This window comes from Lissotriton helveticus, chromosome 7 (assembly GCF_964261635.1).
Source record: "Lissotriton helveticus chromosome 7, aLisHel1.1, whole genome shotgun sequence".
Taxonomy (NCBI): Eukaryota; Metazoa; Chordata; class Amphibia; order Caudata; family Salamandridae; genus Lissotriton; species Lissotriton helveticus.
Window position 1 is genome coordinate 1848471276 of NC_136068.1, and position 72089 is coordinate 1848543364.

General features: G+C 43.1%; 1 protein-coding gene and 1 long non-coding RNA gene across 2 annotated transcripts; one reads left to right on the forward strand and one right to left on the reverse strand.

Moving 5' to 3' along the window:
• Nucleotides 1-876: 876 nt before the first annotated feature.
• Nucleotides 877-33239, reverse strand: LOC144769741 (killer cell lectin-like receptor subfamily B member 1B allele B). The gene is made up of 6 exons (XM_078653921.1): nt 33185-33239; nt 32896-33018; nt 25990-26219; nt 14564-14667; nt 1248-1542; nt 877-885 (listed from the first exon to the last, which is right to left on the reverse strand). Exons 1-6 carry the CDS (start codon nt 33237-33239, stop codon nt 877-879), a joined length of 816 nt encoding a protein of 271 aa, XP_078510047.1.
• Nucleotides 33240-63108: 29869 nt separating this feature from the next.
• On the forward strand, nt 63109-69850 carry LOC144767766 (uncharacterized). The gene is made up of 3 exons (XR_013598340.1): nt 63109-63354; nt 63453-63545; nt 69167-69850. It is a non-coding gene; the product is annotated as an uncharacterized LOC144767766 (long non-coding RNA).
• Nucleotides 69851-72089: the final 2239 nt, after the last annotated feature.

Genomic DNA, 72089 nt, shown 5'->3' on the forward strand with positions numbered 1-72089 from the left:
TGGGTGTTGGGAGTTGTTTTTCTCTTCCCCTGGCAAGAAGACCAGTGGGGGTGGGCTCAGGATCATAATTTACTTTAAAAGGGTGTCCCCTGTAACCTGCAAATGTTTGCTGACTCCTGGAAAGGCCCATCCTTTGACCCTCTAATCAGACCGGCATAAAATGCAGTGGCAGGAAATCTGCCTCCAGAACTAGTTTATGATGACCTCAAAGAAGGGGAGTGTTTATTACCTGGTCACACCTCTGGGTGAGTGCATGCTCTCGGCAAAAACAGAAAAGGATTTCCCCCATTTTGAATTTTGAGAGCAAAGGGGCACTGTGGGATGGTTTACAGAAGTGCAAACAAGAATAGTTTAGCTGGTTGGATGAGAGGCGATATATATGCACAAACAATTAGTACAGAAATGCACGTCAATAAAAGGCGTCAGCAGATAGTCGTTTCAGGTCTTTTATTCTCAGATGTGCTTGATGTGTGATTGATAGAACCAGCCAACGCGTTTTACCCAAACATGGGCTTCTTCAGGGCAATAGGTTAAGGATTGAGCGATATCCTCAGTGGCTGGGTAAAGAATGATTTAGATACAGTCCTAGGGCGTAATAGTGAAACTTGTAGTAGAGAAATATCCTATATGTATAGGCAATGCTATGTACTTCAAAACAGTATTAGCCGTATCCTAAAGTGGAGCCTTGTCCGGGAACGCGTCCTGTAGTCAGCACATCACATTCCAGGTGATTTATTGGCAGAGCTGGGTTTGGCACCCAGTTGAATTGGGCATCCCCTAAGTCAGCCGAGGACAGCTTTGTTTCAAAGAAGTGCCAAAAAGCAGGGGAAACACAATCAGATGGGATGCCAGATATCATACAACACGTTTGCTTGATTAGGCAATCTGAGGAAAACATAGATTTCTTTTTTTTAAGTTATCTGCAACTTTTGTTAGGGCTACTTTGTTAACATACAGACAATTTCAAAATGTCACGGTACATCCTGTTATTGTTTACAAAACGTGCGTTGACAAATGTTTTAGGGTATAAACCGTGAAGAATAATTAAAAACAGAAAGGTAATTCAGGGTAAAAAGACATTTTTATTATGGACTTAAATAGGTAAGAAACTCCACCCGCTAAAATCCACCTCACCCACCTCCTACGATTTTCAGTGAATCGATGGAATACGCATGTAACAGTTTTGATACGTTGACTGAGTCTATAAAGCGAAAATATAAAATTAATGTACACATGAAAAGCAGTACACCTATTTCGACTTCCTTGAGTCTCATCAGCACAGTGCAACTTGTGAGAGATTCAGCTGCTCTCTGAAGGCAGCTTTTGGGAAGGGAAGAGTCACAAATAACTGCGTATAAGTGTTCGTTTAAACAGTCTGTCAATGGTTTTGTGTCATCCTTTAAAGTTAATGATCTTTTTACGCGCTTTTCTTCATATGCGGACTCTTTGGTGCAGATCCACTTCCAGTTCCCATAACATTCTGCACTCTTAACTTTCTGATAACTCAGATAAGCACATTCAGAGTGATCTTCAACCACAAACCTGCAAAACAAAGAGAACAATTTAGAACTAAATTTTCTGCAAGTTTCCGCTTGGTGCGGATCCAATGCTGCTAAAGGGCTTAAACACTAATACATATTTGAAATACAACAGAATTTGGAAAATATAGTATGCAAGTGCACCAGCCTGAATGGCATCCTGGCTGGACACACTCTGGACAGAAATTTGATGGCGATGACTGGATGTATTGCAAATTAATACAAGTGACAAGTGGGCTTCCAGGGAACCAGTCTCAGTCTAGGGATCCTCTGGATTCATATGTAACATTGTGCAGCAGTGGCCAAGAACTGCACAGCTACTTTATGGAGCAAGGATCCGCAATGCCAACAATTCTCTCCTACACAAGCTATTGATTTTGGCCATGGTTCTTAGACAGGCTGTAGGGCAGATGACTGCTGTGCAGCATGGCTAAAATAATTTTTAAGAGTGCCATGACATGGCCAGCAAAGCTGGGGAAGCAAGCTGACAACATAGCTGGAAGAGGCTGTGGCCACAAGGCGACAATGGAGGAGGGACAGAAGGGAAAGGAGCGGCAAGCTGACAACAGCGGGTGAGCAGATGGGTGGGGCTGGGGAAGAAAATGGACAAGGGCCTCTTGAGGAACACAAGACTAGCAACTGAGAGAGGGTGAGAAAGAGGAACTTGGGTGAGATTAAAAAAAAAGCATACGATTTTAACCATGGCAATTCGTGAACCAGCAAAGCGACAACTAAATAAAACAAGCATTGACAAAATGAATAGGTCATACCTATGCAAGAGCTATTGGCTTTGGCAATGTGTTTTAGCCATCATGTACACCATTGTGGCCAACGTTCAGCAAGGCTAAAAGTTACTGGCGTGGAGTGGGGGGCGAGTATAATGGAGAGGGGTAGACTGGGGTAGAGTGGAATGGGGTAGATTGGGGTAAAGTGGAATGGGGTAGTTTGGCATAGAGTGGAACGAACGAAGAGTGGGTTAGATTTGGATTGGGGATAATTGGATTGGAGTGTATTTGAGTAAATTGGAGTGGGGGAGTTGGGTAGATTAGCATGGTAGATTGGAGTGGGGTAGATTGCATTGATGTTGATTGGGATGGATTGGGGTAGACTGAAGTGAAGTAGATTTGGGTATATAGCAGTGAGGTAGATTGGAGTGGGGTACATTGGAATGGCGTAGATTGGGGTAGTGAGGAATGGGATAAATTGGGGTATATTGGAGTGGAGTATATTGGGGGTTTGGAGTAGATTGGAGTGGAGTGAGGTAGACGGGAGAGGAGTTGATTGGGTGGCTTAGTAAGGTAGAATAGAATTTGGGCGGACTAGATTGGGGTAGCATGGAATGGGGTAGAATGTTATAGAGTGATGTGGGGTGGATTGGGGTGGGGTGGAGTAGACTGGAGTGGGGTGGAGTAGAATGGGGCATACTGGAGTAGAGTGTTGTACAGTGGGGTAGAATGGATATATCACAGGCACAAATGTGGTGACAATCACATAGAGATGCTGCAACATGCACCTCCAGATAACAAATGGCATCTGATTTCACGCAAAACACATCTGGAGCAGACTGAGGTAGATTGGAGTGAGGGAGATTGAATTGGGGTAGATTGGGATGAAGTGGGGCAGATTGGAGTGGAGTTGGATAGAGTGGTGTGGGGTAGATTGGGATGAGGTGGGGTAAATTGAAGTGGGGTAGATTGGGTTAAGGTGAGGTAGATTGGAGTGGAGTAGACTGGGGTAGATGGGAGTGGTATAGATTTAAGTAGGGCAGACTGAATGGGGTATACTAGAGTAGGGTAGTTTGGGATCAAGTGGGGTAGGGTAGATTCTAGCGACATGGAATGGGGGTGGAATGGGTAAGATTGTATTGCAATGGGGTAGATGTGAGTGTCATGTGGTAGACTGGAGTGAAGTGGCTTAGGGTAGGGTAGAGAAGAATGAATTGTGATAGCTTGGGGTTGAGTGGAATGGGGTAGATTGGGGTTGAGTATAGTAGGGTAGATTGGGGTCGGGTGGAGTGGGGTAGATTGGGGTGGAGTTGGATAGATTGTAGTGGAGTTGAGACCAGAGTGAAATGAAGTGAAGTGAGATAGTCTGGCAAAGATTGGAGAAGAGTGGGTATAGATTGGCGTGGAGGGTAGTGGGGTAGTTTAGGGTGGAATGTCGTAGGTTGGGTGAATTAAAGCACTGTAGATTAGAGAGGGGTAGAGGTTGCACTCGGGTGGAGTGGACTGGATTGGGGTAGATTAGAGTGAAGTGGAATATATTGGGGTCAAGTGGAGTTGTTGAGGTAGAATGGAGTGGGATAGATTGTGATGAGGTAGATTGGAGTAAGGTAGATTGGGGTGGGGTAGACTGGAGAAGGGTGGGGTGGGCTGGATTTGGTGGGTTAGACTAGAGTATAGTGGAATGGAGTAGATTTGAGTGGAGTAAGTAGATTGGAGTGAAGTAAATCTGGGTAGATTTAGGTAGAGTGATGTATGGTAGACTGGAGTGGAGTGGGTTAGATTAGAGTAGAGCAGAGTTGTATAGATTGTATTGGAGTTAAGAGTGCAGTGGGGTAAATTAGAATGGAGTTAATTGGACTGGGTTATATTGAAGTGGAGTGCAGTATACTAGAGTGAAGTCAGATAGATTTGAGTGGAGAGGAATGGGTTAGATTGAAGTGATTTGGGATGGATTGGGGTATATCGGAGCAGAGTTGGATAGATTTGACTGACGAGTACTAGATTGGGTTGGAATGGGGCAGATTGGAGTGAAGTGAAGTTGATTGGGGTAGTGTGGGTAGAGTGAGGTAGATTGTAGTGGGGTAGATTGTAGTGGAGTGGGGTAGATTGGACCATAGTGGGGTAGACTGGATTGAAGTGGGGTAGACTGGGTTTGAGTGGGATAGATTGAAGTGTGGTAGATTGAGGTAGGATAGATTGGAGTGGGGTAGATTGGAGCGGGGTGGGTAAATTGGGGTGGGATAGATTGGAGTAGAGTAATGTAGATTAGAGTTAAGTGGGGCATAGTGGGTCAATGGAGTTACTTAGATTGGTATGAGGTAGAGGGGAGTGGGGTAAGTGGTGTGGAGTGGCGTAGGTTGGAATGGCATGGAGTTGAGGTGCATGGTGTGTTGTAGGGTGTCTCTGAGGGGAGGGGTGCATGGTGGAGTGGCAAGTTGTAGATTGGAGTGGTGTCGGAGAATGGAGTGGAGGGTCATAGAGTGGAGTCAGATAGATTAGAGTGGAGAGGAATGGGGTAGATTGAAGTGGTTTAGAATAGACTGGGGTATATCGGAGCAGAGTTGGATAGATTTGACTGACGAGTACTAGATTGGGTTGGAATGGGGCATATTGGAGTGAAGTGAAGTCGATTGGGGTAGTGTGGGTAGAGTGAAGTAGATTGGAGTGGTGTAGATTGTAGTGGAGTGGGGTAGATTGGACCGTAGTGGGGTAGACTGGATTGAAGTGGGTTAGACTTGGGTAGACTGGGTTTGAGTGGGATAGATTGAAGTGTGGTAGATTGAGGTAGGATTGGTTGGAGTGTGGTAGATTGCAGTGGGGTAGATTACAGTGGGGTGGGTAAATTGGGGTGGGATAGATTGGAGTAGAGTAAGGTAGATTAGTGTGAAGTGGGTCATAGTGGGTCAGTGGAGTTAGTTAGATTGGAACGGGGTAGAGGGGAGTGGGGTAAGTGGTGTGGAGTGGCGTAGGTTGGAATGGCATGGAGTTGAGGTGCATGGTGTGTTGTAGGGTGTCTCTGAGGGGAGGGGTGCATGGTGGAGTGGCAAGTTGTAGATTGGAGTGGAGTGTCGGAGAATGGAGTGGAGGGGCATAGAGTGGAGTAGAGTGAGGTAGTGTGGAGTATGCATTGTGTGGTCCTACACTATCATCACAGACAACACATTTTCAATTGAAATGACCATTACAGTAGCACAGAAATATGGTTTTATACAAACAATAATGTGTGCAGGTCAACTTCCAGTTTGTCGAGTTTTGATGATATTTAAATGTTTGTTTCAGTCACACTTCAGCTTAACAAAAAGAATATGCTTAATTTGAGATCATTCTAATATATTCTGAAACATCAACACCGTTTTAATGTTTTTCATGTGCAAGAACAATAAAAACATCCCACAGCCTCTCCTCTTACATGGATAATCTGCAGGATTGTCACATAAATGCTCTCACTTTGAAGTTACAGAAAGAAAAGTAAACACCACATCTGTATTTGAATGCATAGCAAACATGCAAAGATAAGAAGAACATTTAAAAGTCTGTTTACAGAAAGCTCATTTGTGGAAGAGTACAGTAAACAAGGTTTTTGCAGCAGGAGGGATTAACTGAAGCTCGACAGCTAAAAGCACATAAAGCCAGCAAATAGCAAATAAATGTGTTATAAACAACAAAGCCAATGGTAAACAATGGGCGGAATGGAATCACAGTACAGATTTCTGAATGTGGACACTGGACACCACTTCCTGCTCCCAGTGAAAGGGGGGACAGGAACAGGGACGAATGAGGAAGAGCAGAGACAAGTTCTGGTCATGACTAGTATAGTATTAGTTAGGGGAATTAAGTATATTTAGAAGTAACACATAGTGTGGCATCTGGTATATACTATATGAATTGACTTCTGAAAATGAATGGGATTTAAAACTCTGTGCTGCAGTCCCAAAGTCCCAATATGGAGAAGCCTTGCAAGATGTGGGAGCCATCTTGGAGTCAAGACCAAACAAAAGGCTAAAGAAAGCGCCACAAGAAAGCCACTGTAAGATCTGGGACATATACCAGTGCTCATTTTAACAGCCTAAAATAAAGGAAACACTAGTACACTAGTGATCAAAAAATGCTGCACATTAATAAGTGAGCAAAGCATAAAAAGGGGCCAGAATCAATGTAGTAGTATAGACTGCATCACACAAAGGCAGAATGTGCACAAACTCAAACACACAATAGTTATAAAACACAAAGACTGTTAATATATAGTTGAGCACTTGAAAGTGTAGGAACACATGAAAAGACAGGGGAAGAAGAGGCTCAACAAGGCCGTGGGGCAAATCAGGCTATTCCAAAAACCTTCTCTCAAGAATCTTCATAACGTTCAAAGCCTGGCAAAGGAGAAGTCAAAGGAATCATTCTTATCAAAACTCTCCAAAGAATTGGCTAGAAGACTTAAGACAAAAGTCCCAATATAAAACCATCACCTAAAGTGAACTAAGGGCAAAAATGAGAAATCATTTGGACACATGGTGAGTCCCAAGCGGGAATTTGAACTAACAAAATGCAACAAACAAAATGAACTGAGCATCAATCTCTTTTGAAGCCCAGTGAATTCAGAAGCGCTGTTTCAGATGGAAGAACTCGAGGAGAGTTGAACTGCACTGGCACCGGGCAAATGCTTGAGTGTCATCAGAGCCCCAGGCACAAATACTCGAGGCAGTGATTGGGAAAAATGTAACTCTTACGTCCATCCCATCATAATATGAGTGGTAATTGGGGGGGGCATTAGGGAAAACGCAGCTCTGATGTACATTTATCTCATCCTATTGGAAATCAACAGAGTGGGATGGAAAGGATGTTCGAAAAGACTATTGAAGCGGGAGGAGTTTAAAAAAAGTGTGGGAGGGGGTAGGGGAGAGTACTTGAAAACACTACAGAGAGGGAGAAAGTAGGTGCTTGAAAACACTACAGAGAGCGAGTGGGGGGCTTAGGAGTTTGAAAGCACTACAGAAAGCGGGAGCCGGTAGGGACTTGATACCACTACAGAAAGTGGGAGAGGGTAATGTAGTGTCTAGCAGGACACGTTCTAGTGTTCAGCTGGCAGCTGTCTTCCCAGCCACTCCCTTCAGGGCTGGACACACTCGCTCCCTCAGCCATCCACCAAGGTGTCACGAGTGACGTGGCCCCGCCAATAAAAGTGCCCGAGTGCACATGCTCGAGGCCATTTACTGTACCATACCACCTGGTGTCCGTGTCAGTCATTGCCATCATGTGGGCCTAAGAAGGCCCAACACCACATTGGCGACCAGGTGGGCAGCCAACCTCGCATGCCTACTGCTCTGTGCTTTCTCCTTCGTGGGGGAGGAAATGTGCCCAGCAGGCGGTACCTCCCACCGAGCTGCCTACAGCCACCTGTGACGGCAGTGATGCTCGAACGTGACACCGATCTCCTCATCCAAGGGGCAATTACCGGAGACCAGCCGTGCCTCATCCCCGCTGGCATCTGAGGTGGAGGAGAGGATATGCAACCCTGGTGAGGACTAGTGCCCCGCGATGCCAGCAATGCATCCCCAGAGGCACAAGGAATCAATGTCGTGGGAGGCCCCGCGCCGGCTGCTCGAGCGCACCTCATAGGCCGCGAGTGCAAGGGAGGCCGCCGCAGCCGCTGAGGATGAGATCGCCTTTCAGCAGCCCACCATGTGGTTAGCCAGAGTACTGTGGACAAGGATGGGAGAGGCCACCCCACCAAGAATGTGTGCCTCTGCTGCCACCCCAAGCCTTCATGATACTCACACTGTGTCGGGCTGTGAGCGAGAATCTGTGCCTGCTGAGCCTTTGGTTCCTCTCTGCATCTGCTTTTGTGTGGCTCACGGGGGACGTACAACCTGCGACATCTGAGCAGCCATCGGAATGCTGGAGGAGAGGGCCCAGCAAATTCAGTACCCACAGCGTGGCCTCAGGAAAGCTTTGGAGGCCTCCGTTCAACAAGACAGTGCCACCTAGCGGTCAACTGTGGATCCTCCGCCTCCACGGTCGCATCAAGTCAAGCTGCCCAGCCAGCCTGCCTGCAGAAACGCAGAGGCTGTCCTGAACCTGCATGGATGGTGCTCAGGAGGAGAAGCGTTGCCGAAGCCTGAGTGGAACGCCCCTAGTGGCCGTATGCCTGCACTGCCGTTTGTGAACAGAGCACCTGCATTAGAGTCCCCAACAATTGCCAGCATCCTCAGCACACTGTGAGGCCAGAAGCACAACCTCTGTAGTGTCAAAGGCAAATGCCCACACCTTACCCCCAGCCCAGAGTTCAGCTCGACTGGAGGACCCCTGAGAGGGGATGTCAACACAATTTATCAGGAGCACAGGAAATCACAAAACAGAAAAGCCAGCAGTGCCCCTGCTTACCTCGAAATGCCTGCGGCAGCCAGAGAAGCCTTCTCTCTCTTCAAAGGAGAGCCTCCCGGCCGGAGTCTCAGGTATCAGCTGGGACCAGTGAAAAGGAACTGTGACAGTGCCACTTGGTGGCTAGTAGTTGCATCGCATGCTGCCCAGGAAGGAGCACAACACGGGAATTCCTGCAACAGAAAGCAGTAACCACACTCCCAGCACAGACTCGCCAACAGGAGAGTGGTGTTTTCGAAATTTCTTCCAGCCCCCATGCTGCTGTCATGGTGGGAACTACCCAATTGAAAACAATTACAGTCGAGCTGTAAGAGGGGAACAGTAGCACCACTGCCAACAGGGTCGGATTGGGATCACAATTCGGCCCGGGCACTGACGAAAAAAGTGGCCCACATTCAAGAGGCGTGGCCCATATTTAAGGGGCGTGGCCCACATTCAAGGGGCGTGCCCTTTCATGAAACACCATTTGCACAGACAAGGAATGAAAGTGGGAGGATACTGTTCTTGCACAGGACACAGGGCCAAGGTGACAATGGCCTACATGCTGAGCAACTAAAAAAAATAGCAAGGCCCCTTTCTGTCACAAAATTATTCCAGCCCTCCAGCACAGGAGCACCTGAAAAGCAGCAAAGCCCCTGCTATTACTAACCTACTTAGCCCTCCCCAGACCTTCATCTCAGGGGCACATGAACAGAGGTAAGGCCCCTGCAATTAGTAAATTAATCAGCCCTCTAGGCCTCGGGAAAGTGTCCTGGCAGGGGAGCACAAAACACAGCTTTCTGGGTCATCCAAGGTATCCGGGTAGCCAGGGTGGAGGCTGAGGTGAAGCTGGTGCATGGGAAGTGCCTTCCCAGTGTGTTCTGGCAGTTTGAGTGTTTACCATTTACTGTAGTATTACCCTTGTACCTGTGTATGGTACCCTTTTGTAACTTCCACACGTCACTTTTCTCTGGTATCACACTGTATGCTACCTCTCACTTTTGTTTGCTTTAGATACTTGCACAAGTGCCACCATTGCCTACGTAACATTTGTTCTTGTGCTGGAGTGTCTGCCATTTATTGCAGTATTATACCTCTACTTGTACTTTGTACGCTTTTGTAACCTGCACACATATCACTTTTTCCCCCTGTAATGTACCGATTGCTACCTCATGTATTTTGGTTGCTCACTATTGTTACTTTTGATTCATGTAACTTAACGTTTGCTTTTGTAATTTGTCCACTTGTAATTTTTCTCCTCATGTATTATTGCTGTTCCTAGTGTGAAGTGCTCTGACACCTTCGGGTAAAGTCCGCGCTATATAAAATCGCATAAATAAAATAAAACAAAATTCCAAACATCACCTGACCCCACAGCAAGACCCATTCTTCCTCGCCCACTATGCCCTGAATGTGAAGGGCTGTGGGCGAGATGTTTAGACTAACACCGTTTCTGGGCTGCATGGGCCCCAGGGGGGCCGAGGTGAAAATGGCTCAAAGGCCTGAGAAACACCTGGCCCCCAGGGAGGCCGATTCTTGCAAACAATAACCCCTCCCCAGCCCAGCCTCAGCTTGATTGCTTGGCAGGGCAGGGGTGAAGGAGAGGCCACAGCTGACAATCGCTGTCCGGCCGCACAGCGAGGCTGCTTTCATTTTCTCTGTCTGTCTCCGTGCACTCTGTGGGACGGTTTTTTCTCCCCTTTCCTAGTCCACTCTCTGTGGACTGGGACAGGGGAGAAAAAAACAGGCCACAGAGGGCACTGAGGCACCGGCCCTTCGGCCCATGCCCGAATGCCCGCCTTGCCAATCCGCCCCTGACTGCCAACCCAGCACTGCTGCTACACGCACTGGTAGCAGGACGGACAGAGCAGCCAGGTCAGAGAGTAGAAAAACTGTACATCCCAGCAGGGCAAAGTTTGATTTCACCACCAGTGGAACTCGGCAGCCCCATAACACTGACAAGATGCGTCAGTCAGTCTGCAAGGCCCCAAAGCAGGAAGCCCAGGAAAGGGAGAAAAAGGCTGTGAACAACACGGACGGATGATAAGTGCACCACACGCCCTTCTGGGCTGCCTAGATTTTCAAAGGATGAAGACTGTTGCACTTCACCAAGGGCCACCAAGAAGCCCAAAGCCCCTCCAGGCCAGCGCTGATCAAACACAGGCAGCAACACCAAAGACAGCCGCCACCAGTAAGGGTGGAAGATCAGCCAAACTTAACATCTAATGGTAGCTGTCCCCACCATCAGCACAAGAAAGACTGGTGCAGAGAGCACACCGCAAGTGGCTGCCCAACAACACCGCCAGAAGAGAGTGCCCAAGAAGAGGACAGAGCGCACAAAATTTGAGATGCACAGAGGACAGCACCAGTAAATCTAACAGCATGGGCAGGCACCCAGGAGATAGGGACATCTCCATACAGAAGCACTGCTGAACACAGCTCAGAGAGCAACTACATCTCTACTGCACCAGCGTAGCCCGGCAGTGGGCCGAAGACAATGCAGATTGTCCTCCCTCACAGTGCCTCAAGACGGAGTCATCGGTGACCGAAAGACAGGCAAGAGAGGAGTCGCGCACTCCATGTGGCAGGCCGCCACAGCAGCATATGCTCCAACAACAGGTGACACGTGACCAGACTTGGTTGCCGGTTGAATCCGCCCGTCACCCTGTGGTGTCCCTGATACAGCAAGCCACTACTGGCCCTGCCTTTAACATAGAACCCGATCTGGCCCAGTTGGAAGTATCACCGGCCTCACAGTGAGTCATTTCCCTTTCTCTGCCCGCTAACCATCTGTTTTTTACTGCTAGTATGGTAGGCCCCATGCCCTCCTCGATTTTGACCACCATTCCTCATTATTTTCTCCTTCCAGAACATTATACTCATGATTCAAATTCAGGTATTTATTGCACCGTCAGCCTCGTTCTTCCCACTGCGCCACTTTTACCAATAGCCGAGTGTTCGCTCACATGAGTTCTCTCTTTCTCTCTATAACCTATTCGATGCTGATGACGGCTCCCGGCCGTCATGAGTCACGGTTGGCTTGTGCTGATGACGGCCGGGAGCCGTCATGACCACGCCCGCGATAGGAATGTTCAGCACTGCGGCGGAATTCGCGCCGCAGTGATAAGGATAATTTTCAAAATGTTCTTCAAGTTTGATGTACAAACTTGTGGATATGGATGCAGCCTCTAAATATTAACGATTGTTTAACATCTATTAGTACTGCCTTTGCACGATTTGTTTGATAATTGTTGATTAATGAGTGATGACAGGCTGCAAACTCCAATTTGTTGGGCCCTGAACTGAATGTTCCATCTGTAACATTGCACAGTCAGTGCGGTTCTTTGAACATATCAAGCTTGTTTGTTCTATTTTTTGTTAGTGTATTGTTTTGACCTTTTTATCTTGAATGTGCTAGGCTCCTCTGGGGGCTATCAACCTTGAATTTTGACATTTGGAACTGGTTATAAATTGTTAATTGATTTACTTATTCATCTAATTTTGTCTAATATGCTTCACACACTCACACGCCACCCCACCACTTGTCCTCCCTCTGAATTTTGTAAAATGTTTACAACATACGAGATAATATTATAACTTGATCGGAAGTTTGTACGCCTTTTAGTCTATCGCAGCAATATGTTTTGAGTTTTCTAGTCCAATACACACACCTTTTTGTTTTTTGATCTTTTAACTGCGTGAAGTAACTTGTGCTATTGTTCGTATGCTCTTTCCACTTCTCCATAGGGTTTCCACACACATGAGGTGTTTTCTGCGCTGATTCAGCTCCTTGTGTTTAAATTTATTTTGGATTGTTGAACCTGTACAGTACTATGGTATTTGTTTATCCCCAGCCCTGAAGAGTCACGGGTACATTGCCCGCTTGATGAAACACGTGTCGGCTGTTTTTTTTCTTTGATGTCATCCTTCTGAAGAAGAAGGTTAAAAAATATTTCACCTTAACCCCTTGCATGCTGATGACGGCCCCCGTCCGTCATGCACTGCAGTGCTCGTGTGCTGATGGCGGCTGGGGGCCATCATAAACCCGCCCACTTGCGATTTTGCCGCACAGGAGCAGAATCGCGGCCACATGGAAGGGGTTAAAAGAAACCGTCTACTTGTGTCTATCTTGTCTCCATTCTTGCTGTTACATTGTGTTTCTTGAAACAGCCGCTCACTTATATCTACCTTAACGTGTGCACAGGACTTTTGTTACATGATAATACTTGAATGCCATAGTACACCAACAAAAGTAGTTGCACCTTTTTCCTCTTTGGATTGTCACGATGAGTACATTGGATATCATCCGAACGTGAAGACACCGGTCCGGAACACAGCAGGGTGAAAATTAGGCATGTTTAGAACTATACATCAGCATCAAGAAGCTCAGTACAAGTTCTGCTGGTTGTGACCATGACTGGGGACGAGGGGTCTGCCAGTCTCCTAAGCTGGATAAAGTGATGTTACCCAGGATAATCAAGAACACCTGCCTGGAGTAGAAGCTAAAGCCTGACCTGATACTAGAGAACCCTGCAAGATGAAAATTGCCTGAAAGGATGGGGAACCAGTGGGGATCATGCTGAGTGAGATTTTGAGCAGAGTATGTGATTCTGCTCCATCAGGACTGCCACACTGATTGTGTGATCCAACCGTGTGTGTTGTTCATGATCGCCATATGCCAGGTGGGGGCCACAGTAAATCTTAAGGGCTGTCACCTAGGTACAGCACTGTAGTGAAGACAGGAGAAACCCCCTGTGCAGTCCTGTGACCTGAAAAGGGATGCCACCTTGAGTGAAGGGACATGACCCCTGTATGCCAGGTGGGGGGACATGGAGAAAGCGGAGGGCAGTTGCCAGTGAACAATGTGCAACAATGAACTCAGAGCTTTGAAACTTGAGTTGTACCCTGGGTCTGCCATTGGAGACAGATAGTACTTACTGCGACAAAGGAAGAGCACCGTGGAGGTCCAGACCCTGTGCTGCATGCAACGAGTCGACTGCTCATCGCTAGCACCCACCAAAGTGAACCAAGACAAAGGACAGCTGAATGTTCCCCGGTCTACTATCTCATCTCCAGCAGAAGTGGGTAAGACTGCACCTCGAATCAAAAAAACTTTGTGAGGGGAATCTGCTCTGACTAGAGCTCCAAACGCACAGCAACACTTGACTTTGAAAAGTCACAGTGGGACTTTTACAACTCGTATGCTCCAGCTGGGCCTAACCTGGTTGTTGCCGCAAGAAAACGCAGAAAAACCCTAGTCCGCAGTTAAAAAAGCGAGGCACTGATGTCTGCACAGACATTGTTAGACTATAGCTCTTATGAAGAGTATGTTATTATTTAGTGTGTAGTGTCACTTTTTGGACATAGAGTTATTGAGGTTGCTGAACGTACGTTTCGTTGTGAGCCTGTGTTCATGTTTCACTTACGTTATCCTGAAGAAGCCTTGAACTGCTCAGGTTGTGGTACTAGAGAGAGGGAAGGGCTGAAGGGGCACTTGGCCCAGTTGCTCAGGATCCATAGTAGGTCGAGCTCTGGGAAATCAGGAGTAAAGGGCCTCAATCACCATCGAGGGCCCAGTAGCTCCTGCTTGTCCCATGAACCTTCGAAAAGGGTTCTAGCAATGACACGCCATTTACTTGGTTTTGCCATACCGTCATTGGGCCTGGGCATTAGATGAGATAGATGGGTGCTTTGGGGCGGAATGGTCACTAATGACCTCTGCCTTCTCCAGACTTTATTAAGCCATTTTGAATAAAAATGCAGCCCTAATCTCCTAATTCAAGACAGATACTGGTCTCTTACATGCAGTCAGTCCACCTGTAACTGGTGACTCAGCCTTCAGAAAGTATGTAATTTGAGTAAGTTTTTTCTGTGAACAGTTCATCATATGGCTTTAGAAACTTAAACATGTCAGGCACTGAGTTAAAGAAAAGACTGAGGACTTGCCAGTTGCTGAATTCGGTGTCATCGACCCATCTCCATTGTTGATCAGTTTCCCTCTGCAGACCAATCCAGTGATCACGCTTCCCTTTGTAACGGAGCATGAAATCCTGTAAACACAACAAAATAACGGAACATTCTGAAATACCCAGATTAAAGTTCAACACAGTAGTTCGTGGTGTTGCAGACTGACAGATTTCCAGAATGAATTAAGAATACATCTAGGAGACATTTGTGACTTATGAAGAGAAAAACAAAACAGCAACCTGAATTTGAACATTTAAAGTTTGATGTACTCATTTGGCCAACTTGATTCATACTAAATGTTAGTTGGTCACTGGAAAACAAGCTAATTTGATGCACATAACTGCCCTATAGTGTTTATATTGCTCTGCAACAGACTGATCAACTAATTTGATATGGATCTGCATAGGATAACTGTAGAGAGGTAGCGGTAAAATTCAACGTTTATCTCTACACACATGTAGGACAGCCACTTTGCCATCTATCTGTAACAACCTATTACCACAAAAAAGATGTTGTGAATGAAATCGTAGAAAGGAACCACCACAGGCTGGCGTCACAAATAGATTTCAATGGCTGTCCATGGATGCCCACCTTCCAGGAACCACTACTTCTCTAGGCAAGCAGCCGTAGAATTTGTTTTCCTCTACTTGAGGAAATCATGGACTTGCTTATGGCCTTGCTCAACACCTTTACCTGCTGTCAGAACATTGTAGGTGTTCTGTTCGCTGAATGACAAGTGAATTATAGTCACCACACTGCACATAATGGTGGATGGAACATAAGCCACCTTGTCAAGGAGTACACAGTGAGGCAAAAACATAAAATCTTAACTATTTATTGTATTTATTTATTTAAAAGGTTTTATATAGCACTGGCTAGACCCAGGGGTATCAGAGTGTTTTACAGGAGGTACAATAATCAATACATTGCAATAAGAGCCAATATAAGGAAAGCAGATAAATATGAATGTTATTTACAAAAGTCAAATAATAAGCTCACGTGGGTAGAGAGTAATTAAATTAGGGTGGGTGTATAGAGGTGAACAAGATGAGATAAAATAGGGGGATAAGGAGAGTTGGAGTTAGGGGAGTGGGGGAATGGGAGATCAGTGAGAGGCCATGCAGTAGGCTAGATGTCATACTTAAAGGTAGAGGCAGGGAGGCTAGGGGGGGATCACTGACATAATATCGATGTCATAAATATCGATGTAGCAAAATATTGATTAAAAATATATAATACCAAAATATCGACTTCCTATCTCCAAACCGGTAAGTACAAAAAGATCGAATCAAAAATATCGATGTAAAAAATATAGTTAGTCAAAATATCGAATTTTTAAAATATTTTACAAATAATGTAAAAGTAATTAAATAATAAATATAATTAACTTAAACATACTTAAAAAACTTAAATAACCTTAAAATTAATAAATAATTAATTTAAGTTAAAAATAAATAAACATACAATTAAATGTGTTAAAACATATATATATATATATATATATATAAACATAATATTAATAAAAAAATATACTATATTTTTACCATAGGATAGCAGGAGGGTAACATTTACTATTACCACTCCAGTAAATGCAACAGTAGAGAAAGCGTTGGATAGCGTAGGGGTAAAAATTACTATTCCCACTCCAGAGAGTGCAACAGTAGGGAAAGCGTTGGATAGCGTAGGGGTAAATATTACTATTCCCACTCCAGAGAGTGCAACAGTAGGGAAAGTGTTGGATAGCGTAGGGGTAAAAAATACTATTCCCAGTCCAGTGAGTGCAACAGTAGGGAAAGCGTTGGATAGCGTAGGGGTAAAAATTACTATTCCCACTCCAAAGAGTGCAACACTAGGGAAATTGTTGGATAGCGTAGGGCTAAAAAATACTATTTCCACTCCAAAGAGTGCAACAGTAGAGAAAGCATTGGATAGCGTAGGGGTAAAAATAACTATTCCCACTCCAGAAAGTACAACAGTAGGGAAAGCGTTGGATAGCGGGAGGGTTAAAATTACTATTTCCACTCCAGAGAGTGCAACAGTAGGGAAAGTGTTTGATAGCGTAGGAGTAAAAATTACTATTCCCAATTCAGTGAGTGCAACAGAAGGGAAAGCGTTGGATAGCGTAGGGGTAAAAATTACTATTTCCACTCCAGTGAGTGCAACAGTAGGGAAAGCGTTGGATAGCGTAGGGGTAAGAATTACTATTCCCACTCCAGAGAGAGCAACAGTAGGGAAAGCATTGGATAGCGTTGGCATAAAATTTACTATTCCCACTCCAGTGAGTGCAACAGTAGGCAAAGCATTGGATAGTGGGAGGGTAAAAATTACTATTCCCACTCCAGGGAGTGCAACAGTAGGGAAAGCGTTGGATAGCGGAGGGTTAAAATTACTATTCCCACTCCAGTGAGTGCAACAGTAGGGAAAGTGTTAGATAGCGTAGGGGTAAAAATTACTATTCCCACTCCAAAGAGTGCAACAGTAGGGAAAGTGTTGGATAACGTAGGAGTAAAAATTACTATTCCCACTCCAGTGAGTGCAACGCTTCGTGCCAGGAGCTGCGGGGCGCTGAGGATTGCAAGCGCTAAAGAGGACTCGGTGTACCAGGAGTCCCTGGGGCCATCAGCTGCTGACTGTTACCTGCCCCTCCCACCGGCTACTTAACAACTCGCGTCACCCGCTATGCGGAACGCGAGCAGACGCGCGCCGGACGAAGCCCGGACAAAGGGCGGGCCGTCTGTGGCCGTCCATGGCAGGACGAGGCAGGGCTGGGCCACGGACTTTGGTTCTGGGACTGGTTCTGGGTCCCTGAGGTAGCCCGTATCGGTCTTGGTAATTGAGCCCACAACCTATTCATTTTTATATTGGGACTGTATTTGTTTTTTCAGTTGCATTCCTGTTTGTCTGTTCCCAGGACTGCGTTTCTTTAACAGTATTTTAACACCTTCAATGCTGCAGTGATTCATCTTGGATGCTGCAGATCCCTATTTCCCATTGTTCATGACGAGCACAGCTCGTCATGAGCACACGAGCAGTGTACTGCATGACGAGCTGAGCTCGTCAAGAGCATGGAAGGCGTTAACAGGATAAGGGAATATTATTTTGTTCCTTATTAAGGCTTTTCGGATTTTTATAATTTGTTGTAAGCATTTTGAGAGAGTCAATTATGTCTAAAGGTAATAATGTCAACACCCGTCCTGCTTTAGCTACTCTTGACAATTACCTTGTAAAAGTGGTAGACAAAATTAACAAAGAACGCCGTCTATCATTGGGCCGGGGGAGTCCCTCTGTTCCATTACCCAGTCCACCCAAGTCACCCACATCCTTGTCGACCTCTCTAGTAGATGTTAGTAGCAACTCGGAGTTTCCTGTACTTCCAACCACGACTACTCCTATAGAATAAGAGCCTAACTTGGCCACACCCGAGGCTCCTCATGATACATTATTATCAGGCTCACCGGAACCAAGAGCCCAGAGGGTATTAAGATCTGGGAAGAGTTTTAGTAGGATAACCCAAACCAAAACGGGGGGGCAAACATAACAAAAAAAGACCTGAGCCAATATCCAACAGTGCTGTTAGTGACCCAGCAGCAGTTAATAATAATCCTCAGGTCAAACTAGTTCCCGAACAGTTAGAGCTCTTGATTAGCATTATTGATGCCAAGTTTGATAATATTATTAAACCTTTAATGGACAAACTTGACACTATTTCAGGGGAGGTAAAGAGGTTGGGAGGCCTTCTGAGTTCACATACAGGGTCAAATGTTAGCCTAGAAGCAGGTACAAGGGTTAACGGTTCTATAACGGAGACACCAAAAATATCCAAAGAGGGATCATGCCCAGTTACTGTAGCTGTATCCTACCCTGTGCCTACGGTGTGTTTAAATACCCGTATTACTATAGTCCCAGTGGATACGCCAGGGCTAATTAAAGAGAAGACTAAGCGATATGTTTACTCGCAGCCCGACTTACCCCCAGACTGTGCTCCATATGGGGCAGTTTTAACCAATGTCCCACCAGTTAGGGAGACGGGGCTTCATAGCAATTTGGAAACACATGAATCCTTGAAGAATAAAAACGTGGGTTGGCTTAACCGAGAGTGTGGTTTCCCAGTAGCTCTGTCTGATCAGATTCTAACCACCACAAGAACTAATTGGATAGGAAAATCACATAAAAATATTAGTGGTGACTGTGTAATAGTTAATTTTAAAAATCCACATCTTTCCACCACCTCTTTGATCAGAGCTACCTCTCGCCCACCGAATGCCCAGGGAATTTCACTCAGACCCTTGGGGTTTATCTATAGACATTTATTTGCCCAGCCTACCAACAATTCTGTGGGGAGTAGAGGTAGTGCCTCTAGTGTGTCCAGAGGTTTTGAGGTAGTAACATCCAATCGTTACCAATCTCTGAGCGGTTTAGACTCCAACGATTGACTGGACTCTGACCAGGCCCTCTCCCTGCCTGAAGTAGAAACTGTACTTTGTGGAGAAGAGTCAGAAGGAAATAATACAGGGCTCCCTGTCAACGTAAGTGAGCACTATGATTGCCGCATGATATACAGCTCTGTGGGTGAATCTGATGGGTGTACTGAGGGTCTGTCCGTGGTAGATAGGCTAAGTGTACCCCCCTAATTTTAATGATACACTGGACAATCATTGCATCAGCCCAACCATTATTACCCCCGTTGAAAGTATGCAAATACCCACTAGGCCCCCAAGCTGTTTTATTGCCAGTTGGAATGTTGCGGGTTTAACGTCCAAAGTCGATTGCCTGGGGTGGTCAGAATTTGTTGATCTTTTTGATATCATCTGCTTCCAGGAAACTTGGTGTAAACATGTTACCGGTTATAACTGTTTTGTTTCTTACCAATTACCCGCTACGGCATCAACATCCGGCAGAGCTAAGGGAGGGCTTTTGGTTTTGATTTATGTTAAAATTCCCATAATTGTTAAAAAACATGTATTAGTGGGGACCCATTCTCAGATTTTATGGTTGTCGCGAGAAGAAGGAAGAAACATCCTTTCTAATAAATTTTTATAATAACATTTTCGACAGCACCAGGCATCTGGTGATTAATGCTTTAGAGAGTGCCCTGGTTGACATCATAGCGGGTTCGAATGTTATTTTTGAATTTATTTTGGCGTGGGATTTTAACATTGCAGTTTGTCCCCTCTCCCACCAAAGTACGTGTGGGGTCACCAATCGTTTTGGGGATGCCGATCTCCATTTCCCTCACAACAAGTACGGGGAATCCTTGAATAACTTCCTAGCGGCTCATGATATGGAAATATTGGCGTATGAGAAGAACGATTTAGGTGAGAGTATCCCCACTTTTTCAGGTAGGGGGGCAAATACTGTTATTGATTTTATATGTATGTCATCTAATCTTATCCCCTGGAGTTTGGCCCCTAGGGTCGTGGATATCATGCTTAGCGACCATAACTGTGTTAATATTGAGGCCACTCTCTGGAAAGAAAAACCTGTACCTGATTCGGGTGTTATTGTTAACATTGAACCCCATAGACCTAACGGTACTAGGCTAAGATGGAAAGGGGATAAAGCTGAAATGACGTCTGATTCAATTATAAATAGCTGCTTATCAGAAATCACTGCGATCCTTGAGCACGCTAACGTCACTGTCGATCCTATTGGATATTTTACCAGAATTAATTCCATTATTGACAAAAAGTTTACTAAAACAGCTGGGCGTAAGTCCGACCAACGATGGGGATGGTTCGACCACGCATGTACTATTGCGCTAAAAGAGCTTAAAGAGGCACTGGCAGCCAAACCTAGAGTTAGGAGCCAGGTGTCCCAGCTTAGAATAAACTATAAGACAATAGTAAAGCGAAGGAAGACGGAGTTACAGCATGAGGCCTGGGACAAATTGACACAGGCTGCAGAGTCGAAAAACTGTACATTATTTTGGGCTACCATAAATTGCCCGTTTCTTAAAGATGAGAAAGTACCTGAACTAGCATCTAAGGTCAATATGAGAACATGGATTTCTCACTTTTCTAATATTTTTGACTCAGACAAAGCCTTGGGTAACCGTAAGGACTGTTGGCCCATTGTCCCTTTGGATATTACCATTACCGAGGTTTTAGACAGCATTAGCGCTAGTAAAGGGAGAAAGGCTCAGGGTCCTGATGGGGTGCCCATCGACATTTATAAGATAGTCCCCGAGGTATGGGGACCAATGTTGGCAAAAGTCTTTAATGCAGCTGTCTGTCATGGGATACCCCCAACCTGGGAGGAATCAATTATTATACCCATATTCAAGAAAGGCGATCGGGGGGATGTGAAAAACTACCATCCCATTTCCTTGTTGGATTCCTCAGTGAAAATTATGAACCGTGTACTTTTGGTTAGATTGGAAGAATGGGTACGTACCAGCATTCGATATGATTCTAATGGGGAGTGTACCACCAAATTTAAGATCGGGAGGGGTGTAAGGCAGGGGTGTGTTCTCGCTCCCTTGCTTTTTACACTTATCATTAATGAAGTGGACACCGTTCTACAGACAGTAGTGGCATACGCTCCTAGAGTTAATGATTTCAACGTCCCGGTAGTACTCTACGCGGACGATGCCGTGCTACTGTCCAGGACCCCGATAGGCCTTCAACGCTTGATGGATGGGTTTTCACAGTTTATCAAGAGTAGAAAACTTGTGATTAACAAAACTAAAACCTATATTATGGAGTGTGGGCCGGGGCTGAGCAAGCCCCACTCTTATCAAATAGAAGGACAAAGGGTCCAAAAAGTTGACAATTTTTGCTATCTTGGCATAACATTTTCTAAGAATTGCAGCTGGGTTAGTGAGCATAAGAATGTTAGGGCTAGGATGATGAGGAGTGCCAACGGGGTGTTTATTTTTGCCACCAAACTAGGGGACAAACGGATAAGAGACATGCTTAAGATCTTTCAGTCTAGATGTCTCTCCGTTGCCCTCTATGGGGCAGGGGTTTGGGGTTTGGCCCCGGCTGCGAGCCTTCAGGTGGAGGAGAATGTCTTTTTAAAAAGACTTTTGTGTCTGCCAAAATCTGCCTCTAACGATTTAGTCCACAGAGAACTCGGAATCCAATATTTAAATGATTTGATTCTCCTGAGACCACTACTGTTGTGGCGTTCCATCTGGATGAAAGAAGAGACATCCCTAAACAGAGCTATCATTAAGGATTGTCTCACTGTTGATAACCATTTAAAGATTCCATGGATTAAATATATCATCAACAGATTTCAGGAGTTCTATGGCCTTAATATAAATACCGATAGATATGGGGCCTCAGACTTATCAAAGTCTGTAATGAAGAACATCTTTTCGAATCGTAAATCAGAGAGGCGGACCTGTAACGAAGGCAATTTATCCACCTGTGTGTTTTACAGTAGTATGAACGAAATAGCGGGCTATCAACCATATTTGACCCAAGTGACCAGAGTTTCTCATCAGTTTGTTTTAACAAGATTAAGGATGGGGATTGTGCATAACCTGGTTGCTTTCCCTTCCCTGAACAAGCACCCTGCTGGCCCTTGTCCGTGTGACAATATCTCTGTACAAAGCACTATGCACTTTCTTTTGTTGTGTCAATTGTATGGGAATTTTCGTAAAGCTTTTTAAAACCTATTTTTGTCAAGTTTGGTGTCAGGACAGTACATGATTCTATGAAATTGCTTTTTAACTTGCACCATCCTGATGTTTGTTTTTTTACTGCTACTTTCCTGCTTTAAGCGATTAACGTCAGGAAAAGTATGAGTTTTTAAATATTTATTCTGTCCTCGCCTGTATATTATGTTTCTTTTTAAACAGTGGCTGTCTAATTGTAAACGTAATTGTATTGTAATTGTAATTGGAATTTTATTTATTATATGTGTGCTTTTATGGACATGTTTTTGCTCCGAATAAAGCCTTATGAAATGAAATGAGTGCAACAGTAGAGAAAGCGTTGGATAGCGAAGGGGTAAAAATTACTATTCCCTCTCCAGAGAGTGCAACAGTAGAGAAAGTGTTGGATAGCGGGAGGGTAAAAATTACTATTCCCACTCCAGAGTGTGCAACAGTAGGGAAAGCGTTGGATAGAGTAGGGGTAAAAATTACTATTCCCACTCCAAAGAGTGCAACAGTAGGGGAAGTGTTGGATAGCGTAGGGGTAAAAATTACTATTCCCACTCCAAAGAGTGCAACAGTAGGGCAAGCATTGGATAGTGTAGGGGTAAAAATTACTATTCCCACTGCAATGAGTGCAACAGTAGGCAAAGCATTGGATAGCGTAGGGGTAAAAATTGTTATTTACACTCCAGAGAGTGCAACAGTAGGGAAAGTAAATACTTCATATATGAATAAAAATAAATTAAATATTAATACCAAATACAAATTAATTAATAGTAATTAACAATTTTATATAATATAATAATTAATCAATTAAAAATTAAAAATAAAAATAATTATTACAAATAATTACTTATTAATTCAAATTATTTACCAATTAACAATTAACTAATTAACAATTAAAAATTATTAAAAATTACAACAAAAAACCAATAAATAAATTCAAATATTGAATTAATTACTATTAAATTACTTCCCACCCTATTCCCCTATAAACCCACAACCCGCTACAGAAAATAAATTAATTAAATGAACATAATTATCAATTAACCTATTAAATCAAAATGAATTACCAATTATATTTTAAATAATTACCAATTAAAAATTTAAATATCAATTAATTCAAAATAAATACCAATAAATAAATTTAAAAATGTAATTAATTATAATTAAATTACTTCCCACCCTATTCCCCTATAAACCCACAAACCACCACAGAAAATACATGAATAAAATTATCATAATTATCAATTAATCCATTAATTTACATAATTACCAATTATATTTTAATTAATTATGAATTATTAATTAATTAACAATTAATTCAAAATAAATACCAATAAATAAATTAACATATTTAATTAATTATAATTAAATTACTTCCCACCCTATTCCCCTATAAACCCACAACCCGCTACACACACAGGTGGAAATTAAATACCATAAAATTAATTAATTAAAATAAATTATAAAATAAATATACACTTTTCACACATATACTAACATAAAAATTACTTGAGGTATTTTTTGAAGTTGATTAAGGAAGGGTTGCAACATAGGTCTTTAGGCAGAAAGTTCCAGATGGGCGGAGCGTTTCCAGATAAGGAGCGAGCTTGTGTGCATTTCTTTTTTAGCAGATGGGGGAAAAGAATGAGGGCGTTGGTGCTCCTCGTTGGTCGAGTGCAGCCCGCTTTGTGGAGTTTGTCTGAGAGGTAACGTGGGGTTTTTTGGTGAAGGGCGTTGTGTGTGGTACATGCATTCTTATAGGTGGATCTGCCTTTGATGGAAAGCTATTTGAGGGTTTTAAGTGCAGGGGAGATATGGTCGAAATGTTTATAGTCAGAGATAAGTCTTGCAGCTAAGTTGTTTTTGAAGGGCTATTTAGGCAACTTATGTAAAAAATACGAGGACCACCCTGATTGCCCACTAACACCAGTGTAAGTGTAATAAGCCAAACAAATGTCCCATGGGACTCATTCACCAACACTTCTACTATTGCTTTAGAAGGGTGAAAATGCAATTATTAGCGTGTATCATAATCAATGTTATTGAAAAAGTGTACAGGACACAATATATTGTATGATGATGATTTTCAGATTTTTAGTATAAGGACAATATACATTTCATTATGTAACAATGTGTTTACCATATCAGAATTGTCAGAGTAGCTGAGCAGCCTGCTATACATCGACATCCTCTCCCTATGCGAATTTTAAAACATGTTATGGTTCACCAGGAGGCATCATAAATGAACAGACAGGATCTCCACTTATGTTGGACATAACATCATAAGCCACCTTGGAATCTGTTCAGTGTCTTGTTCTATGTTGTTGTATATATATTTGTTCAATGCCTGAGCACTGTGTTGTCAGCAATAATGTTGATACACAATTAAATGTATATTATCCTCATACTAAAAATGTGAAAATCATAAACGTACAAGATATTGTGTCCTGTTCCTTTTATTACTTTAGGGAACTTAGACAATATTCCCCTGCTGTTTTCCTTAGTTTCAAAGATAGATATGCTCACTCAGTTCGAGGACTGTGTGCCTTGCAAATCAGCCTTGGATACCATGAACTTGCATCCACAAACTGTAAGGAGTTGCATTTAGCACAGTGAGTGCACTGAAGGCGCAAGAGAGGCACATTTTCTTGAGCTTCAAATAGCTAGGAAAGGAAGAGGATAGTAAATTCTCACTTAGCAAGTATACATGATCAGTCAGGACTTTGAAAGGGACAGAGACATGAACTGGTAGGAAAAGCTTAGGCTTGGTGTCATTTTACAGGTTTATCATATAAGTAGAAGGTGGTTAGTCAAGGTAGTACAGATACATGTCATCACTTCATCTCCACCAATGTGCATAACCTTATTGGCACCGCACTCGCCCCGATATTGAAGTACAACTGCAGCAATGCATGACTTTAGCACTGACAGATACGTCAGGACTCCAGACGTATCTGCCATTAATTGTGACATGGAGCGCTGTACACTGAATAGAGCGCATCCATGGTGTTGCAAGAAGGGCTTAGTAAAAAGTGGTGCAACTCTGTTTTTTGACGCATCCATGCAACACTTTTCATGAATGAGGCCCAGGAATGAGCCCTATCTTATTGATGGTGCACATTCCTGCCCTGTAGTTTTGTCGCGGGGCAACGCATCAACATTCCTTGCAGCGCTGTCCAGCACCAAAACCTTCAGAAATGAGGCCCTAAGTGTTTGCACCATTTGTAAGACCAGCTACTTTTTAGTTTTAGAAACTGCCTCTAACTGCCTCTAACTGCAGTTAGAGGCAGTTTTTTGGTTTTTGCAACATACAACGAATTCCTTGTAAATATCACGAAGTGGGATTAGCAGCAGTTTTTGCATGGAAACGCCTACCTTGCATCTCATTTTCGTTAACTCCAGCTAACAGAAGTGGCAATGTGAAAAATTCACGTTTTCGCCAGAAAACTGCCGCTAATTGAGGTTACCGGCAACTTGTAAATAAGGTGATAAAAAAAGCTGCTTTAACGTCAAAAACGTGATGCTACAGTGGCGCTAACTCCTTGTACATATGCACCATAGTTAGTTTATACACTTTTTAACATGATTATCAGATAAAAGGTGACGTTTAATGACAGCACATTTGAGCACATTTCACTGAAATAAAATTCAGACACAACTGATGTGACAGGACAAAGTGGGTGGTGAGAGACAAGGTGTGATCAGTGAGGGATATCAACAAAGGGAGGGAATACAGCTCATGGTTTCTTGGATAAAAGAAAATAGAAGACAGTGAGAGTTTCACAGCTCTTACCAGCTCCTGCTGGGTGTCAATCATTGCCAGGGTGGAGTTCAGGGCAGCGCACGCGTCTTCCGCCTCCATCCAGGTTCCTTCAGCTTCAGAGAAATAGAAACACTTGTTCCGGTACCAGATCCAGTCATCGCTGCAAGGGGGCAGCACTTCGCCGTCCTTTCCATCAGCAGCAGCATTGCTTTGTGCGTCTTTTGTCTGGGGCTGTTCAGAGGACTGTCTTCCCTTTAGAACTGACAAAAACAGAAATTGAAGTAATAAAACATGTTCTTAAGACTATCTGTGGTAAGATACAGTGAGGCCGGCTATAAAACCAATGGCGTAGCTAGGAGGGGGCGAGGGGGGTGGTCCGCCCCAGGCGGCACTATTTTTGGGGCGGCAGCTGCGTTATACTAGTGGCCAGCCCAGGATTCACTTAGGCACATTGTCGAGCAGCACAGTGCACTGCACACCTCACGTGTATCTAAGTGCACGCACACCTGCTCCCAGGGGCCAGGCCATCAATATTGTAGCACGCAAAAGTGCTACCATTTTGGGCCAGCCCCCGCACTGTGCTTTTAAAATGCAGAAGTGATGCGCAGGCGCACGCTCGCGCGCCACCACTACGCACTCTTGGAGTGCCGGGTATTTTCTGCAGACAGTCCAGCTACATTAAGAACACCAGTCTCACTTAGTTTGAGACCGACCACCACTGCTCCAAGCCGCCTACATAAGGAGGTCCTCTTAGGTAAGCTTTAGTTAGGATAGGACTGCACTTGTTCATTCGGTTTCTCTTAAGCGTTCCGATGCCCGACATTGAATGCAGTGCTCATAAAAAGTCAAATATCCTCCTATGTTCGCCGCCCCGCCCGTCTCTCTGCTCTCGTCTCCGTCCTTGTGTGCTCTGTTATGCGAGGCTCACTCCCAGCGCCGCAATAGGCAAAAATTCAGTTTGTTACATTTTGTGGACCAGCAAGAAGGACACCAAACGTGTCTCAGTGAAATGAAATGAAAAATTGCACTTATATAGCGCGTAACTACCCGGAGGCCTCGCAGCGCTTTAGATTGATTATTTTACAGCGAGCACCGGGTAGGTCAGCACGTTTGAGCATACAAGTGCGTTTTTAGGGCCTTTCTAAAGGACATGAGATTTTTGTTTTCTCGAAGGGGGAGGGGCAAGGAGTTCCAAAGTTTGGCCGCAGAGTGGGAAAAAGAGCGACTACCCCAGCGAGCCCTATTGATTTTTGTTGTGGTTACAAGCTGAAGGGAGCCAGAGCGTAAAGCTCTAGGCGGTGCATAGGGCGTAACCACAGGATACAGAATTGCCGGGCCAGTGCGATGAAATGATTTGTGGACTATGCACATGGCCTTAAACTGTACTCTAGCCGCTACCGGGAGCCAGTGAAGCTCTTTAAGAGCTTTCCTCGCTGACTGCCGGCGGGGGATGTTATATAGGAGCCGTGCGGCACAGTTTTGAATGACCTGAAGCCTACGGGTGACTGCTACCGGGGCTCCTAAATAAAGTGCGTTCCCATAGTCCAGGCGAGAGAGAATCGGGGCCTGGACCATGACTCTCCTGGCCTGGAATGGGAGTAAAGGAAGCACTTTACGGAGCATTTTCAACAGTCCGATGCAAATAGAAGCAGTTTTTGTAGCTTGGGCTGAGAAATCCAGCGCCTTATCTAGCCAAATCCCCAGGCTCTTAATCTGGGATTTGGGAGGGGGGGGCAGGCCTAGATATGGCGGCCAGGTGGATGCAAGGGCAGATGGAGAGGAATTGCCCAGCAGCATGATGTCTGTTTTCTCCCCGTTTAATTTGAGACAGGAAGATTGCATCCACCTGGCAATAGCCTCTAGGCAGGGACCTAAGGTGGAAGACGACCCTTCGGGGTGGTCAAGAGAGACCACCAGATGGGTGTCGTCTGCGTAGGTCACAATACGCACACCAAAGGGATGGGCTATCCCCTCTAGGGGTTCCATGTAGGCATTAAAAAGGATGGGACTCAGGGAAGAACCCTGAGGCACCCCACAGCTAAGTGGGTGTTTAGGGGAGACTATCTCACCCTCGAACACCTGAAAGAACCTGCCGTCCAGGAAGGAGGTAAGCCATTCCAGGGCCGCACCCGACACGCCCAAGCCATTCAGACGATGTAATAATATGGCATGGTTGACCGTGTCGAATGCGGCGCTGAGGTCGAGCAGTATAATGGCAGCCTTTCCTCCCCGGTCCAGCACGGCTCTGGCCTCTTCAGTTACAGCCAGAAGGGCAGTTTCAGTTCCTTGCTGGGGGCGGAACCCTGTCTGAGAGGCACGAAGCAGACTGTTGGTTTCTAGGTAGTCCACTAAGATGTTATTAACGTGCCTCTCCAGCAACTTGCTCATCCAGGGGAGCAGGGAGATGGGACGGTAGTTGGCCAGATTGTTCTGGTCAAGTGTAGGCTTTTTCAATAGGGCTCTAACCCTTGCGCATTTCCAGGGGGGAGGGACCATACTGGAAGTAATAGAAGCATTCAGGACATCAAGAATCACTGGACGGATGATGTTCATGACCTTAGTAAGAATCCGAGGAGGAGCTTGATCGCTAGGGGATCCCGAAGTGATTTTCGGGATCAACCTGTCTAGAGTGGGGAGATCAAGAAGTGGAAATTTAGCAAGCTGACAAGAGTGATTGGCAGCAGTAGGGGGGGTGGGCTCTGGAATATTACTATCAATGCTAAATGTAGAATGATGGCCTGAATTTTCTGAAAAAAACCCAGAGCTAGATCATTGCAGCGGGTCTGGGCTCCGTCTAATGATGGACGCTCGGGAGGGGGGGAAATCAGGGACTTGGCTATTTTAAAAATTTCCTTAGGAGCATTTGCGGCCAGATTAATTTTAGATTCGTAGAAAAGAGATTGAGCAATTTTTATTTCGTTCTTGTAGAGCTTCATAGCAGCTCTATATTCATCCTTCCTCTGCTGAGAGCGATTCTGCCTCCACGCTCTTTCTAATTTGCGGCAGGTTATTTTCATGGTTCTGAGGGCAGGGGTGTACCATGGGGCTACTTTAGATCTTACTATAGACTTCAGGGGGATAATAGGAAGGACTTGATCAAGAGTGTTACAGATCCAATTATCAAAACTCGTCGAGGCCATGTTGGGGTTAGTGAATTTTGCAGGTAGGTGGTTCATATGGGCCCTTTCCCACTCAGGGAGCGAGAGTGAGGACCATTTCCTCCCTTTATGTTTACTAAAATTATCGGAGGTAGGAGGGAGATTTGTGGACCATGAAAAGGGTATCAAGAAATGGTCGGTCCAAGATAGAGGGATGGGGGTCTCGGCCTTTAGTTTATCCAAATTGCTGTAAATATGGTCTAAAAGATGGCCCTTGTTGTGTGTTATTAGGAAGCCCTTTTGGTGCAAATCGATGGACTGCAGATTAGATCGAAGGTTAATAACTTGGCTGTCATTGAGATCATCCAAGTGTATATTAAAATCACCCAATAGGGTAAAATTTGCCGACGCTAATAAAACATTGGTGACAGAATCTATCAAATTGGGGATAAAATTGTTAAGGGCACCAGGAGGACGATAAGCTAGCATGCCACCAAACGTGATGGTGGGGGAGAATTCAAGAATAAAATGTAGCATCTCACAGCCTGGAATCGTAGAGGAGGAGGTACGGCATTTGTACGTGTCTCTATAGACTATGGCCAGACCACCACCTCTTCCTGTCTGACGGTCCAGTCGTTTAAAGGTATAGCCCTGGGGAGCCGCCCATACTATGGTAGGGTCGCTTTCAATTGAAGCCAGGTCTCTGTCAAGAAGAGAACCTCTGGATTCAACTCTTCGATCAACATGGAAAGTTCGATGTGGTGTTTAGAAAGTGAGCGACAATTCAGAAGAAACATTCTCCATTTGTGAGGAGTTTGAGGCTTAACAGTATAGGTAGGAGATGTGCTCCAGACGCACAGTTTACAGTGAGACACTGTATTCGTGGGGACAACCGAATGGAGGCATAAAGGATTAATGGGAGGACATAGCCTGTGAAGACTGGCAGGGCTATAAGTGAGGCGTAGTCCTGCCATGGTGTCCGGAGAAGCCTGATGCTGCGGCTGGAGGCGTCTGGACGCGGACTGGCTTCTCTCTGGCGCGAGGAGGCAAGGTATTTGTAGATTGGGAGGTGAGGGAAGACTAGAGCGTCACCCTCTAAAGATGGCCGCCCCCCGAGGGACAAGCAGGAAGTAGGAGCGCTCTTCCTCCCTACACTCAATCAGCACAAAGTAGCTGCGGTGGACCGGGGAGTCAGCACTAAGCCTAGCAAGGTAACAACAAATTATATTGCACACGTTATATTTTTAAAATCACACAGTCTAAAAACACACAGTTTTAAAAGTGTCCTTAGCAGAGTGCAAAACGATCTACACCCAAGCGCTAGCGTGCTAGTAGTCAATCTTCAGTGGAAACCGGAAGCACTCCCACAGCCACAGACGAAAACCGACAGCTGGAAAAATAGAACACGGAAAGAAAGAAGGAATGTTGGAAGAAAAGGGTGAAAAAAAAGGAAGTAGGGATGATGGAGTAGGAGGGTGAATGGATATGTGGAAGAATGAGTGGGTGAAAGAAGTGAATGATGATGGATGTACACATGAAAGTATAGTAAAGTAAAGGGATGGGTGAGTGCATGAATGGATAGGTGGATGGGCAAGTGAAAGGATGGCAGAACAAATGGATGAATCGTTGAGTGAATGAATAGGTAGAGGGACAGCTGAAAGGAGGATAGAGTAAAGGGATGGATGAGTGGGCGAAAGATTTGTGAATGGAAGTCGTAGTGGATGGATGATGAATGGATGGCAGGGTGAATAGATGGGTGGCAAAGGGAATGAATGGATGGATGAATGGCAAAGTAAATGGATGGATGCGTGGCAGCGTGAATGGATTAAAGGCAAAGTGACTGAATCCATGATTGGATAGCAGAGTGGATGGATTGATGAATGAATGGCAGGGTGGATGGCAGAGTGGATACATGGATGAATGGATGAGTGGATGGATGGCAGAATGGATGGATGGATGGCAGAGGGGATTGATGCATGGCAGAGTGGATGAATGGGTGGTTGAATAGACGAGCGGGTGGATTGATGGATGAATGAATGAATGGCAGAGTGAATGGGTGGTTGAATGGATAGATAGAAGAGTTGATGAATGGATGGGTGACAGAGTGGATGGCTGGTGAATGGGTGGCAGAGTGGATGGCAGAGAGGGTTATGACAGAGTGGATTGATGGATGGATGGAAGAGAGGATAGGAGCATGGATGGATGGAAGAGTAGGCTGATGGATGGCTGAGTGGATGAATGGAAGAGTTAATGAATTGATAAAAGGATGTCAGTTGATCGATGAATGGCAGAGGTGATGGTAAGATAACAGAGTGGAGGATGGATGCAAAGAGAATGGATGGCAGAGTGAATAGATCAATGGGGGGCACAGTGGATGGTTGGTTTTTAGACTATGGATGGGCAGATGGATGACATAATAGATGGATGGCAAATTGGATAGATGGCTAGATAGATAAATGGATAGAATGGGGAAATATTGAATGATGGATGAAAGAATGAATGGATGACAGAATCTAAAGGTGAAATAGTGGATGCCAGTAGGTGGATGGAAGGGTGAAAGAATGAATGAATAGATGCATGGATGGAAGAGATAATGAAGCTGTTCTATTGCTATAGCTTTGCCCATGTTTCTAAATACTGTTGTTGTTTGATAGAGTGTGGGTGTAGAGTGTGACCTATGTGGGAGTTGTTTTGGTGGTGTGCTTGATGTCTAGCGGGTGGTTTTACTGCTGTGGTCTTGTAGCAGCAGTTCAGTATGGAGAGGTGTAAGAGGAGGAAGGGATACATTTACTTTTGCGTTTATCTGCCATTTTAGTGCTGGTGGGCCTTCATCAACTGAGACTTGACCTTCGAGGTTTGCTCTATGCTTACGCCGCAGTTTCACACCCTTTCTTATGCATTGGAGTAGAGAGTGGCGTCATAACTTAAACCCTGCAAGCCACCCCTGCTGCTCGCGGAAATTTTTCCCCAGATCCACCCTTCTCGCCGCTACCTGCCATGGGCGGCAATCTGGGGGATAGCCCCGGGCGCCAGAAGCTCTAGCTACGCCACTCTATAAAACATGGGCAAGGATGCTGTACTCTTATTGTCTGGCGTGGGTGGGCAGGGTCGGTCTGGCCTATCGGTCAGTCAGGCAGTGCAAGTAGAGCCAGTCCGGCATTCGATGTGTGGGACGTTTTTTTTCCGGCTGTTTCTGAGCTTGTTTTATGGCTGCGGGCCGGTTGTTACTGTTCATTTCACAGATATTAAATTACACATTGCATGCAGCAAGCTCAAATGCATGCAGTCTTACAGACCTAGCAAAACATTTATAAAGCATCTTTACAAGTTCAAAAGGCGGGATCAGGCTCGACCTAAATAAACACAACCATGTGAAGTGAAATGACACGTTTGCCGGGGTGGAAATGTAATTACTATTTCCATCAAAGGCGCAGTAAAGGTCGTGCGAATGGGTTATCAGTCCGACCACAGTTCACAAGTATTTTTCTGCTCCTTAATATTCAAGGCAAGGTTTTCTTGGGATGTGAGGACAGCATACTATTATGACTTGCCATTTTGGAGGACGAGGCAGAAAAGGGGGTTTTGCTATTATTTAAACACCATGTTTACAAAATATTATGCACACGTCTGTAACAACAGTTCCAGATATTTAAAGGAAACAGACGGTCTGTTTCCTTTAAATATTAAAATAAATATTGTCCAGGAACAATGTTTATTAAAAACTTCTATTCCATAAAGTGAAATCAGAGACAGCAATGACCACGAGGTGTCGCACGTCCTCCATCAGCGATGTCAGCTTACCGGGGGCGAAACATGAACTGAAGCGATGGATACTCACCTATGACGTACACCAGGAGACCCGCTGTGACGATGAGCAGAGCAGCTGCTGCCAGCCCCAGCGCCGCGTGGACTCGGGTCACTCTGCTAAGCGCTTTTCTCGAACGTCCAGGCCTCTCTTGAGCTACAAAAGAAACAGATGGTCATCCAGTTAACGCAACGCATTATTCAGGTTTGTTTTCGGTGCTGCCTGAAGAGAGCTCGGGGCTGTCTGTTCTTTAAGACCCGGCCATGCTGTGTGGTCTGCAGGGGGTCTTCGCCTGTAGACACCCACGCGCACACAAGATTACCTTCATGGGATCGCAAGCACGCACACAGGTGGGACATTAATTCTGGAACTTTCATGTGGCTATGGGTGCACCGCACCCGGCGGGTCAGACAATCTGCCCCCATCTTTTCTTTCATTCAACTCAGTTGAGGTCTTCGGGCGAAACTCTGTGGCGCCCTTTGATTGGACTCGTTGGTCGCCTGCACACGCACTACATTAAAATACAACGTGCGAGTATCATACACGACGGGTCAAACATTTAAAAACGATCCCACACAGTAGTTCGTGCATTTTATACTTAGACATGTTTATGAATATGTTGCGCCAACTTGTTTAGCATCTGAAATGGCCACAATTCACATGTTTATCCTTAATGTCATTGATAAAATGCAATCTCTAAAATAATGTGCCCCGAGCTGCACGAAGAGTTAAAATGCACTTTTACCTCTATGATTTGCCCCCTCAGGCAGTAAGAGTTGGAGCCCAAGTCTGGCATGTGACACGTGTCACTCTGTCATGTGGCATATGCCACATCTGATGTGACATATGCCATAGATTTTCTACTTGGTCTTTCATTATTATCAGTGGAGCATTTCCAAAGGACTATGTTTCACTCTGCTAAAATAAATAAATTGTTTAAAAAAATTAAAATATTATTAAAAAATAATTTCCCGAGGTGGGGTTTGAACCCTGGTCAAAACTCACTCAAAGCCCCTCTGAACTAACAGTGAGCCATCTATTCTGCTGAAATTTCCCCAGCCAAAGCCATTTATGTCATAGAATAATGATGTCGGTCCTTCCTCTATTTCTATTGTCTTTGGACTTTAGATACCAGAAATCTTATCTCGATTTACATTCTTTAAATACAAATAGCCCTTCCTTTCATACAGTCTGCCACTAGCCCCATGCATTTACTATTGTTACACAATCATCCCCACATTCTCATTGCACTAAATAAGTGATTTCTTTCATAGCAAACCTGTCCCCCTATCCACATGCCACCCAGCATGCCATCAATGCCTCACATGCACTATGACTAAGGAGGCCATAGTTCTCCCAGATACTGCTAGGGGGTGATTTACAAAGGCACAGCTTTCATTTGTGGAATTTAGAAATAAAATAAAAAAAAAACAAAAAAACGATTTTCCCCAGCTGGGGTTTGAACCCTGGTCAAAACTCTCTCAAAGCCCCTCGGAACTAACAGTGAGCCATCTATTCTGCTGAAATTTTCCCAGCCAAAGGCATGTATGTCATAGAATAATGATGTCGGTCCTTCTTCTATTTCTATTGTCTTTGGACTTTAGATACCAGAAATCTTCTCTCGATGTACATTCTTTAAATAGAAATAGCCCTTCCTTTCTTACAGTCTGCCACTAGCCCCATGCATTTACTATTGTTACACAATCATCCCCACATTCTCATTCCACTAAATAAGTGATTTCTTTCATAGCAAACCTGTCCCCCCTATCCACATGCCACCCAGCATGCCATCAATGCCTCACATGCACTATGACTAAGGAGGCCATAGTTCTCCCAGATACTGCTAGGGGGTCATTTACAAAGGCACAGCTTTCATTTGTGGAATTTAGAAATAAAATAAAAAAAAACATTTTCCCCAGCTGGGGTTTGAACCCTGGTCAAAACTCACTCAAAGCCCCTCTGAACTAACAGTGAGCCATCTATTCTGCTGAAATTTCCCCAGCCAAAGGCAGGTATGTCATAGATTAATGATGTCGGTCCTTCCTCTATTTCTATTGTCTTTGGACTTTAGATACAAGAAATCTTCTCTCGATTTACATTCTTTAAATACAAATAGCCCTTCCTTTCATACAGTCTGCCACTAGCCACATGCATTTACTATTGTTACACAATCATCCCCACATTCTCATTCCACTAAATAAGTGATTTCTTTCATAGCAAACCTGTCCCCCCTATCCACATGCCACCCAGCATGCCATCAATGCCTCACATGCACTATGACTAAGGAGGCCATAGTTCTCCCAGATACTGCTAGGGGGTGATTTACAAAGGCACAGCTTTCATTTGTGAAATTTAGAAATAAAAAAAAAATTAAAAAAAAAACATTTTCCCCAGATGGGGATGAACCCTGGTCAAAACTCACTCAAAGCCCCTCTGAACTAACAGTGAGCCATCTACTCTGCTGAAATTTCCCCAGCCAAAGGCATGTATGTCATAGAATAATGATGTCAGTCCTTCCTCTATTTCTATTGTCTTTGGACTTTAGATACCAGAAATCTTCTCTCGATTTACATTCTGTCAGGATCCGTCCTTCTTCCCTTAGTGATCAACGCCAAAAACGATCGTACAGGCTCAGACACCCATGCTGGAAAACTTCGTTGAGGCTGCTGTTGGCAGAATTGCACCGCGCAGCCATCTTGGAAAGGCAGCGAAGGTTCCGTTCTCAATGGAGGTCAACAGTCTAGCTGCCTTCATCACTTCACGAGAGTGTCTGCCCTTTGCGCATGCGCGCACTGAGAACGACGCACTTCAACTGACATTCTTCATAGAGAGAGAGCGTTTCCCTCACGCTCTCTGTTTCAGAAAGCAAAAGAAACTTCGAATTTATCGTTTGGCAGCAGTATTCTGTTTATGAGGGAAGTAAGAATTATGCGCTTGGTGTAAGTGAGAAAAGGCGCATTCTAATTACCTTTCTTCCCTCAGGAATTTCATTTTTGGCAATTTTCACCTGGTGAAGTCTTCATATCCAGAGTCCAGTAAGAAGGAGCGGTCAGAGTCGGGTGTCTTCAGTCAAGAGAAGCCCCGTTGTAGTCAAGTAAGAGTATTTTGGGTAAAAGTAACGGCGCAGACATCAAGTTGAGAGTGTTCGAGTTCAGTTACATGAAGGCAAGAGAAATGCATTTTAAGCCTATGTGAATTTTCAATGAATTGATGAGTTCGTGCAAGGAGCAAGAGACTAAAGTTATTTAGAGAGTTCTTTCTTGAGAAATACAAACCTATGAGGTAACAGACGTTCTTTGAGAAACCCACTGAAGAGAATCTTCAAGAAATCTTTGAACTATTGAGTTAATCTACCTGCTGTGGATTAGAGACTTTCTTTGGATGAAGGTTTGAACTTAACGCAAAGAGAAGCTTATAGCTCACTCCCTCAGTGATTCTTCCAATGACTCAGATGGTAAACTAAACATCAGACAAAGCAGATAGAGAGTGGCTAGCTTCTTAGGGCACATTGGTAAGGCACAGGTTCTGCTTAAGGGGGACACTTAGTATAGATAGTCTGTTTTAGTTTTTAAGAGGTTAACCCTGTTCATTCCTTTTTAGAGCGAGAATTGCCAGATTGACCAGAGGCAGGCTCAGTGCAGAAGAGAAGCAGTCTCTCTTGTTTTGTCTTCCACTTCCCCTTTCCCTTCCCCGGGCAAATTCTCTGGACTGGAACTTATCAAGACAGTCTTTGGAGTTTGGTTGGTGGGGGTATTGGGGCAAGAGCATCTGTTCCTGAGGGGACCGCTTCAACGTATCCTTTATCTGACAGATTGAAGTGCCTACCTCATAATTGAGGGTTAGGTCCCCTCCCGGACAGAATGGCGGAAGGTTTAGATTTAAAAGCATTAAATAACGTTTTAAGTAACATGCAGGAACAGTTAAATTGTGCCCTAGAAGAGAATAAGGCTTTACGAGAGGAGGTTAGGAGATCCAGTCAGGAGTCAAATCAAACACGTCAGAGGTTAGAGGAGTTGGTAACTGCTGGGTCAGTGCTTAGAGGTAATGTCTCGACAACTCAGCAGCAATCTACGTCAGGTATTTCTACCCAGGTCATTCATTCAATCTCCCCTATCGTTCCCTTAGCTTCTCCCGAAAGATATGGAGGGGATCCCATGAAGGCCCAAATTTTTTTGACGCAATGTTCCCTTCATTTTTTGTGCCGTCCAGTAATTTTTGCAGATGATCAGGCTAAAGTGGCTTTTATACTGTCGTATCTGACGGGGGATGCGGCTGCTTGGTCCATGTTTCTGGTTACCAAGAATGACCCCCTCCTGACTAACTATGCGAATTTCAAGGTGGAGTTTACCCGAATATTTGATCGACGTTCTGCCACGCAGGCTACAGATAATGAGTTGCTAGACTTAAAGCAAGGAAGTCGAGATCTGGTTGGGTATTTAGCCAATTTTAATAAATTGGTAGTAGAAACAGATTGGCCAGAAGAGAAAAGAGCGGCCATCTTCTATAGAGGTCTTCGGGATGATCTTAAGGATGCCTTGGCCCAAATTCCTCGAAGACCCACAGAAATCTCTGAACTCATAGACCTGGTTTTACAATTGGATCATAGATTAAGTGAACGACGGCATGAAAAGAAAAGAGAATTTCGTCCCTTCCCGCCACGATTTGATCGTGTGAAGTTTGACTCTCAAAAAGGTTCAGAGTCTACGTCAGTCGAAGAACCCATGCAAATCGGCTCAGTCAGGGGTCCGTTGACAAAAGAAGAAAAGGAGAGACGAAGAGCGTCCCAGTTGTGTGTGTACTGTGGAGGGTCGGGGCACTTTGTAAAGGAGTGTCCAAAAAGACCAAAGGTTCCCTTGCCAGTAAAAGATCGGCTTCGCCCGTAACTCGAGTTGCACGGGTGGAAGCATTATCCAAGACAACTCATGGCAGACTACACATCATGAACACTTTGCAATCGGCGGCACCGCATTTAATAGCAATGTTTGTGTTAAAGTTTCGAAATAAAGAAGTTAAAGAAGTCTCGGTAATGATAGACTCTGGGGCTACTGGAAATTTTTGCGATCTCAAGTATGCCCGGCAAATTGGAATCCAACCAGTTAAGAAGTTAATTCCAGAGTCAGTACGTGCAGTGGATGGGACCAATTTATCCTCAGGACCCATAACCCATGAAACAGAGTTGGTTCGGTTGACAGGGTTACAGGGACACTCGGAAGTAATAACCTTCAATTTAATTGATGCACCCCAATTCCAGTTAATTCTAGGACTCCCTTGGTTAACGGAACACAACCCAAGAATCGATTGGAGTAAAAGAACAATTGAAATGAATTCTTCCTTTTGTGTCGAAAATTGTTTTGAAAATTCTGAGCATCAGGAGAAAGAGTCACAAGTCAGAAGTTTGGCTTCCATTTATCCAGCCCAAATTTGCACTGTAGAATCCATTAAAATCCCGGAGGAATATCAGGATCTATTGGCAGTATTCGACAAGAAAAAAGCGGAAACATTGCCACCTCATCGGCCCTATGACTGTAAGATTGAAATAGAACCAGGAGCCATCTTGCCTTGTAGTAGAATCTATGCCCTCACAGAAACTGAAAATAAATTTTTAAAGGAATATTTGGACACATTTTTGGCAAATGGCTTCATTCGAACTTCCCAATCTCCAGTCTCTTCTCCCCTTTTTTTTATTCCAAAACGAGATGGAGATCTTCGGGCTTGCATCGATTATAGAGCTCTGAATCAAGTAACCGTCAAGAACAGGTATCCACTTCCTCTAATTTCCGTGCTATTAGATCAAGTCAAGAATGCCAAGATCTATACCAAGTTGGACCTCAGAGGGGCTTACCATTTGATCAGGGTGGCCTCTGGAGATGAATGGAAGACGGCATTCAGAACTCGTTATGGATTATTCGAGTATCAAGTGATGCCCTATGGGCTATGCAATGCTCCAGCCGCCTTTCAGCATTTTGTCAATGATGTCCTTGGAGAATTTTTGGATCGGGTGGCAGTGGTCTACATTGATGACATCCTAATCTTTTCTGACAGTTTGGAAGAACACATTCCACACGTGAGAGCCATTTTACTCAAATTAATGGGGAATCATCTTTATGTAAAATTAGAGAAATGTGCTTTTCATGTTACTCAAGTCGAATTTTTGGGATTCGTACTGTCACCAGAGGGAGTGAGTATGGACACCACCAAGGTTAAGGCTGTTCAAGATTGGCCCCCCCCTCAATCTGTAAAAGAGATTCAGAGTTTCCTAGGATTTTCAAATTTTTATAGAAGATTCATTCCAGAGTTTTCTCAAAAGGTAGCTCCGATCACACGATTGCTAAAGAAAGATGTAAAATTTCAATGGACAAAAGAAGCTGAAGATGCCTTTCAATTTCTCAAGAATTCTTTCACTCAAGCTCCAATTTTGTTACACCCTAGAATTGAAGACCCCTTTTTTGTGGAAGCGGATGCTTCGGATATAGCCATTGGAGGAATCTTGTCACAACGCCATCCAGAGTCCGGTCAACTACATCCCGTGGCATATCATTCGAGGAAACTGAGTCCACCAGAGTGCAATTATTCAATTGCTGACAAGGAGTTGTTGGCGGTGAAGGAGGCTTTTGTGGAATGGCGTCACTATTTGATGGGAGCAAGACATAAGGTTACGGTGTACACAGACCACAGAAACTTGCAATTTCTTAAGTCCGCTCGTACGCTGACAGCTCGGCAATTGCGATGGTCATTATTCTTCGCAGATTTTGACTTCGTAATCACCTTCCGCCCTGGGAAGAATAATGTTAAGGCAGATGCATTATCCCGAATTGACTCCATTGCCTCCGAGAAGAAAAAAGAAGAGCAAAGTATAATCCCAGAAGAAAAAATCATTTTGGCCATGGAGACTACTGAAATTACAAGTCAATTAAAAGAAGTCATGCCTTTGCAAGAAATGAAAATTTGGTCTTTGGAGGAAGAAGGTCGAGAAATCAGGAATGGTCTTCCTTATCAGGATCAACGTCTGTATTTACCCACACCAGAGCTTCAGGAAAAGGCCTTGGAATCCTGTCATGATCATTTGTTGGCAGGACATAAAGGAATTCATAAAACGACAGAGTTGGTGGAGAGACATTTTTGGTGGCCAGACATGAAACCGCAGATACGACAGTATGTTACTACTTGTGAAAGATGTTTGAGAGGAAAATCAGATAGGAGACCACCTCAGGGCAAGTTAAAACCATTACCTGTCCCACCACATCCTTGGCATACAGTGTCAATGGATTTAATAGTTGATTTACCCTCAAGTCAAGGATTTACTACAGTGTTAGTATTTGTAGATATGTTCTCTAAGATGGCACATTTCATTCCCTTAAAAAAGGTCCCGGATGCCCCTTTTTTAGCACAACTATTTTCTCAACACATTGTGCGTTTACATGGAATTCCCAAGATTTTGGTTTCTGACAGGGGCACACAATTCGTTTCCCATTTTTGGAGAGCTTTCACTCGCAAATTGGGAATAGACACTCGCTTTTCCACCAGTTACCATCCAGAAACAGATGGCCAGACAGAAAGAGTGAACCAGGAACTCGAGCAGTACCTCCGACTGTACCTTTTGGACCAAAAGATGGAGTGGTCTGAGATGGTATGGGCGGCAGAGTTTGCTTATAATAATGCGGTTCATTCGTCCACTGGTTATTCTCCATTCTATGTGAATAGTGGTAGACATCCCACTTTAATTGTGGAAAAAGAGGAAAGTCCTGTCCCTGCAGTTGAAAGGTTAGTTTCAGAAGTTCAGAAATCCCTTGTTCAGGTTAAGGAAAATTTGATGAAGGCAAAAGAATCCTATAAAAAGTATGCAGATAAAAAGAGAAGAGTAGATCCAGTCTTTCTTCCGGGGGAAAAGGTGTGGTTATCAACAAAAAATCTGAAATTGAAGGTAAACCGAAAATTTCAACCCCGATTTTTAGGTCCATTCTCTGTAGAAAAGATGTTAGGGCCAGTGACTGTTAAACTGCATTTACCTGCATATTTAAAGATTCATCCCACCTTTCATGTTTCTCTGATAAAGAAAAGTCCACCCAATTTAAGAGTTCGTTTAGTGCCCAAGCCAGTTCAGGTAGATTTGGAGGAAGAGTTTGAGGTACATAAAGTTTTAGATTCAAAGATCAAGAGAGGCACACTGTACTATCTGATTGATTGGAAGAACTTTGGTCCTGAGGAGAGATCGTGGGAGCCTTGTGAAAATGTTCATGCCAAAAGATTACTTAAAGAATTTCATAAGGCAAATCCTACCAAACCCCGGCTGGGGAGAACCTCCTTGGTGGGAGCTACTGTCAGGATCCGTCCTTCTTCCCTTAGTGATCAACGCCAAAAACGATCGTACAGGCTCAGACACCCATGCTGGAAAACTTCGTTGAGGCTGCTGTTGGCAGAATTGCAGCGCGCAGCCATCTTGGAAAGGCAGCGAAGGTTCCGTTCTCAATGGAGGTCAGCAGTCTAGCTGCCCTCATCACTTCACGAGAGTGTCTTCCCTTTGCGCATGCGCGCACTGAGAACGACGCACTTCAACTGACATTCTTCATAGAGAGAGAGCGTTTCCCTCACGCTCTCTGTTTCAGAAAGCAAAAGAAACTTCGAATTTATCGTTTGGCAGCAGTATTCTGTTTATGAGGGAAGTAAGAATTATGCGCTTGGTGTAAGTGAGAAAAGGCGCATTCTAATTACCTTTCTTCCCTCAGGAATTTCGTTTTTGGCAATTTTCACCTGGTGAAGTCTTCATATCCAGAGTCCAGTAAGAAGGAGCGGTCAGAGTCGGGTGTCTTCAGTCAAGAGAAGCCCCGTTGTAGTCAAGTAAGAGTATTTTGGGTAAAAGTAACGGCGCAGACATCAAGTTGAGAGTGTTCGAGTTCAGTTACATGAAGGCAAGAGAAATGCATTTTAAGCCTATGTGAATTTTCAATGAATTGATGAGTTCGTGCAAGGAGCAAGAGACTAAAGTTATTTAGAGAGTTCTTTCTTGAGAAATACAAACCTATGAGGTAACAGACGTTCTTTGAGAAACCCACTGAAGAGAATCTTCAAGAAATCTTTGAACTATTGAGTTAATCTACCTGCTGTGGATTAGAGACTTTCTTTGGATGAAGGTTTGAACTTAACGCAAAGAGAAGCTTATAGCTCACTCCCTCAGTGATTCTTCCAATGACTCAGATGGTAAACTAAACATCAGACAAAGCAGATAGAGAGTGGCTAGCTTCTTAGGGCACATTGGTAAGGCACAGGTTCTGCTTAAGGGGGACACTTAGTATAGATAGTCTGTTTTAGTTTTTAAGAGGTTAACCCTGTTCATTCCTTTTTAGAGCGAGAATTGCCAGATTGACCAGAGGCAGGCTCAGTGCAGAAGAGAAGCAGTCTCTCTTGTTTTGTCTTCCACTTCCCCTTTCCCTTCCCCGGGCAAATTCTCTGGACTGGAACTTATCAAGACAGTCTTTGGAGTTTGGTTGGTGGGGGTATTGGGGCAAGAGCATCTGTTCCTGAGGGGACCGCTTCAACGTATCCTTTATCTGACACATTCTTTAAATACAAATAGCCCTTCCTTTCATACAGTCTGCCACTAGCCCCATGCATTTATTATTGTTACACAATCATCCCCACATTCTCATTCCACTAAATAAGTGATTTATTTCATAGCAAACCTGTCCCCCCTATCCACATGCCACCCAGCATTCCATCAATGCCTCACATGCACTATGACTAAGGAGGCCATAGTTCTCCCAGATACTGCTAGGGGTGATTTACAAAGGCACAGCTTTCATTTGTGGAATTTAGAAATGAAATAAAAAATAAAAAAACGATTTTCCCCAGCTGGGGTTTGAACCCTGGTCAAAACTCTCTCAAAGCCCATCCGAACTAACAGTGAACCATCTATTCTGCTAAAATTTCCCCAGCCAAAGGCATGTATGTCATAGAATAATGATGTCGGTCCTTCCTCTATTTCTATTGTCTTTGGACTTTAGATACCAGAAATCTTCTCTCGATTTACATTCTTTAAATACAAATAGCCCTTCCTTTCATACAGTCTGCCACTAGCCCCATGCATTTACTATTGTTACACAATCATCCCCACATTCTCATTCCACTAAATAAGTTATTTCTTTCATAGCAAACCTGTCCCTCCTATCCACATGCCACCCAGCATGCCATCAATGCCTCACATGCACTATGACTAAGGAGGCCATAGTTCTCCCAGATACTGCTAGGGGGTGATTTACAAAGGCACAGCTTTCATTTGTGGAATTTAGAAATAAAATTAAAAAAATTTAAAAAAAAGATTTTCCCCAGCTGGAGTTTGAACCCTGGTCAAAACTCACTCAGAGACCCAGTGAACTAACAGTGACCAATCTACTCTGCTGAAATTTCCCCAGCCAAAGGCATATATGTCATAGAATAATGATGTTGGTCCTTCCTCTATTTCTATTGTCTTTGGACTTTAGATACCAGAAATCTTCTCTCGATGTACATTCTTTTAATACAAATAGCCCTTCCTTTCATACAGTCTGCCACTAGCCCCATGCATTTATTATTGTTACACAATCATCCACAAATTCTCATTCCACTAAATAAGTCATTTCTTTTATAGCAAACCTGTCCCCCCTATCCACATGCCACCCAGCATGCCATCAATGCCTCACATGCACTATGACTAAGGAGGCCATAGTTCTCCCAGATACTGCTAGGGGGTAATTTACAAAGGCACAGCTTTCATTTGTGGATTTTAGAAATAAAATTAAAAAAAAAAATTTAAAAAAAAAATGATTTTCCCCAGCTGGAGTTTGAACCCTGGTCAAAACTCACTCAAAGCCCCTGTGAACTAACAGTGAGCCATCTACTCTGCTGAAGTTTCCCCAGTCAAAGGCATGTATGTCATAGAATAATGATGTCGGTCCTTCCTCTATTTCTATGGTGTTTTCGGACTATTGCTGGTACAAACACTCGTTCTATTTATATGCTTTAAATACAAATATCCCTTCCTATTTTACAGTCTGCCACTAGCCCCATGCATTTCCAATTCTTACACAATCATCCACAAATTCTCATTCCACTAAATAAGTCATTTCTTTCATAGCAAACCTGTCCCCCTCTTACACATGCCACACAGCATGCCAACAATGCCTGACATGCACTATGACTAAGGAGGCCATAGTTCTCCCAGACACTGCTAGGGGGTGATTTACAAAGATATAAAAGGATGTCGTCAGCTTAGAGCGAAATGCGATCCTCAAACTCCGGGGTCCAGCTGATACCCCTCATCGAGGGCTGCCAACGCAGCCAGGCAGCGAGCGGTTCCAAGGCCAGAGCAAAGAGGAGAGGGGACAACGGGCATCCCTGTCGCGTGCCTCTCCCCAGTACAAAGGGGCCAGAGACTTTGCCATTCACCACTCCCTGGGCCAGCGGCTCCTCGTATAACAGTTTTACCCATCTTATAAATCCCGGGCCGAAACTAAACTTTGCGAGCGCGGCCCAAAGGTATGGCCACTCCACCATATCGAAGGCCATTGTTGCATCCAGGGATGCCAAGATGGCCGGATCACGTATGGACGCCACTCTCGCGAGGACTCCATGGAGACGCCGCATGTTGAGTGTGGTATTGCGATGTGGAATAAAGCCGGACTCATCAGGATGGACTAAATCACCAATGACTGTTATCAGGTGATTCGCCAGAACCTTAGCCAGAATCTTAGGCTCGGCGTTCAAAAGTGAAATGGGCCTATAGGATGTACAATGTTCTCGCGGCTTTCCCTCTTTGTGGATAACTACAATGGTTGCGAGCATATGATCACGGGGGAGGAGGCTCGCATCACGCGATTCAAGAAACATAGCCCGGCGATATGGCGCTATCTTTTCGGGTCTTAGTTTGTAAAGTTCAATGGGGAGGCCGTTTGGTCCCATCGCTTTGACTGAATGCACTGAACGGATCGCCAGCGCAATCTCATCAGCAGTCAGTACAGCATCCATCAATTCCCTGTCTTCGTCAGCTAGGCGGGGTAAAGCTACGTCTCGCAACAACAAGTGCCAGTCCTCTTCGGGTCTGTCCGATACGGGAGAATAAACCCCCTGATAATATTCTGCGAAGCGTTCCACTATTTCCACTGGGTCAGTAACTCTCATACCACTCTGACTTTCAATCACCGGAACCACCCGACTCGCTCTCTCCTTCTTGTCCAGCCATGCAATCAATTTACCTGCCTTATCCCCAACATCATACAAACGCCCCTGCTGCTCTCTACTCATGGATCTGGCAGTGTCAGTGACCAGTGCTTTATAATCACTCTGTTTGAGACTAAGAGCATGAAATTTCTCCTGAGTAACATCATGTTCCAAATCTTCTTCCAACTCGTCTATTTCGGATTCAAGTCGGATTACTTCTTCATGTTTACTCCTCTTGGCACAGGAAATCAACGACAAAGCCTGCCCACGGATAACTGTTTTGAAAGCCTCCCAAAGTGAAACAGCAGAAGACACTGACCCCAAGTTTTCAAGTAAATAGTGCTCTATAGACTTAAGCAATGCTGCACGGGTCCTAGGGTTGCGGAGGTACCATGGGTTTATGGGAGCTAACCTCCCTTCTGCTCCAACACCAGTATCCAACACCATGAGTAGCGGGTAGTGATCTGAAATGCCACGAGGCAGATGTCTAACCTCCTTAACCATCATGGCCTGCGCCGCTGGCATCAGTACATAATCAAGCCTAGAGAGGCTGCCATGTGCCCCGGAGTGGAAGGTGTATTGTGTCTGCCCAGGGTGTAGCAAGCGCCAACAATCTACTAATCCCAAAGTGTCCATAAGCCTACTCAGCCAAGCCTTTGATCCTGGCAGGTCCCTAGGTGGATAACGATCTTCCCTCCCACAAACAACCGAATTAAAGTCACCACCCACTATCAGGAATCCTTCCGGGAGATTCAGAATTACTTTACCGATATCTTCAAATGTGGACGATTGCAGACCAGGTGGGACATAAACAGACATTAGAAGTATGGTCTTGCCCTCCCATCTGCCCACTATTACTGCATAAAGTCCCCTGTCATCATAAATCACCTCGTCAATTTCCAAGGGGAGGGAGGCTCTGATCATTACCCCCACCCCCGAGACCTGGAGGTGAAGCCCGAATGAGCGACACGACGATAACCTCGTCTGTTCATGGCTGAGCAGGAATTTTCTATAAGGTGTGTCTCTTGTAGCAGGACCACATCTGGTGACATTCTCTTGAGTAGTTGGAGAACCACCCCTCTTTTAATTCTGTCCCCAAGACCATTGACGTACCATGACATTAGTCTCAACCCCCTATCCCCCATCCCAATAGTGACCACCACCCCATCCCAGAGAAAGACGCATTACCAGTGGACAATAAGCAAACGATACGGCACCTTGTGTAAAACCAAATCAAACCCCAACACCCAACCCCCGCCCCCCAACCAGAAAACCAAGCATCTACCCCCCTCCCTGCACCCCTGCGTCTGACCCATCAGCCACCCCAACTTGCAGTGTGCCTGTCGCCCCACTCACTAACTAGTCTACAAAAAGAAACCCCAGAGGAGGACGAGTCCCTGTCCCTCCCGCCACCTCGTAGTAGCAGCAAAACACATTTATACATACGATATGCGACCCCCAGCAGTACACTATGCAATAGTTCAGGGAACCTAGTCAATATTCCTTATTCTTGCGCCGATCCGCCGTCTTCCGTACCCCCAGAGCGGTCTGCCGGATCTCTTCTCACGGGCAGAGTGCCAAGCCAGTCACTAACCACATCTGGGCGGTCAAAGAAAAAGGCCTTGTCCTCATATTCGACCCGCAACCGTGCAGGGAAGAGCATAGCGTACTTCAAATCCATGTCTCGCATCCGCCTTTTTAATCCTTGAAATCCCAATCGTTGTTTTTGGACAGATTGAGTGACGTCCGGGTAGAAGCTCACTGTAGTATTCTCAAACTTGACGGGTCCACCCACTCTCGAGGCCTGCAAAATAGCGTCTCTATCGCGGAAGTTGAAAATCCTAGCGATAATAGGACTTGGTGGGGCACCCGGCTTCGGCCTCCCGCCCGGCACTCTGTGCGCCCGTTTCACCGCGAAGAATTTACTCAAGCCTTTGGGGGCGAGATGATTGAGGAGTAGATCTTCCACAAAAAGATCCGTTGCGGTTTCTTCCAAATTTTCAGGAATACCAATAATGCGTATGTTATTCCGCCTTGCACGACTTTCGGAATCCTCCAATCGGCGGGCGAACTGTTCGTTGGCAGTTTGCAAATTACGGACCTCCTTTTTTCAAGTCAGAAACGTCGGTAGTGAGACTGGCTGTCTTCAAATCTAGGGATTTGACCTTTTCGTTCGTTTTGTAGAGGTCCGCCCTGATTAAGGTGACATCCACAGCCACGGTATCCAACTTTAAAGCCAGAGCCTCGTATTGTTGTCCGTTTGAAGTTTTCATGCCAGCAATGGCGCCCATGACGACTTGGAGGGTCAATTCCTCTGGGTCTTCAAAAGTCACATTCGCCCCTCCGGTAGTTTTAGGGATGGTACCGGGTGATCCCCTCGGCTGGGTGAATCGTTCGATACTATCCGCCTGCGTCAGACTGCCCCTGCCGGTGAACTTGGTCTTCCGCCGGTCTCCGTCTTGCTTGCCCGCCATATTGGGTTCTGTGCCCCGGAGGGCCCTGTGCGACCTGTTGTCAATATCCGCACTTCATAGCCCACTAGAATTCAAATGTTCAGGTTGAGAAAGGGTTTCTCCCGGTCCGCACCAAGTACTTGCGGTAGATACACTGCAGAGTGAAGCGCCCGGCGCAGGCCGATGATCAATCTGTCGATAACACCCTCGCTCACCAGTGAGGTCTCAAAAACGAAACCGAAAGTTGACCAGGGGCATCTATCCCACTGCAGCTAGCCGTTGTTGTTCAACTACTGCCTGGGTATTGGTGCCACTTGAGCTCCATGCCCTTCCACCACTGTGGGCCAGAAAGTTGCGATCGGTGTAATTCAGGTTCCCAATGTCCAAATCGATTTTGGAAAGCAGCTAGTGCCTCTGCCGGGTCTGCACTTCAATATTCCATCCGAATAATCCGTATTCGTTTCAGTATATATGTAGGAGGCAGCGAGGGTCTCGGGAGCTCTTAGCTCACGCCGCCATCTCGGATGCTCGCGAAGCTTTTCCCCATGTACCAATCTTAACTGAAGACATTAACCCTCCAACGCATCAGGTGAAATTGTGTACGTGGCAGCCCAACAGCTGTGTTAATTAAACACAGCTCATCATTACATACCCCTCTTTGCTCGCTGACTCGCAGCATGGTACACTGTATGAATCTACTCTTAACAGTTGTCGTCTCACAAAAAGATATATGCTTTAATAATTCCAAAAATCCGATAATGTAACCAGCAATCCTCCAAACTCCCAATCTGAGATAACAGTCAAAACAATCCTGGGTGGTGCGCTGCAAACTGCTATACTTTAGAGTACAGTCCTTGTTTCTAGCGTCTCAGGTGCTCCCCATGCGCAGGCAACATACAATATAGTTGGGGCAAACTTCATATGTTAACTCAGGAATATTTCACAAATCAGCAATAAAATATACGTTTCAGTCGTACTGGTTCCCTCATGTATTTCAGTGTTCAACACAGTATTGAGCAAATACTGTGGATTAGTAACAGCGTGCATCTCAGGTGTCTACGCGTCTAGCAACAGCATTCCCCCACACATACACCCCAATACCTCAATTCATAGTCCATACAAATACAGGAGCTTGCAGCGTTTATGCAATCAAGTACGCCGTCTGCTGGTTGACATCCACTTTTCCTACTGAATCCTGCAAATTCTGTAGGCCATATATCTGTTCGTCATCACTCGACATGTCTCATTGGCTGGATTTAGATGCATTCTCTTCATCCGGGAACCCCTGATCTCTGCAACTGCCTGCATGGTTTCTTGCTGTCCGCTCAGGATCAGCTCCGAGCGTGGACCCACAAGTGGCAAAGGCGGTGTCCTTATTCTCGTATACCGTTGCTCTCTCCGCCAGTTGCGAAAAGGGCCTTTCAGTTTCGGTAGCCTTGTTGTTGTGGCCATGTCCCGAGGCCCCACATTGGTGAAGGTTTCCAGCCAGTCCTCCGCCTGATGCTGATAAGGCTGGCCCGCTATTAGCACGTATTCTCAGAGATTACCCCCCACATCCCCCGATCCATGAGATAACCACTAGCGCTGGGGATACCGTGAATACACAATGGGATATAAATGCAGCATTTTGTGAATATTGCCAAGACTTGTACCAGGTCCCTCCCCCCATTGGTGGAAGACCCCTTGATGTCATTTTGAACAGGCGCACAGTTCCCACAATTTGAAAAAACAGCGCAGGACGCTCTATCTGGCACTATCACAAGGTCCGAAATCAAGGCAGCCATCAAGAGCCTCCCTCAAAACAAGGACCCATGTCTGGACGGCCTCCCGTCCGAATTCAATGCCACGTTTGCGGATACTCTGGTGCCACAACTAGAGAAACTGTGTAATGCTGCGCTGTTCTCGGGGTCATTGCCACCCACCATGAGACAGGCACTCTTAATGTCTCTCTCCAAACCAGCACGCCAGGCAATGTATCTTTCAGAGTTCCCCCCAACTATCTCTAATCACTACAGACTACAATCTATTCAGTAAAGTACTGGCTGGCTGCCTACTTCCATATTTACACAACCTAATCCAACCAGATCAATGTGGGTTTGTACCAGTGCAGTGCACTTCACTTAACATCAGCAGGTTTTACCATGTTATGACTGCAACCCCCAAGGAGAGAGCCCACGCAGGTTGTATCACCTTGGATCTGAGACAGGCATTCGATATGCTCATATTGGACTACATATTCCCAGCACTTGAACTATTTGGCATCCCGCCGGGTTATTTAATGTGGGTCAGGCTCCTGTACAAGGACCCCACGGCAAGGGCCCATACAGGGCGACATATCTCGGAGGAGTACCCGGTTTGAAAAGGCGCACGGCAGGGTTGCCCACTGTCTCCTCTGTTGTTTGTGCTGGCCCTGGAGCCTTAGCCCTTAGGGTACGGTTATCGGCTGTACAACCGGCCATACGTATCGGCCAAACAACACACATTATCTCCGCATACACGGATGACATCATTCTGTATGCTTAAGACCTCACCTCTCTATCACTGGCCACAGGCATTTTTTATGCTTTTGCGTTGCTTTCGGGCATCAGAATTAATGTCAGTATGTATTATGCCTTTTTTCCCGGCAAGGGGATTGCCCAGAGACGGTTCAGTTTGGCCCTCATTCTTTAAAAGTCGCAGCACATACTTTAAAATATCTGGGTATACAGATTTATCGCTCAACACCAAACCTCATTGACGTTAACCTAGGTAAGGCTATGCGCTCGCTACACTCACATGTAACCTTCTGGTCCTCCCTACTGCTATCATAGATGGGCCGAGTGGCAATTTCGAAAATGGTAGCCCTCCCCTTGCTACTGTATTTCTTAACCAATTTGCCGGTTGTGATCCCGACCCTGCTGCTTAACTATGAACATCACTCTTTCCGTTTTGATTTGGGGAAGTGGCCACCGCAGAGTAGGACTGAATAAGCTGCAACTGGACACTGATAAAGGGGACTAGGTTACAGTGGCTCTCAGATTGGCTGTCAGGGCGTAACTTACATTACATTAAATTATTCACCTGCCGATGTGGATCGCGGACGGGTTCATACTCTGATCCTACCAGAGGCTAAGATTCCGACCGATGCTCGCTGCTTTTACGCACAGCTCTCATTTATTAGAAATAATCCACACACTACACACGTGGCTGCCTCCCTTACTCTTACACCATACCACTACTTGGGATCCTGACCCCAAACGGCCTCCTCACTAAACTGAGACTGCTCCCCTGGGCGGAAGGCGGTTTAGCTAGACTGGGAGACCTATTTCACAACAGCACATTTATGGAACACGACAATTTTGTCTGGAGCAAAGGAGTCACGGATGCATTAGATTTACTACATGCCACACTTCTGCAATATGTAAAGAAACATTGGTCCCCCCACAGGGAGAAACCTCCCCACCATGAAATGGTCTTCATAACCTACCTGATAGTGAATGGCCGACACCTCACCAACTGGCTTTACAGAGGCATTACTAACCAAACTAGAATTTCACAGAATGTTTTAAGCAACAAATGCAACGAAGACTTGGGTACAGACATGATGTATGGGGACTGAAGCAGGTCCTTGGCATACCCTTTGAGAATCCCACGGAATGCCAAATTCAACTTCATTCAATACATGTTTTTGCAGAGGGCATATCTCACCCTGCACCGACTGCAGCATATCTTCCCAGCCACACAGCACTGCTGTCCTAGATGTAAAATATAAGATGCTAACCTGCTATGTATGTTATGTCAATGCACCGTGATTATGTCTTACTGGTTAGAATTGTTATCACTGATATCAGCTACGGTTGGTGTCCCCATTCCGCGTACTCATGCAGTATTCCTTTTGGGATTGATGCGGCTCCATAAGGCGCAGAAAGAACAACTTCGCTTTATAGACTTGCCTCTACTCCTGACTAAGCAATCCATTACGATGAGGTGGAGGTCGGCTGGTCCCCCACAGCTTCATGGCTGGCATGGGGTAGTGGTGTAATGAAGCGTGTCGGAGAGTGCTGCTATCCGCCTGGAGGAAGACCTGGGTTTGTGAACAAAAAATATCTCTTTAGACTGTGTCAGTATCCTGGAGTCGTTGAAGGCTCTGGCCCCGCTGCCATTGCATGTAGCTCGAAATTAGCACCTGTCTTATTATATACAGCATCGCCGTATGATCCCCTCCCCACTTGCCACCCCGCTCCCGCCTCCCAGCTGCTCCTCCCTCGCTCCGCCCCCCGCCACTATCTACTTATGACAGATGCATTTACGTGCAGCGTTCACGCGCAGCGGGCGCGCCCTAAGCGCGCCGAAGGTGCGCCAAAGGTAAGCCCGTCTACGTCCATCCGCGCCTTGACCGCGCCTAGCGCAAGACCCCCTGGCCCCCGCAAAAACCACTCCACCCGCCTAACGTACGATGTCGCAACCCTCTCTGCACTTAACACCGACGGACTCCCCGACTGCCACCAAGCCGCCCCAGGACACACCCATGGACCCTTCACCTGCCAATCCTGCAAGTTCTGCTGCATCAGGACCCACACTGCAACCACTACCGCCAAACAGAGCCCAAACAACAACCACCTAAAGTGGATCCTGCTCAACACGCGCTCGGTCCCCAAACACGCCATTGAACTATGGAACCTACTCAACACCACATCACCGGATGTCGCCTTTCTTACAGAAACCTGGATGAATGCCTCATCAGCGCCCGACATCGCCGTAGCCATCCCGGACGGATACAAGATCATCCGAAAGGACCGCATCAACCAAACAGGAGAAGGCATCGCCATCGTCCACAAGAACACCATCCGCATCACGACCAGCTCCGACGACACCCTCACAGCTGCCGAACACCTTCACTTCCAGATACACACCGACCCCAAGACCACACTTAGAGGCACCCTCATCTACAGACCACCAGGACCCCGCACACAATTCAGCGAAGACATCACCGACTTTATCAGCCCACACGCCCTCCCCTCCGAGGACTACATTCTCCGAGGGGACCTCAACTTCCACCTGTAGAAGAACAACGACAGCAACACCACCACCCTTCTGGACAACCTCGCTAATCTCGGACTCAAACAACTGGTAAACACCCCCACCCACCACGCCGGACACACGCTGGACCCAATCGTCTCCTGCAGCAAGCACGTTTCCTTCAACCACGCCACAGGACTCCACTGGACAGACCACAGCTGCGTCCACTTCAACTTTAGAAAGACCACGACCCACCACCACCCACAACAAGTCCCCCGCAGAAACTGGAACATAATTACCACTGACCAACTCACCACATCGCTAAACCAAAACCCTCCCGCCAAATCATCGGACCCAAATCAAGCAGCCGTCAATCTCGCACAATGGATCACCCACTGCGCTGACGAATTAGCGCCCCTGAAAAACCATCACAACAACAAAGGTAGCAAAAAAGCCTCCTGGTTCAATGACGACCTCAAGAACTCCAAAAAGAACTGCTGCACCCTCGAGAAAACGTGGCGAAAAAACCCAACCACAGACAACATGACCGCCCTCAATGACGCCACCCGCAAAGACCACCAGCTGATCCGATCCTCCAAGAAATCAGCATTCAAGGATCGAATCGACAACAACGCCCACAACAGCAAGGAACTCTTCAGCATCGTCAAAGAGTTTACCAATCCCAGCGCCGTCTCCAACGACATTACTCCCTCTCAAGACCTCTGCGACTCACAAGCATCATTCTTCCACAGCAAAATCGCTGACATACATAACATCTTCAGTGACCAGTCCACCCCCCTTACTACCAAACTGAAGCCCCCCACCACCACCCTTTGCACCTGGAACCCGATCAGCACCGAAGACACCATCCGCTTGATGAACTCCATACACTCCGGATCACCAACCGACCCATGCCCCCACCACATCTTCAACAAGGCTGACTACATCATAGCACCCCATCTCGGGGATATCATCAACTGCTCCCTCAACACCGCCACCTTCCAGGAAAGCTGGAAACATGCCGAACTCAGTGCCCTACTAAAGAAACCTACAGCAGACCCCACTGAACTTAAGAACTACCGCCCCATCTCGCTCCTCTCTTTCCCTGCCAAAGTCATAGAGAAGACCGTCAACAGTCAGCTCTCCGCCTTCCCCGAGTCCAACGGCTCCCTTGACCCCTCTCAGTCTGGCTTCCGAGCCAAATACAGCACCGAGACCGCCCTCATCGCAGCCACAGAGGACATCAGAACACTACTCGACAACGGGGAAACAGCTGCCCTCATCCTCCTGGACCTCTCCGCAGCGTTTGACACGGTCTGTCATAGCACCCTAGTACAACGCCTCAGTAACACCGGGATACAAGGAAAAGCATTGGATTGGATCATCTCTTTCCTCGCCGGAAAAACCCAAAGAGTCCGCCTCCCCCCTTTCAGGTCAGAGGCCACCAAAGTCATCTGCGGCGTACCACAAGGATCATCGCTCAGCCCACATCCAATATCATGTATAGTAGGAGTTAACTGGTGTAGCATTTCACCAAATGGACTTTTTTTGATCTACCTCGAGGTCTGCTACAATAGTTTCCATGAAGCATGAAGAATTTCACAACAAAGCGGGTGCAAAAAGCCAATTGTGCCCTGTGACACTCTGTGTGTTATGCCCCCTAATGTCTATATGACTTGTTTAGGTCTGTAAAGCGGGTGTAAAATATTATTTGTTTAGCATTGTTTTCTATTTTCATTTTGTAGGACATTCACAGGGACAGCATAGTTTTTTTTCCTCGAGTTGTTGGCAGGAGTTCACCAAAAACTGGAAACCATTTTATTCTCTGGGTATGCCAAGTTAAATTTACATTGGAATTATTTCAAATCTAAAGAGTTATTGAAAAAGCAGCAGTAAGACTACGAAGTAAACTGATTTTCAAATCTGTACTGATAAACATCATAAGCAGTCATATTGGCACACCACTTTTTTGAGAAAGTGAATTTGTGGGTGCACAAAGTGACACACATCAAAAAGATTTGAGTCACAATAAAAGTTCGAGTGTAAAAAGAAAGTATTCTATCTGGTATTTGAACAGTGGTGCTGTAGTGCCAGTTATGAGCACATACATCTTTTTTGAATAGATACAATAAGATATGTACTTTGTTTCAGCCTTTGCGCATGTCAGTGGACAGCCTCTATACTGCAGTTGTGTGCATTTTGAACTTTGTTAGTAAAATCTATGCTTTATTGAAGTAATAACTCATTGATGTTTTTATTAATACATTTTAGATTTTTTTTATTTGATCATCGCTTATTGATATAATGGCTTTGCAAATATATATATAAACGAACGAGTATTCGACAAACATCGTATTTTTTTTATTATTACGTTTTGATGTATAGCAATATTTCACTTGATTTTTTGCAGATTTTTAATGGCAAAACACATATAATACAAATTTTTGATTCCTTGGCCAAATATAAAAGTATTGATGTTAATGACATGAACATCCTTTGGTAAGTATCATCAGCACACCTGTTAAATTATTATTATCAATAATTGTAAAATAATAGTATAACCACTGTGGTATATTTATCAGAATTGTTCCGTTGTTTTTTATAATTCAGTAATGTTTTCAAGAACATATGGGATCTTCAACAGTGGAAAATTGAATACCCAATACAATGGAAACAGACAGACAGTGAGAGTTGTGGTGTATTTGTCTGCACTGTAAGTTTACATAAATAACTTTATCAATTGTATATTATTCATTTCCATGGATACACAACAGCATTTTTTTTCTTCAATTAATAGGCAGCTGATGTTGTCAGTCGGGGTATCTTAATGTCATACGAAGAATTATCTGCAAATAATATGCAGCACCTAAGAAGATACCATGCTTCAAAACTCATGTTGATTCTTCGAAAGCAGGCATGAAAATTTCTTAATTAATTAGATAATGAATACTAATAAAATATTTCCTTTTTTTCCTAGTGTAATAATACAATTCTTTTAATGAATTTCGTTAACATCATACATCCAATTTAGATGTGTGTACACATAATATTTATTTCACTGATTATTGTTGAATAATAAAGCGCATTTTATGTGGCAGTTGAAAAAATGAAGTGTTAGTTTGTGTAAAATACATGCAAATGACATACTATACGTCAGTTGAATGGTGGATATGAGATCATCAACTGTCCTCAAGAGTTATAAGCATATATGGTATTGGACTGTCACTTCTTAATTAGGAGAAACTGCCCCCATGCATCAGCTTCTCTTGAGAATAAAATGTCATACTATGTAGCTCTGCATTAATTGTCCTCCTGTTACAATACAATTGATAAACGTTATGACTTTTCTTTTCTTTTCAAAACATGCATTGGTTCAACAAAATATGATAGTATTCAAATGCAGCTGAATGTTTAAAGCCATGATGTGCACATATGTCAAATCCACCTATCACAATTTATCAAAGTAAAATGTCAACAAAAATCATTTTTGGATCTAACTGTAGCTCTGTCTGAGTTTGAAGTTGTGGATTGTATGACAATGATTCGATTGTTACATCAACAGCAGATTTAAAATAAAGTATCATACAAAATAATAAATTCCATTACATTAGGTACAATTATCAAAGTTTTTTAGATGTGTTTAGATTATTTTGTGACATGACTTATCAATTTTATGTTAGTATTTTATGTAATTACTTGTAAGTTAAATTAGCAATCATTATTGTTGTTAATGTCTTACCTTAAAAAATTTCATTTTCAAATAAACTATGAAGTACTGCTTTTTTGTTCAAACGCCAATCTTGTCAGTCACAATTTCCTGAGAACGGTTCTTGAATTTTGTTCTGAATTCTTACTCCCATGTAAAAAAATGTTATCATGCCAAAATAGAGCACATAGGCATTTATGTCCGCATGTTGTGTGGCACCATATGTTATTGTACTCAATACATTTTTTTACCATTAAAGAGAATAGTTTGTCTTTGGCTGAAAACCATTTCAATGACAGCAAAATAAGAGAAAGTTAAGTGCATGCTTTCATAGTGCAAACTATGTGAACAAATACCATTGGGGAAAGCAGCGTATAGTGTAAATCACAGCTATACACTAACCGCACAGAACATAAACATTTAAAAGTATATTGATCTTTTATAGGGCATTAAGAAGGAGAAGGTAGCTCCACTTTCCAAAGAGAGTGGTCTGAAAACCGAACAGTTATTGCAAAAAGAAGAGACTGCAGGAGCAGAGCAAAGTGTTGTCCAAAACAGAGAGACAGGAAAGAGCCTAGTTCGAGGAATCGATGGCACAGAATGCATTGCAGCAAAAGAGATGGTCTGCCTATACCAAGAGAGTGCTGATTATAAAAAAAAATAAGTTAAGTAACGTCTGTTAATAATATAGCTATATATTATATAAATGTTAGTTTGTGACAGTGACTAGTACTTGGATGTGTACACAAATCAAAACCTGCAACTAAAATAATAATAGTTTTTTACAGGGGAATGTATGCAACAGAATCTATAGTGATCTTGAATTATGTTATAAATATGTAGCTTCCGTCCTAAGCTGGAAAAAAAATTCAAGCACGCTTCGAATTTTTATTTCCATTGTGTTTATGTTGTTCTGAGTTTTGAGATTTGGAGATAATGTTAATAAGTACCAGGGGCCATATTCACAAGGGGGTTTATCTCCGCTTTTTTGGCTTTAAAAGCCAAGAAAGCGGAGATAAAATTATCTACCTATTACCAAGCTGTCGCTAACACCAGTTAGCGACAGCTAATAGGAGATAGCGACCATCTTGGACCCCGCTTTGCATGTCAGTGATATTTATCACTAATGACATGCAAAGTGGGCGTGCCAAGATGTTAGCGACTGGAAACAGTCGCTAACATCGCCATCTCCTATTACCAACTTTTTGAGATATTAGCGCAAAGCAAGGAATATCTCCAAAAGCGAACACCTGCCCAGGAGCAGTTCTTAGCCATGTTATCCAATGGGAGTTTGATAACATGGCTAAGAGCATTAGCTCGGTAATGCATGAATATTGCTGACTTTTCAGCGATATTCATGCATTGCGGCCGTTTTTTATCGCATTTGCCATAAACCTTGGTAATACCAAGGTTTATCTGCGATAAAAATCGCCGCCGCCCGGCGATACATTTTTTGTCTCTAACCAAGCAATAGCGATAATTATCGCTATTGCTTGTGAATATGCCCCTCAATGCCTGGAAAAGTGATTTAAAAGATGGACATTGTATTTTAACAATGTTATAGTCACTGTAGTAATTGTGTTCTCAAAATATATTTGCATCAACAGGTCACTATATCCCAAAGAAAAAAAACTAGAATGTGCGAAAAGTGCAAACAGTGGTTACATTCAGACTGTGCAGATGTGCCAATTACAGAACAGTTTGTTGACACTCCATTTTATTGTGGATGCCACAAAAAATTTCCAATCGCATTGGACAGGTAAATATACAGTTTAATATTGAATATATGTATTTATTTAACCTGCTTATTGAAATTGAAGGTGCAAAACTATAAGTCACAGTAAACTTGGATTATAGAAAAGGTAGTTTGTACTGCATACCTACACATTTATATTTAAGGAATGATTCAAGTGATATCTTTACTGTTCCTATTACCATTTTTGCATGGTGAAATCCATAATAAATGATTAGGTGTAGATATATCTTCCTATATAATTGAACAATACATTGAAGGAAAATATGAGCAATGGAAACTTCGGAAAAGTAAGTAGTGATACTTGAAATTCCCACATTTGAAGTACAATCGAAGTCACCAGTTGAGCTTAAAGAAGAAACATTATGATTAATAGTTGAGGTTTAGAGGTAGGATGTTCTGCTAAAAGTAAAACATGCAAGAAGTTGAGGTTAAAACCTGTTAGGTAGGACAATTGCTACATTTAAACAAACTTAAATGTTTGCACATAAATTATTTGACATTCAGCAGCATTCGAGAATTACTCACATGAATCTATAAGTGACATCATTTGTATTGTGTATTCTTAGAAATCTTCTTAGCTTTTAGAAACGTTAGTCAAGACTTCACAATAAACAAGTCTTTATGAGATGATTTCTTTTCCTTTTATAAAAACAGAGCACTATGTAATTCACAACAAGAAAATATTATATTTAAATTTTGTCACATAATTATTGAATTTGTGGTTAAGAAATGCACAAGAAGAAATTCAAAAATTCTGAATCTGTTGAAGGCATTGACTGTAATGATGTTGAATTTTTAAAATATGGTCATAATTGAAAATATAAAAAAAAGATTTTATGGGATAGGCATTATTGTTTTAAAAATAATACTGAATAAGTATTACTGTAAAAAGACTCATACATAGACATTAATTATATTCAATGGTTATGTTTTTCAAAATAAAAGGTTAAATTGTCAGACAATCGATTAATATGAAATTATTAATTTGTAGGCTTAAAAAAACCTTGGAAGACAGAAGCATCGTGAATTTACTTACTGATGATGAGATAAAGGCTCGTATAAAATAATGAGTATTTCTATGATTTTTACATTTTGTGCGTTGAAAACATGTATTCATTAACACCAATGTACTGAAGGGAAATACCTTCAGCAACTAAATGTATTATGTTCAAGAGCCATGACATAAAGGAAGGTGGCATGGTGTTTGAAATTTTGTAAAAAGGTTAAAAAAACTTATCTTTATTCATTTCTATCTTCTCTGAAAAAAATGTTTTTATTACTTACTTTATTAAGTATTTATGTACCTTCTAGTGATATAGCAACTTTTTAAAAAAAAATGTTTACTTAATGTCATAGTTTGGTCATATGCATTTTTAAATTAGTTGACTGTGTTCTCTGAATTTAATATACTAAAACTCATGGTCAGGCTTCAAAATGAGACCCTGGCGATAATTATTAGCGGAACATGTGGATAAGGGTAAGTATATAGCAATGTAATTGATTATTAAAATAAATCGAGGCCTGAGATAATTGAAGAAAAAATTAGTAACTAAATAAGGAAAAAATGTGTAGTACTTTGGTGAATATCATAAAAGAGCATGTTTTTGACTCATGAAGTAATAAACAAAATGTACTACAAGACCCAGAGTTTTAAAGGTTTGATGCAAGCCCATGGTCACAAATTACACGTCTATTTAGAAACAATATTTAGTAATATTACTATCGTACTAATAACAATCTATAAAATGCTATTTACAAACATAATTGTCGACTGTAACCTAACCTATTTTTTCCTCTGGGGAGGTCTCTGTCCAACTGCGGAGTATCTGCATACATTGGTTTTAGTTAATTATAGTAAATATGTTGGATTTTGAGGGTAGGGGCAGGACAATAGTGAAAACGTTTGATTAAAGTAAATGGGTTTGGGGAATTATTTGTGATTTACTGGGATTAAAGAATGTGAGTCATGTGGTTAGGAACCCACAAAACAGTAAGACTATTTCTATTAAAATAATCATTTATGTAGTTAGTAAGGCAAAAATAAACTCCAAAACAGTAGAGAATCAGCCAATATAAGAGATGAAATAAGCCTAGAACCGCCCATGTTCAAGGATAAGGATAATGCAACTCTCTCTCACACAAAAGAAAGGTGAAATGAACTTAGATTAAACTACCTTTAAAAATAACTTGCATTAGGATAAACTACAATAAACAGTTACAAATGTAAATAATTTAGATTTATTTTGAAGTTCGTCATGTAAAAATTGTTCTTTCGTATATAATTATAAAATATGGTATTATTTAATTTCATGTACAAATTAATGTGACAGTAAATATTATTAAAGTCAAATTAAATTAATTATGTTAATTCTATACATTCTCTTTACTAACTATTAAAACACAAAAAAAATTCTTCAACATTAGGTGAGAATTTTTTTTTCATTTAAATTTCCATAAAATTATTTCAATATATTTATGATTAAAATATTATTATAGAGATATATTAATGGTCAAATCTGATGTGAGAATTGAACATGGCTCTCTAGGAGTAGTTAATTTGGTATATTTTAGAAGTTGGTTTACAAGTTGGTTTATGGCATGGTAATGGTATGTGAAATGTACATGGAGTAACCACATTCATAAGCAAGGTAAGTCAATAACACACTGTTGAATTAACCTGTACTTAAGCTCAGATGGCTTGACATTGAGATGTTAGTCTTAACATAAAGTGAACCACCCATAACAGACACATAGACATTTTGTGCCACATTTAAACAGATTTCTTATATAAATATTTATTGCTTTATACGTCAGGATAGGTTTATGGGTGGTTTATGTGAAGACACCTTGTTTACCTCTGCACAAAGACAAGCTTAAAAGCAAAGGAGATGCAATTGTAACCTTTTGTCAAGCAAGTCATAATTTAACTAGTGTGTTACAAAAATTTCTTTCTAAGCTTATATATAATTGAATGTAATTGATGCAGCCACTATTTCAGTGGCAAATGTGTATAACCATTCAAGACATGTTAGAATTAGATATTTGGTGGAACAGAAATTAAAATCTCATAATAAATAGTTGGTGGAGCTAGGACAGGTACTAGGGTGAGCCTAGAAAGGAAGAGCAAACAACAAAGGTAGAAGTTATAATATGGCTAGGGCTAGATAAAGCTGAAAGTCGTTCAGCAAAGATGGGAGAGACAGGTATGTTGAGAACAGATACAAGCTAGTATGTTACCTTGTAAGTATTGCATAGGCAGTTTTGGAATGTGGAGCCCATGGCTGAATCAGGGTATAAATGATACTCATTAGGTGAAGTTGTTAAAAGAGCAGATAGCAGAGCAGTCACCATCATCATTATGAGAGATAAGGGAATAAGATAGATACTAACCGATCAATGTATAAGTATATGATAATGAGGTGGATAAATGACCTAAACATATTTGGGGCACTATGTAGGTAGCATTTGTAAGACAAAAAAGAGAATGATCATGAATACATTGCAGTACTGGTCGTTAATACCCACAGAGTTTTCATAAGACTTGTTAAGCCATCAGTATAGTGATAGAATAAGAAGGTATGACCCATGAAATAGGGTTAGTCAGAAGATATGAGAATGAAAGTGACTCACTCAGAAACTCAAACTGGGACAAGAGGTCAACAAGATAATTTATGCATAATTTTAGAAAGCAATAGCTGGGGGGAAAGCAGTAGCTAGGAAAAAAGTAACTTAAGATATTAAATAAATTGAACTAAGCTGGTGTACCCCAAAAAAATATTATTAGGAGCCTATTCTTAATCCATATCGGTGATGGTTAGCTAAAAGCTTTACATCTTTGGTGTACATTTCTCCTAGAAGACTTTGATTATTTGTTTATAATACAATTTTTATATTACATTAATTTTGTGAATTTGTACTGCAAGTTTATGATATTACTATATGGTAAACGGAACATTAATGAAATTTTGAATAAAATATGCATTTTTAATCAAAAATAATAGTGTTAAAAATGTAAAATTTTTAGGTCCACTGATTTTGAATTTTATTCCACAAGTTGGACATATGAAATTGTAGGGTGCATCAACTGTCATACAGTGTAAATGTATGAGAAATTTGAGATATTAGTGAATGATTCTATTACGTTATGTAATCATTAATATAGTAACATACCATGCAGGATGTCTACAAATAGCAACATTTTTAAATTGTAATTAGTATCTGGGTGCCTGGTGAAATTTCATTGATATTCCTTCAACACAGCTTATATAAGCAGTTAATAACTTAGATTGAGTTACAACAAATTTAATATGTATATATTAAACATAAAAGTGACTCCTACTTAACAGAAAATATAAAGGAGACAATTGGAATATAGTTGCGACCTCCTTGGCTGAGGAGTGAGTGGGGTAAAATTAAACTTACATTTCCACCATCCGGGTCCAGCATATTCTCTGCTCCTGACCCTGGCAGTAACATGAACCAAAAGCAGGCAGTCAGAGTCCCTTCAATAAAGCAATCATAGTACTCCAAGCAGCATTTTGATTGTTGCAGATGCCGCCAAGCCAGCGGCTTATGGGGAGGCCATGTTCTACATGCTGCCTTGCAGCATGCATGGAGCAGGACAGAGTGTGCATGACTAGTTTGGGTAGCCCCAGGGGGCTGAAAAAACAGTCTTTGCACATTAAGTAGTGCTCAGGCACACCGCTCCTCCCCTTCCTTTTGCAGAGCCCGCTCCGCCCACCCACCCGCAGGCAACAAAACATAAATTGATAATAAAACAAAGCTATTACCATTTTATGTTTCTGCTTCTAGAACTGTGTGAAAGCAGTAAGGCAACACTACTCCTCCCTAGTAGAGGAGCTCCCTCTGTTAAAGTAAGCATACATTTTCATCAGGACTGATACACAAAACCTTTGATATGATTATATGTAAAATGTTTCTGCAAAATACCTGGTTTACTCTTTAGTTACATGTATAAGTTGTCTTACTCCTAACGTACTCCATGTGTGTGAAAGTCAAGAGTAACTTAGTTCTTTATTTTTTGAGCTTGTGCTCATATTAAAGAAAGTTGATTCTTTACAAGTCTTTTCAATAAGTACAATGAAGTAGAGCTGACTGTATTTATAATGTATAGTTGGTTAGTTAAAGACAGCTGACAACAAAACTTTTGGACATTCTCAGCTACTTGCCAAATGATAATACGGTCAAATTTGAGAAACATTGATTTGTCTAATTGTTGAATTGTGTTTTATCGTTAATAGGAACATGCAAACAATATTATAAAGGGTAAAAAGAAATCAAATTGAATGTTCCTTTTCTCAAACCCTACATTTATGCCGAAATTAAAACAAGAATTAAATAGGAGGTTGACAATATTCAATGAAAATGATGTGAGTAAAATATTATCTTTATCAACCACACTTTGTAATTGAATTATTATATGAAACGACGTCGCTAATACCAATACTATAACTATTTTGTATTGCAGGCAAGAAGTCTAACGGAACAAATTAAGAAAGTTCTACATTTTTCACTAATTATCCGAAAAACATCACTCATGATTGATGTGTTATTACCAGAGGTGAGAGTTTTCGGTAATGAAATGATCACTGCTTTTCTAAATTGTGTTTTTAATAAAAAAAACAAATAATTTAAAACTGTGTTTAAAACTTATTTGTTGTTAAGTATAAGAAATATCATTAAATGCATATAAAATGCAAATAAAAAGTAGTTACATTGTTAGCCCACACAAATGACAAATCTGAGGTGAAGAAGTTGATTTTAAGATGGGAAACGTTAGATTTTATAGCACCTCATGAAATGCAGACGTGTGAATTAAATAACACATTAACATGTGGATTGAATTGCACCTTCATAAGCATTGTTCAAATTGTGTATATTTTTATTTACTGACAGAAATGTCATAAAATCTACATAAGAAAGTAAGATTAATACAATGAGAAGATATGAACGACTGAAGATGATATAATGGAGAACGGGACCGCCCGCCATAAGGGCGGGGGTCCAGTTGGGGGAATTAGGATGTGCCCGCCGCAGTGGCGGGCACACCCTTCAATTGTGCCCGCCGCAGTGGCGGGCACACCCTTCAATTTTAGCATTGTGGCGAGAGGCCTAGCCTGCTCGGGAAGAAGGGGCAGAACTTTACGCAACATGCGAAGCAGCATCATGCACGTGGACATGGTCTTGTTCACGTGCATGTCCAGCTGCAAATTGGGGCCGAATATAACCCCCAGGTTACGAGCCGACTCGGCGGCTGACACAGTCTCGGGGAACAACGGGGGCCAGAAGTTCGCCGGGAGAACACGAGGAACCCGGGCCGAGGAGCAGTACAGTACCTCAGTCTTGGTACTGTTAAACTGCAACGAGTTAGAACTGAGCCAGTCAGCTGTGGCTGACATGCATCGATGGAAAGTCTCCAGTGGGACCGCGTTCTTCCCTTCCAGCGAAAAGACCAACTGGGTATCAATCGCATAATTAAATGCAGAGATACCAAATGATTTAATTAGTTGGACCAGAGGGCGGAGGTAAAGGTTAAAGAGTATAGGGCTGATGGCCGAGCCCTGTGGCACCCCCTGCCCCACTCTCCGCACCTCCAAGCTGAAAGGTGGTAACGCCACCACCTGCTGCCGGTTGTCCAAGTAAGAGACCAACCAGTCCCTTGCACTTGCCGTGACCCCACACTCCTCCAGCCTCCTGATAAGGGTAGGATGGCTGACCGTGTCGAACGCGGACGACATGTCGAGCAGCACCAAAAAGGCTGCCCGACCACTGTCGACCCGCGACCGCAAGTTGTCAAGCACGGTCACCAGCGCGGATTCCGTCCCATGTGCTGGGCGAAAGCCAAACTGTGCCTCATCAAACCAGATGTTTTCTTCCAGGAAGCCAGACAAGGAGCGGGTCACTAACTTCTCCATGATCTTAATGGGGAAGGGAAGCAAGGAAATGGGTCGGTAATTAGACAAGCAGGCGGGGTCCAAGGTGGATTTCTTAAGGAGAGGTGATACCACTGCCAGTTTCCAGCACTCCGGGACCGTTGCAGTATCAAACGACTGGAGACAGATGGAGTACAAGGGCTGGAAAAGTTCGTCCTGAAACACCTTCCAAAATTTAGGAGGGAGTGGATCGAGCGGGGAGCCAGATGACACCGTCTGTGTCAGACTACAGAACTCCTCAAAGGAGGGGATGGGAAAGCAGCTCAGCTGGGGTCGACTGGACACAACGTCCGGAGCTCCCAAGCTGAGAGCAAGACCCCTCAGCTGGGGTCGACTGGACGAGTCCTCCGGAGCTCCCAAACTGAGGGCATGACCACTCAGCTGGGGTCGAATGGACGACACATCCGGAACTCCCAAACTGAGGGCAGGGCCACTCAGCCGGGGTCGACTGGGCGGTACGTCCGGAGCTCCCAAACTGAGGGCAGGGCCACCCGGCTGGGGTCGACTGGGAGGCAAGTCCGGAGCTCCCAAACTGAGAGCAGGACCACACAGCTGGGGTCGACTGGGCGAGCCGTCCGGAGCTCCCGAACCAGGGGAGGAAGGTACTGGGCTCTGTAAACCTTCCAAGATCTTAACGATCTTCTCCTCGAAGGCACAGGCCAGGGAGTCGCACAAGACCTGCGACGCAGGAACATTATTGACCGCGCATGAAGGATGAGTCAGGTCCCTAACGATTTTAAACAGTGCCTGCAACTTGTTGGAAGCCTGATTCAAGGTGGCTTCCAGATAGGACGCCTTAGCCACCTTAATCTGTGTCTTATATTCCTGCAGGGACTGCCTAAAGATAGCCTTCGCCGAGTCAGAATACTGCTTCCTCCACGCCCTTTTGGCGCATTTGCAGCTAAGGTTTAACTGCCTCAGGACGTCCGTATACCAGGGGCTCGCCCGATTCAGCCTGCCCCTTGACCTACGGAGTGGCGCTAACTTGTCCAAAGAGTTCGAGATGGACTGACACAAGGTGGTATAGCTCTCTTCCACCGAGTCACTCAAACTGAAGTTGCCCGGTAGTAGTCTGGGCAGAGGAGAGGCTTTTAGGAGTCGAGACCAAGGTCTGCCCAACTTAGCCTGTCTAGATCCAGCCTCCACCGAGGAGTGATCCCCCAAATAGAGGGAGAAAGCAACCAGCGAGTGATCATTCCAGTATTGACACAAGATGTCATCCACAGACACAAGTTGGGTGTCTGCGAAAACTAGGTCCAGAACGTGGCCCTTCCGATGTGTGGCTGACCGGACCAGCTGTTGCAGCTGGATGTCATTGCAGGCTTGGCACAGAGTGGAAAGCGCACCGTCCAGCGGGCCACCCGACCACAGGTTAAAATCCCCTAAGACCACTAGCTTAGAGTGGGTGTTAGAGAGGTCGTAAATCAGGTCAATGAAGTCAGGGAGGGAAGGTACATTGCCAGGCGGACGGTAGCACAAAACGCCCGAGCAAAAAGTCTTCTCGTGATTTTTAAGAGAAAACCCCATCAATTCAAAGCCCGACACCTCTCTAATCTTAAACTGGGAGAGAGCTAGCATGTCTCTATAAATTAATCCAATCCCACCACCCCGGTTCTTCACACGAGGGGTATGGTTGATTTTAAACCCTGGAGGGTAGGCCAAAAACCCAGTTCAACCTCACAGTCCTCCCGCGTCCAGGTTTCCGTTAGAACCAGAACATCGAGCCCCGCGGACTCGATGAGGAAGGCGATCTCCGTGTGGTGCTTACAAAGGGACCGGACATTAAGCAGCCCACAGGAGAGGTGACAAGACATCTGAGAGGTGAATCTACATCTGAGATTACTTTTTATGCATGTATGCTGTCATTGAGCATGGGGCTGTGAAAAAATGCCTTGAAATTTAAGAGGGATAAAACACATCTTCTGACTTAGAACCTTTGTCAATAACTGAAAATAGTAATTGATGCGCTTCTAATTTGAAATGGGCTTGTACACTGGCACTTAATCTGATATAGCACTGTCTTTCTTCATTAAATTTTAGTTGACTTTCTAAAAGCAAGTAAATTTAAATTTAGTGTCCTGTTTTTTCTTTTTGGGTTGCAAACCTGGGTATGAAACATAGTGCTACCATTCTTTCTCGGGTAAAGTAATGCAATGCACTATATTTTTGGCTTCTTTCTTAAATGTTTGGCCCTGTTTGCAACATGTTCAGAAAAGGGCAGTTAAGATTCCACTTGCTGTAAATTGACACAACACGGTCACCCAGACATAGTCCACAGTTTACACTGTCTAGCATTAACTAAGATAAAATCCAAACCGATCTTTAATATCTGCTGATGCCCTGTTACTGGATGTTCCTCAAATTAAGTTTGCGCGTAAGGGAAGGAGATCATTAGCTTTTCACAACCAACTAGGTATGTAAGACCATTGCACCTGCAGGTTGAGCACAATAACCTACAAATACTTAAGTTTCCGAAAACTGGTATGTTCAAAAAAGTAGTTGTGTCTATAGTCCAAGGCATTCTTTATTGTATATATTTTGTACAAAAAAGTTTTTCTCTACTAAAAAGGCACAAGCATCTTTCTGAAAAATGTCAAAGTAAAGATTATATACTTTCATTTGTATTGACAGGTAATTAGTACTAAATTGATGCAAAGAGGTTACATTGATATGTAATATTTTGCAAATATTTATTTAAACCAATTTTTATAAGGTTAACTTACCTGTTCCCACCCTAAAACCAAGGGATACTAATTTGCATTAGCTATACGGCAAATGCCAAGCCACTCCTTTGACTTTAAAAAGTGTGAAAACTTCTCACAGTGCAGTAAAAACGGACTTTCATGACCTTTTGTGATTCATGACATTTTTGTTGGTATTATGTTTACAATGGCATAATAAAGTTTAATACAGCTTAAATAAAGGCTTCCCAAAAGTAATTATTGGATAATGGAAGCTTTAAATGCCACATTGTTAGTAATCATGCTATATTTGTGGCCATTTCTATCATATTTATGACTATTCTTGGAATAATAATGTCTATGACTGACATGTTGTGAAGGATCTTATCATTATGATGGACATCCATTGAAAAGTTGTGTACCTGACAAAACAGTGGGCTTCCTTGAATAAAGTAGTCATCTTGAGCATTATTGAATAAAAATCTGGCATGTGAAAAACTAAACCTGGTCAGGCCAAGCAGAAAGTTTTAATGAGATTAGTTCGCATTATGAGAATCACAAGCGGGCAAATAGGGGTTATACTTGAAAAATGTTTTTGAATTAAAAATGTAGTTTACTTTTATGCCAAAACATTATTTAATTTGAGTGTGTTTAACCGTTATAAGATGTTCATATTAAAAAAGAAATATAATGCATTGTTATTGAAAGGGATGAAACTATGAGTTGGTGTTTAGCCATCTTCTGTGATCAAGTGGCCAAAATTAATATTTGGGCACGTGGTGCATGAAAATGTGGTTATACACTTATGAGGGTATTGGGAAAGTTTCCAAAAACATAAATGGACACAAATTAGTAAACCCTTCTCTTTACAAGACATACCTTAGAATTTGTGATTATTATGAAAACTGCCAATAATTCATTACATGTCACCTAAATAACATTTCATCTAAAACATATATCATTGCATAAAATAATATAAATTAAAATGTGCTATTTAACAGTGTATGCACATTAACCTGAAAGTATGTAGGGTTCGACTAATTAGCCAAAGATGGTAAAACATTGAAAATTAAAATAACCAGGCATTTTCCATTCACAAACTCAATAGGCAAATGGATATCCTTGTATGTTTAAATTGGGTGTAATCAGACAACTTGTAACATGTTCAAAACTTTAGGTAGGAAGGGTAATACTAAATATAGAAATGATGAAAGACAACAAAAGATAAGCAATATTTAAAATCTGAAATAGTTGTACATTTAAATGTGTCTTTTCGTATAACATGAAATAAAAATGTTTGCAAGAAAAGAATAAAAATTAAGAAGCTTATCTTATTAGAAAAAGCTAATTTACAACATTTACTTTGCATCAAAGTTTTGAAAAGAGAAAATAAGTGTACACACTTAACACCTGCTAATTAATACATCTTAAAAATGTATAGTACTAAAAAATAAAATAAAATAGGAATGTAATTATTGTATTGAATGTTTATATGGTATGATTACTTTCCATGTAAGCTTTAAAGCTAAAAGTATGTTGCTTTAAAAGTCAATTTTTTCTCTTTGCAGATGACAATCAAATTTCTACAAAAACATGAAGATTTAAATAGATATGAAGCAGAACTTGTACTGATGAGAGGGGACTTCCTAGACTTCAATAAGGATGAAGTAGATGATGTTGAGACATTGAAAAAATTGAAAATGGGCGCACGGAAATACATTTTTTGAATGATTGTCTTGTTTATTAAATTGAAAATTTTAATTGTATGTTTTTGTCAAATGGAGTAAAGTATTACATGTAACTTTAATAAATAAAAATGTTTTAAATATTTATTTACTAAAATACAATATGTATAACTGTTTACTGAGGTTCAATTATAAATAAAAGCTTAAAAAGTTGAGTTTTTTTTAGTAATGAGATAAAAATACTATGAAGATATTGTCTGTGATGCCTATTGTGATTATGCTTCATTTCAAAATAGAATATTTATAAACAATTGAAACAAAGAACTTGTAATCATAAACAATAAGAATTGTGTTGTACATCATTTTTGATTTGATGAACATAGAAATTAAAATGAATACCAGATTGTGCAATGTTATCATTAGGATTCTACATCAACTACAATTTCATGTTATTACTAATTGAAAATGCTATTAATCTAGAATGCACTGAATTGCTGTGTATATTTGTTCAAAAAAGCTGGCAAATAAACCTAATGTCTGTCAAAATTAAAAAGAACAACAAATGTAGTGGACTTTATGGAAATAAACAGTTCAGTGTAAAAAAAGAACCTGTGATTTATCTTCAGGAGTTTTACATCTTTTGCTTTACATATACCCAAAGTCTTACCATATCGGTTACTGTTGGGTGTACTACTCTATATGTTAAACATGCCTCACAGTTAAGATGAGCCTGTGCTCCTATTTTCAATATGATGAAATTGATTGATTTTATTTTGGCATATTTAACCTTACTTCTAAGCCCCTAGTGTTGTGCACAAATTGTACACAAGGCCTTCAAGTTAAATGTCACTGTTGGACTGCAGCACCGTGTGTCCCATCCACTAACCTTATGGTTTAAAAAAGAAAATGTGTGACTACCTGTAGAAAAGTGCATTAGAAAATATTATGGCTGGGGAGCCTTACCAAATCATGTTATATTTATATCCCAAAGATGGTCCTTGAATTCACAGTAATACTTATTTTTCTCGGTCCTATGAAGTGAGTGGCTAGAAGAAATAAGGCTTAACTAGAGGAACATGTAATTAACACAATTTCCAAGAAATCCAGCATCAATCTATATACAGTAAGGTTAATGTTATCTTAATGTAGCGACCAAAAATAACAGAATAGCATATTTATAATAAGAGTTATAGATTTTTAAAGGAATAAAAAATCAGTGCTGAAAAAGAAATTGACAAAATAGCATTGAAGTCAATTGCAAAATCCACTAGTGACAATAGGTCACTTGCAGGTCGAGACTGCAGCGGCTCCTCCAGCAGAGTGAAACAGAGTGACCACACTGCTGTTTGAGCAGCGCAAAAAATAAATAAGTAAAAACTCAATGTTATTATCAGATATTTTTCAGTGTGAACTGAGAGCCAGGTTAGGGTGGTGCGGGGCTGGGCTATAAGAGTCAGTGGGAGGAGAAAATATGTATAACATTACTGCACATGTCAGTTTAGCCTGCCAGCCAGGTGAAGAACTGTCCTAGGCTTCCATGCACTGCCTGAGCAGCCAAACAGGGCGCTCAGACTAATCTCGAAACTGCTGTATTGCTGGTGACAGAAGAGTTGTGATTGGCTTAGGGGAGTGTGTGAGCCTGTGTGCTTCTGTTCCATGAAGCCAAGAAGACAAGACGAGAAGAGGTCGGAGTGTAACTGCACTGTAAAAATCTGTCTAAAGTACATTGCATATCCCAGCAGTGTCTACGGGAAAGTGCAGGCCTTCTAGAGGAATAACAGCTTGGATCAGATTAAATCTGGGCTGCTCATCCCTCCTACATGAGACCAGAAGTCCCGACGTTATGTGGCTTAAAATAAAAGGTCCGAAGGGTGGTGATGTATTGTAGCTCTTTAAAGTCTATATAAGAGGGAAAGCAAATGGCAATTACTCGACCATCGAAAGACAGCTAGAAAATCAAATAAACAAGTGCCCCTAGTTTGATAAAATCATTGCGGCCGGTGACTTTAACTGCACATTCGAGCCACTAAGCAGTGAAGATCTCCTAGGGATAATTGAAGAGGATAGCAAATGGTCAGTGCCCCCCCCCTAGTCTTACCACCGGTTAAAAGATGGTCTGAGATTCTAATACAAGTTAATACTATAATACTAGAATATGGCATAAGAGACACAAATGGCAGAACCCTATCCAACATCAGGGGGAAAAATACTTACAATAAACTTGCTTGCCCTTCCAGCATTGATTATATCTTGGTCGACTTACGCCTCTGGCCCGATGTCATGAACATGGAAGTGGGCCTAACTATTGACAGTAACCACAACAATCTAATATTAAAATGAAAAAATCAATGGGCCCCTCCCAACAAAAATTCTAATACCATTGGGAATTACCTCGTATCCACAAAGGAGTTAATTCTATCTAATTGTGGTAGGCGTCTAAGATGGCCCAAGGTCGCAGGAGAGGACAAAAAACAAAATATTAGTGTCAAAAACAGCCGAACTCAAGGCAGCTTGAGATAATGTCCGGGGGGGGGGGAGATCCACATAATACGCCACGAGACAATTGCTCAGATTGGTGCACACTTCCTTGAAAGACGATGCAGTGGCCCCACTAGGAGCCGAACAAAAAGCTCCAATTCATGGTACACTGAGTCTTGCAGGGAGAAAAGGCGCAAGTACTAATATTTGCGGAAAAGGTGAAAAAACACACAATAGTAAAAATAGCGAGGATGGAGTACAACATATCACTAAAGCAAGCAAAACGTGATTGGGAAGAGATACATTAGGAGGACATGAAAGTTTACTG

Bases quoted from the DNA above. Each gene is read 5' to 3' on its own strand.
- LOC144769741 (XM_078653921.1), bottom strand. From the start codon at position 33,239: ATGAAAGTTCCAGAATTAATGTCCCACCTGTGTGCGTGCTTGCGATCC. The intron at 26,220-32,895 runs GTGAGTATCCAT...TGTTTTTGTCAG, and splicing joins TCTCCTGGTGTACGTCATAG to TTCTAAAGGGAAGACAGTCC. The intron at 1,543-14,563 runs GCAAGTCCTCAG...TTTGTTTTGCAG, and splicing joins GACACCGAATTCAGCAACTG to GTTTGTGGTTGAAGATCACT.